Source organism: Abramis brama, assembly GCF_963993115.1.
Source record: "Abramis brama genome assembly, chromosome: 5".
Taxonomy (NCBI): Eukaryota; Metazoa; Chordata; class Actinopteri; order Cypriniformes; family Leuciscidae; genus Abramis; species Abramis brama.
The window spans coordinates 15,424,730-15,485,324 of NC_139967.1; the positions used below are offsets into that span (position 1 = coordinate 15,424,730).

General features: G+C 36.9%; 4 protein-coding genes across 9 annotated transcripts; 1 reads left to right on the forward strand and 3 right to left on the reverse strand.

The window, feature by feature from the left end:
* Positions 1-2,175: 2,175 nt before the first annotated feature.
* mfsd3 (major facilitator superfamily domain containing 3) lies at positions 2,176-29,849 on the reverse strand. Of its 4 annotated transcripts, XM_084115668.1 has the most exons (7): positions 29,753-29,839; positions 28,712-29,444; positions 20,937-21,084; positions 15,372-15,472; positions 10,089-10,198; positions 6,342-6,571; positions 2,176-3,453 (listed from the first exon to the last, which is right to left on the reverse strand). In XM_084115668.1, the coding sequence occupies exons 2-6, from the start codon at positions 29,400-29,402 to the stop codon at positions 6,368-6,370; spliced, it is 1,254 nt and encodes a 417-aa protein (XP_083971794.1). In that variant the 5' UTR covers positions 29,403-29,444; positions 29,753-29,839; the 3' UTR covers positions 2,176-3,453; positions 6,342-6,367. The 4 variants fall into 4 exon arrangements, with proteins under 4 accessions (XP_083971794.1, XP_083971791.1, XP_083971792.1 ...); XM_084115665.1 differs by lacking the exon at positions 2,176-3,453 and having other exon boundaries at positions 3,655-6,571; positions 29,753-29,849; XM_084115666.1 differs by lacking the exon at positions 2,176-3,453 and having other exon boundaries at positions 3,655-6,571; positions 29,758-29,839.
* A 769-nt stretch (positions 29,850-30,618) lies between these two features.
* On the reverse strand, positions 30,619-34,204 carry anxa1a (annexin A1a). Of its 2 annotated transcripts, none has more exons than XM_084114502.1 (13): positions 34,074-34,204; positions 33,514-33,616; positions 33,170-33,254; positions 32,980-33,074; positions 32,781-32,894; positions 32,555-32,645; positions 32,172-32,251; positions 31,938-31,994; positions 31,770-31,863; positions 31,580-31,675; positions 31,210-31,268; positions 30,967-31,089; positions 30,619-30,801 (listed from the first exon to the last, which is right to left on the reverse strand). In XM_084114502.1, exons 2-13 carry the CDS (start codon positions 33,586-33,588, stop codon positions 30,748-30,750), a joined length of 1,023 nt encoding a protein of 340 aa, XP_083970628.1. In that variant the 5' UTR covers positions 33,589-33,616; positions 34,074-34,204; the 3' UTR covers positions 30,619-30,747. The 2 variants fall into 2 exon arrangements, with proteins under 2 accessions (XP_083970628.1, XP_083970629.1); XM_084114503.1 differs by having other exon boundaries at positions 33,514-33,602; positions 34,074-34,136.
* A 3,711-nt stretch (positions 34,205-37,915) lies between these two features.
* kifl (kinesin family-like) lies at positions 37,916-50,370 on the forward strand (the record flags this gene model as incomplete). Its single annotated transcript, XM_084115200.1, has 22 exons — positions 37,916-38,012; positions 38,365-38,550; positions 39,481-39,591; positions 39,676-39,785; positions 40,554-40,646; positions 40,741-40,863; positions 41,278-41,370; positions 41,471-41,531; positions 41,659-41,762; positions 41,938-42,114; positions 42,277-42,440; positions 42,539-42,645; positions 42,735-42,784; positions 42,866-42,955; positions 43,097-43,196; positions 44,161-44,353; positions 46,457-46,637; positions 46,720-46,930; positions 47,306-47,466; positions 48,416-48,618; positions 49,891-49,969; positions 50,052-50,370. The coding sequence occupies 22 exons, from the start codon at positions 37,916-37,918 to the stop codon at positions 50,097-50,099; spliced, it is 2,742 nt and encodes a 913-aa protein (XP_083971326.1). The 3' UTR covers positions 50,100-50,370.
* Positions 50,371-53,409: 3,039 nt separating this feature from the next.
* cyp1d1 (cytochrome P450, family 1, subfamily D, polypeptide 1) lies at positions 53,410-58,389 on the reverse strand. 2 transcript variants are annotated; one of them, XM_084115921.1, is made up of 8 exons: positions 58,075-58,191; positions 56,977-57,821; positions 55,922-56,045; positions 55,386-55,475; positions 54,754-54,877; positions 54,553-54,639; positions 54,184-54,268; positions 53,922-54,080 (listed from the first exon to the last, which is right to left on the reverse strand). In XM_084115921.1, exons 2-8 carry the CDS (start codon positions 57,811-57,813, stop codon positions 54,051-54,053), a joined length of 1,377 nt encoding a protein of 458 aa, XP_083972047.1. In that variant the 5' UTR covers positions 57,814-57,821; positions 58,075-58,191; the 3' UTR covers positions 53,922-54,050. The 2 variants fall into 2 exon arrangements, with proteins under 2 accessions (XP_083972046.1, XP_083972047.1); XM_084115920.1 differs by having other exon boundaries at positions 53,410-54,268; positions 58,075-58,389.
* Positions 58,390-60,595: the final 2,206 nt, after the last annotated feature.

The window sequence follows — 60,595 nt, forward strand, 5'->3', positions numbered from 1 at the left end:
AAGCTTACCCATCTCCCTTCATCACAAACAAACAACACCACCTTTTCTACAATGTTGGCACACAAATGAAAGTGTTATACCTCCTAAATAATAGACTGCATTATGTAAATGATATCTGAACAGTTCTGAGAGGGTTATCAAATTCAGTCAGAAATATTCAAGAACAGGCGCACAGACTTTTGACAGTGCATGAAGAGTTTGGAAAGGCAGAGGAGAAAGAGGAGGAGAAGAGGAGGAGGATGATGAATAAAAAAAGAAACAAAGAGAGGGGCAACGTGTGGAAAGCAGATCTGATCTGGCGACATGTATATATTTCGCATTCGGCAAACAAACAAAAGGCCGGTAAATAGCAAGAGAGGAAATGCGTGGTTATCCGATGCCGCCACTCCGTGCTCAGCCCGCACCTCCCGGCTAGGGTTTCCCTGGAAGACAAAGAGCCACCAGCGCATTCTGCCGGCCTGCCCACAAAAAGCTGCGCTGAAAAAGCCAACACCTCTTCCCTTCGGGGGCTCCACAAAACACTTTTGTTAGTCGATATTAAAACATGTTGCAATATCAGCCCGTCTCACGAAGGAAACTTAATCACGCGCATGAGGAGGAAGCTAGCCGGCTGGTTTTTAATAGACTAAGAACATCATCGGAGGAGAGGGTTAGTCAATTTATGATGGTAGGGTTAGTTAGAGTTAACTGTTAAAGGGATAGTTCACCCCAAAAATGTTCATTTACTCGCCCTCATGGCATTCCAAACCTGTACGAATTTATTTCTTCTGTGGAAAAAAGAAGATATTTTAAAAGTCAATGGGGTTCAAACAACATTGGACTCCACTGACTTTTATTAAATGGACAAAAACCCTAGGACATAATAAAAGAAAAAAACCTCTATGTTCCACAGAAACAAAAGTCATACAGGTTTGAAACAATGAGGTAATATGAATAAATTATCAAAGCTTTTTCCTTTTTGGATGAACTATCCCTTTGACACAAAAGAGTGCATCCCTTAATGATGGGCATAACTTGTTATTCTATTAGGGCCAAAAATAAATATTAAACTACTGATAAGAGGTTTTAAATCACAACCAGGGTTATTATAGTTAACTAAAACCATAAAAATTATTTTTGTTACTTGAAAATAAACATTAACTGAAATAAAATAAAACATATAAAACACCTTACATTTATTCATTTAATAAAATTAATCCAAATTAATGCTTTTATCCAAAGCGACTTACAAATGAGGAATACAACAAGAAATTCATCTTAAAACCTTAAACTTATTATTAGTTTTTTTTGCAGCTAGTTGCCAAGGAGACTCATGATTATTTAGTTTAACTTGATGTACTCAAATAACTAAAAATGAAATAAAATGTATAAAACTATACAGACAATATATATATATATACACACACTTAACTTTATAGACTAAATTACTAAAACTAGTTAAACATTTAAATGAAGACAAAATATAAAAATAATAAAAAACATTAATTCAAAATATTAATTAAAACTATAATAGTATATTAAAACTATAATTTTCTCCTTTCATCAGTAATAATAGTATCTCAAAGATACTCAAATTCTACTGTTTACATGGTGCACATTTAAGGATTCGGAACGGTCAAGTTTCAAGTTAAAAATATTGTGCAAGGTTTGGATGAGACATGCAAAGACAGGCTGAAACTGAAAGCAGCAGAATGGCTTTGGTGACTGTACAGTCTCTGGACTCACTCACTCAGCTGGACAACTCCTCCCAATTTCTCGGACCCAGTCGGGGGTCTGTCTCCAATCGACACCACGAGACAAACTGTCCCTTTACTTCTCACTCTACACTGTGTCCTTTCTTCTCTTCTCAGCTTATTTCCCAAAGACCTGAGGCTCTAATGCTTCTTTCTGCTCCCAGAAAATGGAAACTCAATGCCTGGGAAAAGCACAAGAAACAACTTGAGGTCTGTTTCATGTCATACCTATTGTTTGTTGCTATTAGGTAAGACAAGTCAATTTACAACAGCTTTGCTACCTTAAAAACAGTTGGTGGTCACATTCAGCTGTTTGTAAATGGGAATCCAGACCACATTTCATACCCAAAGCTAATTGGAGGTTAACTGGCTATTTGACCAAAATCTAAGGAGAAAACAGAACAACCTATGAGGCTAACAATTTAAGAAAATGTAGGCAGTGTTCATTAAAATAATCAATATTTTTTATTTTTGTACCAACAGAAATTCTAACAACAAAAATATAACAGGCAGAGATCGATTCGACAGACTACATTTTACATATTTAACATTTATTTTCACAAGTATTTCCTGTGTTGGTTTTGAAGGAAAAATCAGCAGAATGGACCCTTTTCACATATCTGGGGTTCTCAGATGCGGAAGTTGTCATATTTGGATAAACTTCTGGTTAAAGGAAACTACAACAAAGATAATTTTTGCATTCCCATTTGATCCCCCCCCCTATGATTTTACAAAAGAGAAAAAAATATATAGAGTGATTCACTATATTAGGTGATAAAACGCAAAGTATATTGTTGAATTAACTAATAAATGTCAATGTACATAACTTAATTTTACATGAAAATAAAAAAATTGATTTATGATGTTGATCACTGTAAAAAAAAAAACACATAATCACAGACTGTGTAAAGGGTCAATTGATTTGTATACATTTTGAAAACATGTTAAACAGCTTTTCATAGCTGAAAGCACAGCCAATTTAATGACGTGACGTGAGTGACATACATTCCATTTTCGTAATGTACTTAAATCAAGCAACTGTTTCTGTTTCTGGCTAAGAGCTGAAGAAACTATACAATACATACTGTAAAATAAATACACTGTAAAAAGTGATCAGTTAACTTAACTTAAAAAAAGTGAGTTAACCCGTTGCCTTATAATTATTAAGAAAGAAACATCATGCGTAATTGAAAAAAATAAGTTATGTGAACTTGACAATTCCACATAACTTTTATAACCACATAACAATTACGCATGAAGTTTATTTAAAGGCAACGGGTTTCCTCACTTTTTTAAGTCAGCTGATCACTTTTTAGAGTGTAATGCATAGTTAATCTATATTTCTGAATATACTTTTGAAGACTATGAAAAAACCTGCTGTAGCTCAATTATAAAGGTGCATGTAATTTCACCTTTCTCTTGTTATTTTCTGAAGGTGAAGTGTGAAGAAGACTCTCCCTTCCTTTCTTCCCTGTGCTTTTTCTCTATCTAAACCACCCAGGAAATAATGTCACAGTGAAAAGGTGAAGTGCAGGTCTATTCATGAATTACGTAAGGACTCCTAATCCCTTTGACAGATCGGGAAGAATCACCTCTCTGTCATGGTGAGGGAGAGTATACAGTGTCATGGTAAAAGCTGGGGATATGGTTCAGTCCCATCAACAACATACGGTTCTACAGTTATTGCGTCATCTCATGGGGAAACATCGCCAGGCTCCATCTGAGAAAATACTTGAGTTGTTAGTATTTCACTCTGCTTTAGATCTTCAGAGCAGTGTGTAAACCACAAATGTACACAACACAATATTGGATTTTCTAAAGACTAAGGTTAAGTCTTATGGCCCAGGATCTCTTGATAACACAGACTAATGGCTTTTAATTCTTGTCTGATAAGCTCACAAAAGCACAGGCACACACTGGGTTCAGTAATAGCTTTTATTTTTTTAGTCTCCTACATGTATAGTCAGGGCTAATGTCCCCAAAATATGTTTTTTTTTGTTTGTTTTGTTTGGTAAGGCCTTTGTTAATCAGAGTATTTAATGATAACCATAAATTGGCCATACCTTTTTCAGTTATCTAATAAAAGGATGAGCTTTGAACCATTTTAAAAATGTATTATTCAGTTGTGGCTGTCTGTTTCTATTTCTAAAAAACAAAAAAACAGAAGCATTGTTAACATGAAACCAAGAGCAAAATGACACAAGACTATACTACACTATACAAGCATGGAAAACATTTACTGTAAATGGGTCCGTGTACACGGCGTTCAATCGTTTTTCGATTTAATATTGAAAGAAGAAAATTAGAAAACGGCTCATTTATGTGCGCTTCGCTACAACATAAAATGATCCGATCCGTGCTGTCAAGTGGGTCACACAAGCTTTGCCACACAGATTTTGATAGTTGGACAACTAAGTAAAACCAGTGTTGTGCTGAAGAAGTAGGCTGATGGGAAATGTGGGTGCAGATGAGAGACAACCAACATTAATATTTCTGAAATAATCAGATAATATTTCTCTGGCACGTAGGTTGTCGAACCCATGTCTATAAAGAAAACTCTTCTACAAACTAGGCCAATTTATGTCAAAGCATTCCTTAGTCCGGTTGTTGGATGAGAGAGAGATTATTTGTAATAAAGACTTTAAGAATCCATTCAGAAGTGGAGGACTTTTATTCTGCACAGAACTGTGGAAGAATGGGTCGATCTTTGGTTGACCAATCAGAAGAAAGGGGCGTTTCATGCCCTACATGTGGTCTAAAAATATAAAATCAAGGCGAATTCTCGTATTTTTTTAGTTTTTGTTGTTGTGAAAAAACGAAAAGAAAAAAAATGAATAAATATTCCTAATTTCAATATTAAATCGAAAAACGAATGAACGCATTGAACGTACACAGACCTAATGTGCTTTATACATGTATAGTTGCATTTTCACTTTTTTTTTTTTTTTTGCAATTAAAATTGCCCTCCAAAATTTGTATAAACAATTATAATATGTTATAGATTCAAGGTATCTTAAACACATTAGTTATGGCAAAATCCACACGTATACCCATCTAGTCTCAACAATATCTCCACATATTTTGGCTCTGCAATAAACTAGATAAAAAAGTAAGGCAATTCAAACATATTCAAAAATAAAACATGGCTCAGGAAGATAGTGACTCAGAGAATTACCTACAGTCCTTTACAAGAACTTCAGGATTAAGGTTTGTATATCGATTCATGATGATAGTCTAAATTTCACTGACTCAAGAACCTCAAAAAAAAAAAAATCTTTTTCAGGTATGATGAGAATCAGTTATATTGAAAAATCGTGAACAAATCTGTGTTATTGCATAGGAAATGCAGACAACTCACTATACAAAAAATACATAATTTTAAACAATATAGTATTGGCTCAAAAAAATGAGCTTGATGAGTTGACTGTTTCAATGTACAGTATTTAACAGACATTAAAGGGGTCATATCATACTTTTTAAAATATTTTTTCCCTGAGGTCCACTTACAATGTTAGTCAAGTTTTAGATATCAAAACTAATTTAGTATTATCATGACTGCTCTCCACCCTCTTTCTTCTGACTCGCTGAATGAAATAGCAATTTTTGGTGTTGTGCCTTGCATATGTAAACACAGTCTAGGGTAAGTGAAATGAGAAATAGTTGGGTCACGTTTGCTGCTGGGCCATTCTCTCCTAACATTTCCTAACAATCCTAGGAAGGATAAGCAAATATTCAGGTGCTATACATAACCAGAGCAGCACAAGGTTTTAAACTTATTTAACTCTCATCACTAATTCTTGTGGAGTTAGGTCATATTTTTTGTAGTTGCTGAATGTATATGCTCAATGTATAACATTGTCAAAAGGTACAGTGCTTTTTCATAGTACATTGAAATTTTATTTTCCCGTGATATGACCCCTTTAATAAAAGTATTGCATTGAGAATACAAAAAAGCACTGCACTAATCATAGAACCATAATTCAATGTTCATACTGCTTCCAAATTTGCATGACTCTAAAGTCAAGCGATTCTTAAAATCCAGCATGCTGCTGATTGGTCATTAAGCTGAACTGTGTCTGCGATTAAAAACTAAAGGCATTTCTAAGATGAATACATGCCGCATATAAGAAAATGTGTAAATGACTAGGGTGTGTATAACTAAAGCAAACTATACTAGACCCTTAAGCTTTAAACCTTTTATAACTAGTAGAATTCTGTTGAATTACACATTTAGCATTGTCCATTATAGCAAACATAATGGATAAACCATTTGTTTTTTTAATGAACAACTGTTGTCCTTCAGACAGACTACATGGCATGCTCACAGTGTTGCCATAGCTCAGTCCGCTTGCCATTCAGGATGACTTGTTTCATAAAAGCAAGTACCTTTAAATAGTTGACTATATGTGGCTGTTAAACATTTGCAGTGTTTTTCAGAGGTACTGAGAGTGCAGTGCGCATGTGGCTTTTGTCTCGAACAATGCTGGCTGTGTCATAAAGAAATACAAATAAAAACAACATATTTGCTTGTCTGTCTATTTGGTCACCAGTATCTTATTCTAAGAATAAGATTCAATCTCACGCTCTTTCACCCAGACATTAACTCACTCAGCCCTCTTTTAGGCTCACACTGGTCACAGTGGCTGGCCTTTAAGCTGCTCCTTCAGGACACCAGTCTCTGTGGCTCTCCACACGTGCAGTGCACTGCTGGAGGTGAGGAAGAGGAAGAGGATGAAGGCTATGGGAAACCCCACAGTGTCCACCATACCTCCAGCCAGGGCACTAAAACTCAGTTTCCCTAGGACCTCCAGAGTGGCCAGAAAACTGTAGTGGGTGGCCTAAAGATTGACAGACAGAGAGAGGCAAATATAGAAAGAGTTTTAGCATTAACTTTTGACTCAAGAATAGTGAAAAAGGGACAGTAAATTATAAAGAAAGGGGAACATGTTTTGCTGTTAGGCTAGACACAGATGTTATTCACTGATCTCTACTTTTTTAAAAATGTTTTCAGATCCAGGTCCAGCACTTAATTACAAAAGAGATCTTTACATTAAGGATGCACTGATTTAAAAAAAATTGACCAATAACCCAATTTTTTTTTCCATGTTATGGCCGAAAACCAACAAAACCAACTTATATTACAATTCTACACTATATTGCCTAAATAATTAAAAAAGAAATCACGAACTAAAAATCTGTCATGTGAAATAATACAAGTGAATTTAAACACTACAACACGTAATGCTAGGCATATCATTTTTCAGTTTTGTCGTTGTCTACTAAAACTATGAAAAAAGTTTCCATTGACTGAAATAAAATATAAATGTTAGAAGACAAACTGTAACAAAAATTAGAAATGTTGCCTTAGAAACTAACTGAAATAAAATAAGTTGAAGTACCGGTACTTAAATTATTTAAATTAAAACTGAAATACAAATAAATCAAAGATAAATAGATTTTTTTCAATGGTAAAAATTACATTTTAAAATTTCATTTATTTTAATATTTTCAGCTTTTAAATTTAAAAGCCAATTCAAAATACTAATAAATATAAGTATTTATAGCATAAAATAATACTAAAATAACACTATAATGTACAGTATGAAAATGGATATTTAATTTAAGATTATTAAAAAAAATGTAAAGGCAAACTTTAAGTAGATGTTAGATGATGGCAAAGGTAATCTAAATGTAAAAATAGGGGAAATGAGCAGGCACAATTGAACATGCATTATTAAATATACAATGTCACAATGAAATATATAATATCACAACAAATAAAAAATATCTCCAATATCGTACGATAACTAATGTACATTGTGCTATGATTTAAATGTTATGACCCTTTCTGTCTTCATAGGACAGGACAGTTAGAGATAGTACGGGAAACAACGGGGAGAGGAGGCAAAGTAAAAAAAAAAACTGAGCAGGATTCGAACTCCGGTGTAACACTCCAGATTACACACATAAAACAAAAATGTTTGCTTTCCTTTTTGACGTGGTTTGATACTCTTCAAAATAAAGATGACTTTTTAACATGATTCTTATTTATCAATTTTTAACTTCGCCTCACATCAAAACAATCCCAACAGGAGGATCAAAGAGCAGTCTGAATCTCTCTCTTGTCTGGACGTTAGAGACTGTCTCCATACTCTAGTCCTTCGACTTAACACACAGAATGGGAAAGCAAAGCCAAGTCCATTCCTTCACATGGCCTCGCCACCAAAGTTAAGTGAAGTACCTTTATTCCTACAAACTTGTTTAAGGTGTTCAGTTTCTCCCTCTAGGGCCTTTTCACAAACATTCACAGTATCGGTTTTCGGTCATCTAAAACCACCTTAAAACAAACACACACAAGCTGCTCTCGCTACGGTATGTGCAGTATGTTATAAGGACATTTTGAATTAACCTACAGTTTACAATAATCCTCCTGGTTATTTTCTTCTAAACGTGAATCTGAAGTTTTTAATTGCTTAGAGGCTGAGGAAAAACATACTAGCACTTTCTTTTATTGTGTAATGAGTTAGTACCATTAATTCAGCAGGTATTGAGCTGGTGAAGTGACAAATAGCTAAGAGAGCAGTGAAAGATCACATGCAAGCAGCGCAGGCCCATTTAAACAGGACAATACTGTCACGTCAAAGATGAACGATGGGACGAAACGAGAGAACATGGGAGGGGAGAGATATATGAACAGTGAGAACTACCGTTTATCATCTAGGGACAGATAAATAAACAAATAGAGAGAATGAACAACTGAAGTAACAGAGAGAAATTAGACAACACAAGATTAGTGGGACATAATAGGGAGTGGAGTGTTGTGAAGAACAGAGGTGATATAGATGGACTGTTTTTGATAGACAGGTAAGCTGTCTTTACGCTATAAAAGTGGCACAGAACAGTACACTACACAAAAGCAGTATCTGAAGAGAAATACAATGTGCATTAGGTTTGTTTCACAAACTATCTGCTGTTTATTCATCTTATGCCCATATTCAGAACAAAACGGGCACAAACTTTTGCACTGTATGCCATCTTTGTTTATAGATTTACAGCATGGATTTCATAAATACCATAGCTGTATAAATAGCGATATAATTCTCAGTTACTAAAAACTTTTTTTGATTTTTGAAGAACGAAATATTAATATATTATCTCTAACACATGTAATAGAATAAATGCCCGACTGGCAACCAGAAAACAAAAGTAAAAAAAAACAAAAAACAGAATCTGCCCCGGAAATGAACCCCTATAATCACTCCTGCAATTAATATTCCTGGAATAATAAATGCTTCATTCATTTACAGCCAAATGTTTAAAAGCTTGAGTTGCTATGTTTTTTTTTTATGTATTCAGTAATGATACATTAAATTGATCAAAATTATAATTTCACAAAAGATTTCCATTTTGAATGAATGCTGATCTTTGCTTTCCATCAAAGAACCCTGAAAAAGACTAAACATATTACGCAGCAATAGAGTTTTCAACATTGATAATAATAAGAAAAGTTTCTTGAGCACCAAATAAGCATATTAGAATGATTTCTGAAGGATCATGTGACACTGAAGACTAAGTAATGATGCTGAAAATTCAGCTTTGTCATCACAGGAATAAATTATATTAAAATTATTTACTGTGCTTTCTGTCAAATATAAATGCAGCCTTAGTGAGCATAAGAGTTTTTGACTCCATAAAATCTGAAATCAAACTTTTTGTTCAACGGTTGTGTATATACAAATTGCACCTTTGCAGACCTTTGCTAGGAAGAAAGTTTTGAAACCGTTTGTGGAACGGAGTCTGGAAATAACACAAATAAATCTTGCATTGTTCACAAGAGCACTAATGTACAATGTGTCACAGCATGCAAACTAACCATTGGGCTACACATTAAAAAAAGAAGAAAGAAAGAAATCAAAATGTCAAATCTATGAATTTGAATATACTTTCTGATGAGTATGCTTTGTAGGTGACTGATGAGTTGAAATGAGTTGACGTGCAGAGCTAAAGAGAGTGTTAAAACTGCTCAGTTCTCTGAGTGGAGATATTGACTGACAGATGAATGAGATTTTGACTGCTGTGATGTGCTCACGTATGTGGCAGACAGGAAACACTCTCAGGCTTTCTGCAGCTCACGGCCTGTTGTGAGACTCTACCCGTCAACAACTATCAAAAACTGTAAGATGCATGTTTTGCTGCCTTTGGAGCTTGGCTGCTGAAACTGTAGAGAAAACAACAGATTTGTCCTGCTGTTGACCTCAGGTGAACACGTGTGATGCTGTTAAGCAGCCTGTTCTGACCTGTCAGGGAGAAAGAGTCAGAGCTGTGGTCAGTTGAAGAGGGTGGTGTGTGTGATACCTGTATGCTCTCCTCGGCTCTCTGTGTGCAGTTCATCATCGTGGTGAAAGTGAGAGTGGTGATAAGACCCGCTATGAAATGCTGCAAACTCAGACTCAGCACTGCCATACCTGAGGAAGAGCGGACACAATGCACATTAATTCAACATTTCAAATTCTGCCCTTGTTTTAAGCCTGCGCCAAAAAGCCTCAGATCGCAGACACACCTCAAGTTTGAATTTGTGACTCTGAATTTAGATATTGCATATAAAAACTCATAATGCCTCTGAAATATTGCACTGAATATCTGGCAGTGTTAATTGAGAGAGATGGCCTGTGGGAAGAAATGTGTGCAGGGTGATGAGTTTCTGTCTTGTAGTTTGTGCTTGGCCTTACTCAGACTTAGGGATGAAGCGTTTACTGGTTTGACGATAAGCCATGATAAAAATTCCAGACGTTTAGTATTACCTTTCATATTTAATTTACCTGACTATGGTGATTGAGAAACTCGCGGTAAATACTGTTCAGCATTAAGCAAAGTTAGCAAGTCTCACGCAGGCACAGCATGGGTTTTGTTTTGTGTGAATACATGACAGAAGGAACGGTGCTGAGAGAAATTATATGAAAGAGTGTATGAATGAATGAATTCTATCAATGTATAAGAGGAAACCTACTGTCTTCAGAAAAGTTTAGATTGCCACTTTTTCAGCGGCACTGGCTCCAGAAGTATTTTTTCCATTCATCTCTCCCATAGGGATTTCAAAAAAGTCTTTGTTAAAGCGCTATAAGCCATGAACAAAGCCAACCGACGACAAGGGGAATAATAAAAGAAAAATACTACTTTTATTTGAAGAGAAAACGTATTTGAAAATCGGACAAAAATACAAAGGAAAAGACTGTGTGCTTAACTCTTTCCCCACCAGTGTTTTTTTTGTTTTTTTTAATTAAAAATAAAAAAAAATTGCCAGCCAGCAAAAAAGTGAAAACATTTTCACAAAATGTTATGGCCCCCAGAATATTTTGTTGTATAAATATCTGAACATGCAATATATCAAAAGAAAGAACAGACCCTCTGCATAGTATATAAACACAGAAACATATTTCAAAATCAGCAACACAATCTGACATGAATCGTCCCATAAATGTTGTTTCTTATGCTCAAATAGCGTTTAAAAAAGCGTATTTTTCAGGTTAGACGAGCCAATGCGCATATACAGTCCTAAGTGCGAGTCTTTATCAATCAGCGATTGGCTCTTTGCTGTACAATAAAACATTGAGCATATAAAAAGAAAGCATAAAAAGAACCTATGCAGCGAACAAAATATAAACACATTAAACAAAATACAATAAAAAAAAATAAAAACACTTAAAGGTGCCGTAGAATGGATTATTTTATTATTTTATTATGTTTCCTGGGGTGCCCTTATAATGTTAGTATGTTTTTTAGATCAAAATTTGTTATAATTTAGAAATAAAAGGCATATTTCCTAGCCTGATTTCATCACCTGGTTTGAACACTCTGTTTGAAGGGGCGTGTCTGCTGTGAGACTTCAGTGTTGTTGCCCACTGCTGTGATTGGCTGACATGCTTGCATATGAAATATCTGGCATTACATGTGGACCTATCTGGAAAACTTTTACTATTACAGCTATTATACGTTTTTACTATTACAGCTATCGGGATTAACGAATCATGAGAAGTTTTTTAAGTATTTAGATCTATTCCAGCATTGAGCAGATGACAGCCTGTTGATCGCGTGAATGAAGATCTTATCACTGCAATGCGATTTACTGATGCATAAACAGTGTTGAACGACTTTGAGAGAAAGATTATCTGTCTGAACTTGAACAATTACACATCAGAAATTCACATAACCCACTGGTTCTTCAGAGGCTCGGATGAAGGAGCTAAAAAAATATTTTTGTGTTCATTTGTAGTTACATCCAAACTGAGCAACTGCCATGCTTCGTTCGCTCGTTTGCAAGCCACGATGTCTCTCGAGGAAAAAAAAAAATATCGCGCTGGATCTAGATAACACAGTGTAAATTATCGTTAATAAAATCACTTCTTACCGCTTGCGGGAATATAACGTTAGTTGAAATTGCCCCCTTCGTCCGTTTGAGACGCCGAGAGAAGCCTGGCTGCTTGATATTGTTCCAGGTTAGAAAAACAGTCCGTGGTGAAATGGGCAGAGCAACTTTCTTCGAATTAAACTGTAGCGGTATCCGATTATAGATAGATTATAGATAGATCTGCCATTTTCCCTATGATCCTCGCTTGTTTCTTCACCTGCAGAACTTCTGATGATTCGGCTGCGCAGTTCCGCCTGGCACTGAGCATGGGCTGGCATATGCAAATTTTTAGAGGCGTACATATTAATGATCCCAACTGTTGCGTCACAGTTGGTGTTATGTGGAGATTCGCCTGTTTTTCAGGGGTGTTTTTCAAAAACGAGATTTAAATAAGAAAGAGAAAACTATGGTGTTTGAGACTCACTGTATGTCATGTCCATGTACTGAACTCTTGTTATTTGACTATGCCAAGATAAATTCAATTTCACATTCTAGGGCACCTTTAAAAAAAAAACTTTTGCATATCTAATAGAAGTTAATCGTTTTTCTATATCTATAGTCTTTGGCCCATATTAGTAGATAGATATCATGTTTTGTTGTAAGTCACCAAAGTTATTTTTTTCGTTCATTTAAAATCTGTCTGTGGCAAGCAGGGCGTGACCGAGAGCCGTGGGGGCGGAGCTCCACACCTGCCTCGAGTCACACGGAGGAGCTCCGGAAGGATAAAAAGAGGAGTGACAACAGTGCAAGATGAGAGAGGACCAGGCCTGGACTTTATGTTGCTGCTTTTTATTATGTTTATATGTAGCAGTCGTCCGTGAGGGACTGCTGCTTTACTGTTGTTTTGTAGTGTTTATTTATTTTGATTTTCAGATTTATGTTGAAAGTTTGCCAGTTCATGTTATTTTTATGCAGACAAAAAGTGCATAGTGCTAACATTATTTGTTGTTTGTCGGTTTTCTGCATAAAACTTGGTGAAATGATTTCAGTGTACGTATGAGTACTTTTGAATATTTCCAGCACATTTTAACAATACCATGAATATATTAAAAATCATGATAATTTTGATCACTATATCATGATATGAAATTTTCATCCAGTTTCAGCTCAACTCAGGAACAGTACTGTACATGCTTGTTATTATAACACTGAGCTCTCCCAGACTATAATTTATGCAGACAGAACCATGTCAAACTACTAGCAGTTTAACTTAAGACACAGTAAAATCTGACTTTATATGTTGCCACAATTGACGCTTAGAAATCTGTGTCTTTTGGCCATTTTGAACTTGATTATTAAATTCACCTGAGTAACATCCATCCAGAGCATGAGACAGACCGTCTACCATTAAAGCCTCTAAAAATTATGAATCTCAAATCAATCATTACCAGAAGCCCATTTGCAAAAAAAAAAAAAAATCATGAAGCTTTCACATCCAGCTCCATCTGAATTATTCACTGGAAATGTTTAGTTCTGCCTAACAAGACTTCTCCATTACTTATCCAGGAACCACAGGAAGGAAAATCAGCTCTTCTGAGGCATCCAGTCTCATACAATATTGAAAAATATTTTCTGCAGAACTTTATCATTCTTTTTTCCTCTTTTTTTTTGAGGGGGGTTAGATGGGGTGCAGAGTTGCTTTGTTCCATTTCGTTTGGGAGAGTGGCAAAAAGAGAGACAGAGAGAGAATAAGAAAGACAGAGAGATGAGGGAGTTGTCAAACAGAAGCTCGCTGACAAAAACATCTTGACTAAAAAGCAACGACATCCTGGGGAAGAAGTAATACAGTGGCAAAAAATACAGAGTGAAACAGCTAAAACGCAAGAGTTTCCCCATTTCCTTTTTTCATTTTCATTAAATAAACATTCAAAGCACCTGTGAGAGAAAGAGACAGCGCAAGGAAAAATAAGAGAAACAGGCAGAGGGTATGAATATGGGTTTATTCATTTATCAAAGTGAGCCGTGAGAATACTCAAGGTAAAATAGCGTTAGCTTCCGCAGACAGAAACAGAAACGCAAATCCACTTAAGCAAGTTGAACCGGGAGAGAGTATGTTTGACATAACTTCTGTATGATCACTTCTACACAGTTCATGCATAAAATTTTGCTTGAATTATGCTGAATCCAAGCACTAGGACTATGAAGATGGTTTTCAGAACTGATCTACAGGAGTCTTGCAGAAGATTTATGGAATAAAAGTTCAAGATAATTTCTCAGAAAAGAAAGCACACTGATATAAGTTTGGACCAATACTGAAAGTTTGTCTTCGGTAAGATATCAGCCTCTGGTACTACGGATTTTATATTAAAACAGATACCTAAGGCAACAAATAAAAAGCCTTGAGCACCTGATGAAATAAAACTGTTAACAGACTCAACAATTGCCAATTATTTAAATTATTTAAATATTATTTTAAATATATTATATTAATTAGAAAAAATATATATTTTTCCTTTTTGATTTTCCAGAGGTCGCTTAAGTACCAAATAAGTTTTCGCCTTTATCAAGTGATGATCGTATTAATGTTAGCACTTTTTTTATACATGTTAAGCTTTGATAATGAATCATTTCTGCCATATAAAGAGTGTAAATATCTTTATTATCCTACCCATCTGGATTTGATTTATAGATAAATTAAATTAATTAACTTAATTAAGCAATGTTAAAATAACATATTTTTAATTGCACACGTCAACTTTAGATTTTTTGTAATTTTCTATTCTGATCTCACCATACAGCAAGATGAACTCTATGCTGGTCTGTATGACATCCATATTAATACTCTCCCTTTTTATCAGATGCTGTTGTTTAATGCAGTGTTGAGAGTTTTATTCAGACACACTCTGCCTGAACACCTGTTTACTCTGTGCAAGGTGCTGAAATGGACACTTTAGCCTGTCAGTGGAAAACGCGGGAAACCGGAGACGGCCCTATGGATTCTTAAATGCAGGGGAACAGTAGAAAGCTCAGCGGAGAACAGGTCAATTTCACTTCTATATATACATAATTACACGTGAGCTATTTGACTCTCAAGAACAAACTGTACATGGCAGTCATAAACCTGTTTTGAATGCATTGAAAAACTTACAGTGTACTGAGTTTTTCCCTGGCCTTTCATTTATAAAGCAGTGGACTATTCAAAGAGATAAAGTAAAATAAATAGAAATGCAAAAAAATTCTAAAAATAAAAATATGCTGGTCCTATAGAATGTTCATGTATGCGAATTTCTCACCTTTCATCAAGGGCGAGGGCTCCAGCACCACGAGAAGTGAGCTCTGAAAGATCATGCCGATAGTCCGCATCATAAACACACGTCTCATCAGCAGGCCGATACTGAGGACGTAAAAGAGAGAAAGTTCAGTTCACATCATCTCATACTACACAAATACGAATACGAAGAGTATAATATATATTAAAGTTACTTTCATGTACTTTCATGAGTCACAGGTCACTTTACAGGACACATTCATTTCAATTTGACAGAAGTGATAGTAAAGACATTTATTTAGACATCACGGGTAGAGGTTCCACAAAAATATTACGCAAAACAATGTTTTCAACACTAAAGTGTTTCTTGAGCTGCAAATCAGCATATTAGAATGATTTGTGAAGGATTATGTGACAGGGAAGACTAATGGCTGCTGAAAATTCACATTAATTATTATTTATTTTTTTTATCAAATAAATGCAGCCTTGTTGAGCAAATCTTACCAACCCTAAACTTTTGAACAGTAGTGCAATATAATTTAACATTAAAAATTATATATATATAAAATATATTCCAAACTATAGGCTAATATTTTACAGATCAATCATTGGAGGACATTAATGAGGGTCAACCACACAGGACTGCCACACTGAGACAGAGAAGCACTCCTGTACACATGCTTACATGCAGTGTGTTTGCTTACACACTCTAATTGATTCTCTATTAGCAGTTAAGAATCCCACTGGGTGAACTTCCGTCACAACATAATCAATAACCCGACAAGATCGACAGACACGGGCTGATTAACCCCCCGGCTAATTAGTGACCATCACACACCACAATTTCTCCCAGTTTCAGTCAGAACACCCGTGGGGCCCTGTCAATCACACACAGGGTCTGGAGTCACATCAGTTGTTAATATTTCCAATTATCAGTACAGTTAACATTACATCATGTTCTCTAAAATGAACAAATGTATTAATGCTTCAAGCAGTCAGGCAGAAAGATTAATAACCAGGCTTGAGTTAAGCTCTGGTGACAGCATCTGTTGCCTGAAAATTACTTTGACTTGTCCCTAAGGTTGTAAAAAAAAGTATAAAATTGCATCATCAATTAAATATCCTTTCCATGTGAATAAACTCCAAGGCCTCTGACAGAGAAAGCAAGTCGAGAAAGAGAGAAGGAGATGCGGGTAAAGGTCAACTGAACTTTAAGAGAAGAGTAAGGAATCGTCTGTCATCTTAAACCAGCCTTTTGGATCTAGATGAACCCAGTCAACAACAGCAGCCGGTCAGACAGAAAGCCAATCTGCCATCATTCTCATGCAAACACCCTCCCTGCATCCACTCAATAACACTCTTTCATATTTCACTCAGATGAGAGGAGAGAGAGAAAAAGAGAGCTGTAAGAAAGACAGACAGAGTCTTAAAGAGGAAAACAAGCAACTTAGAGAGAGAGAGAAGGATGCAAGAGATCGAAAGCAAGTCTAAAACAGGTGTATCACACGAGCAGTTAGGCCCGATAAGATTCGTACTCTCAGATTGCTGATGGCGATCAGTGTATGGGGGTCAGTTTTTGGCCACTCAAGCATTTCAGATGGGGCCGGGATAAGTGTCCAAATTAGCTTTTAGTGGCCCTGAACAGACAACGACAGAAACCCAATCTGTGGGAAGCAAGGCCTGAATGCACGACTGTGTCGAATGAACAAGCCCTCTGCGTGTGAAACTTTACATCCCTCCTCATTCACTAACACTGCCTTTAGCATAGAGACGGAGAGAGAGAAAGGGACGGAGAAAGGTAAAGCAGGAAAAAGACGAAGGGGCCGAGAATAATAGAGGTTAGAGAGAAAGGGAGAGATGGAAAGGTAAGAAAATTTGAGATAGAGTACAGTAGATATTTAACTGCACACATGTCCCACTCACCCAGGCCCTCATGTATAAGCATTGCACAAAATGGCCATTGAAATATGCACACTCAATTTTTCACGCACATATCGGGACTTGTAAAAAAATCTATGTCAAACCGTCCGCACACTCCAGACCACACTTGTTAACCGGTGTGAGTGAAATAATGAGGTAAACTAAATGATTTTAATCTCTGTTTTTCCATTTGATCTACACATTTATATTAAATATGCCACTCTCATTAATGGAGTTAAGCACTCAAATTTCATTAAATCATTATCCACAAGTTAAGTTTAAAATTGAAATGTGAATATTTGTAATGGATGTGCTGCTTTTTGCCAATTTTCCAGTGCAACGCTACATAATTCTGCTTTAAATTGTATTCTAAATAGCAGAACAAAATATTTCCACACGAATTATGATCAGTGATGCGCACTTGACTAAGATGTCTTAGCAACACAGGCAGTATAACGACAGACGCTCACGGACTCTTCTGGTGTTCGAATGGTCCGATGACACAGTACTGTACAACTGCTGCCACACTGCACACAGGTGTGCGGCTTTTCCTGTGCAGACTGACAGTAGCCTATTGATAACACCTTACGCAGTCTTCCAAGCATCATGAAAATGCCTATTTATTTATATGGTAAGATTTACACTTTTTTTTTTAAATGTTCTGTGTGAAGCACTGATAAAATAAGTATCTTTTTCAGTCTAAACATTCTAAAATATGTTTATTTTATGCACAAAACTGCATACATTTGTTTTGTTTAAAACAATTAAAAATAGTCTATTTTGCCAAGAGGAATGAATGAGAATAATTCTTTTCTGAAAAGTATTTTATACCTACAATTTTGATGGACATTTTTTGTTTTACAGATTTTTATTTTTATTTTAAACAACACAAGGATACTAAATGAGTCTTAGCAATGTAATGTGATGGCACAAACAGCATTTACAGTCTCAAATATCTCAATCTCATATTGTCCAAGTGTATTTGAAAGCAGTAGTAGGCTATTACATGGATGGAAATATGGATATGGAAATGATATGCAGGTGAGGATATGAATAGTAGAGTTGTAAACTCCTTGTATGGTTATTTTTGGGGAGGAGGCAGGGTGGAGATGCATGTACGCACAGTCTTCCACCGATTAGGATTTCTAAAGGGAATTTTGCACAGGTTCTGGGCTGGTGTACATCAATTTTTTTTAGAGTCTATGGTGTACATACGGTTTTACAAATCTGAAAACTTTTGTGCGCACGCACACTTTTTAGGATGAAATCCACACAAAGTTTTATATATGAATCCCCTGGGGTTTTGAAGGCATGCTCATTTTTACAGTATCCATCTACATTACATAAATTAATATTCCCCATAATCACTCTAGCAATAATATTATACTTAAATCACATTTAATTTCATATCCATACAACATATTGGCCTGCTACCCAGTAAATGATTATGATTGTTTGGATATTTGCTTGAAGGAAATTTAGAGACTGGACCTACTGAAATGTTAATTAAATACTAGGCTAGTGACTATTTGTACAATAAACATTCACTACCGTTCAAACGTTTAGGGTCAGTAAGAATTTTTTATTTTTTAAGGAATAAATACTTTTATTTGAGAAGGACACATTAAAGGTAGGGTAGGCAATTTTGGAGAGGCTAGCAATAGCAAGCTAGCTTTGAAAGCGTAAGATCAAACCCTCCCTTCAGAGCATCTCCAAAGCCACGTCTCCTCCAAAACACATGAACACACACAGCAGAGTCTGCAAAGCATCACAAGAGTGTTAAATTACCTGTTTCAAAGCACATAGCTTTACAATAATAATGAACCCAAACAACTTACAGGGCTCTGACTTGTACCACCTGACTGCTATAGATTCATTTCACCGTTGATAAGTGTTGAGATAGAAAAGCATAAATCCGTGAACAGCTCTGAGTAGAAAGTCACGGGCTGCCATCTTGTAGCTATGGTTAAGACATGGAGTGAACGCAGCATAAGCTTGTTGTTTTGGTTCAGGAGGAACCGTAAAAGCCGGCTGCTGTTTGTTTGTGGCACTCAGTGACTGTCTGTCTACAACTCTGCATATTCACTTGGAACTGGAGCGGAGGTATGGAAATACATAGGTTTACAGGCAGGTAAGACATCATAGCATTACATTCGGACTAAAGGCAATGATTGGACGAACATGTTTATGTTTAGACCATCCTAAACATTGCTTCTATTATTGATTGCTATCAGGATGTGAAGAGAGTTTCAACCAGTATAAAATAAGCTTTTGAAAAACATTGCCTACCCTACCTTTAAAATGCTTAAAAGTGACAGTAAATATGTTTATTGTTATAGAAAAATCCATTTCAAATAAATGCTGCTCAATTACATAGCTTTCTATTTATTAAAAATCATGAAAAATGTATCACAGTTTCCACTGTATTCCAATGTGATTCCTTAAAAATATTAAGCAGCACAACTGCTTTAAACATTGATAATAATAAATGTTTCTTGAGCAACAAATCAGCATATTAAAATGATTTCTGAAGGGCCACGTGACACTGGAGACTGAAGTAATGGCTGCTGAAAATTCAGCTTTGCCATCATAGGAAAACATTACACTATATATAAAACAGTTTTGATCAGATAAAAGCAACCTTGGTGAGAGACTTCTTTCAACAACATCTTACTGACCCCAAACTTTTTGTTCTGGATTTGGTGGCCTCTGATCTAGCCAATGTTTGCATCACCTCAGTGACTAACTTGTTTAGATGGTTAGGAAATTGCAGCTCACAGAGACAGTAGACTAAGGTTGATGTTACTGTCAGGCTAATAATAGACCAACATTACATCATTTTAACTAAAGTACACACCAACAGGCAAGTGTAGAAGATAATGTAATGCATTCCAGTGGTGTGTAAAACTGCATTAAAATGGTATAACATAATAACATTAAAGTATCATTTCACTTTAAACTCTGATACATGACTAGATGTCTGCCCTCAAGTCTGGAACAAAATAAACACAGAACCACTGCACTTGTCTTTCTCCAAAATCCTCTTCCTCATGCCTTTCTCTGAGCAAACTAACAGGTGTGTGGGCTTATCAGTCTACCGCTCCAGGAAGATAAGCGACTTCGACTGCTCTTGGAACGGGTTAGACCACCAAAATCCTATCTTAACTATTACAAGACATAACTGGTAAAAACCGGTCTCAGGTCAGTAGACAAGGGCAACGTATCAGCAACAAGTATATCTCCATTCACGCAGTCCAACCTTATGCATCCTGGAGGCCTTTCAGCTCACACCTGAGCCTGCTTTACTCTCAGATCCCACAAAAGGCTGTGTTTACTTCCATTACTATCACTCTTTCTATCTCTCACACACACTCTCTATCTCTTTCTCTCTCCTTCTTTCGCACCTGGGGCTGAGATGGGTGTAGAGATATAGTGAGAAAACACTGAGAAAAAGAAAAGGGCCGTGTTTCTTTCACAGAGAGATGGTGGGCAACAAAAACCGATAAAGCAAGAGGGGGTTTAGAAAAAGATGTAAGGTGAAATCCACACACCAAAGTCTTCAAACACCATTCCTGCAACATTAATGGCAAAGCGTGACTTGGCTGAAAGGGTGTTGCAGCTAGAATTGAGTCAGTTTCACCATCGTTTTATAACAAAACACACTCCCTACCTGTACTGAGAGAGCAAGAAGCCCCCGATTGATGAGCCGCAGATGGAAAATGCCATGGCAACCATGCCGTTCCACACCCCCAGCTCTCTGGCCGTCATGTGGTGGTCCAGCAGGAAGAGAGGAAACATGGTGATAGCCCCCTGTTCGCCTGGACACAAAATATAGGATTACATCAGGGCACACACACGCTTGATTGTAAATGCTCTTTTCTAGGTAAACTCTGACCGGATTATTGAAAATGTGTTGCATTCTTATCACATTGCATCAGACTTTTCTCAAAAACTGGTGTTAAAAACCTGATATTAACTACATATCACAGCACAAAATAAAACACAGCCATGTCTGAGAATGGAAAAAAAGTGATGATAACCTGAGCAGAGGCCACGTTTTGTTTTGTTTTTTCGCACTTTACTCCTCAAAGGATCAGTGCCTGGATTGCCTTCTAGTCATTTTTTCCTGAGAGTTTGTCACTTAAACTCTGACAAAGACAAAAGCTGCCAGAGAAAACGTTGCCGTTACATTGCGCCGAGTCCTGCCTGGCTGCCTCGCTGCATGATAGTGGGTGCACAGAGGCCTCGGTAACCCGCCGCCGTGTATTATTTAACGCCATTGTCATTATTTATGGAGTCTGCCTTCAGTTTGACAGCGAGACAGCCCGCTGACTGACAGCTCTGAGACCGCCGTCAAACAGAAACTGCGCTTACGGGGATCCCGGGATGAAACCGGTGAGAAACAAAAACAGAAAATCAAATCAAAAATCAGACGCTTCTGCCTGAGTTCTGCTACGGTCGCTGACAGTGGCACGTGAGCGCTTTGACATTGCTTTCTTTGTGGAGGATTGAGTCTGACAGTAGAACTAAATTTGTAAAGGATGTTGTAAAGTCTGTAATGTGGTGGCAACAATGAACAATGGAACTCATTTTTCACATTCAGCACATCTTTCCTTAGAGAATCATAAATGCCACCCAGGTCCAATGCCTTCAAGCAATAAGAATGCAGTTTTATGTAGGATGAACATAATGTATGTTTGTACCTTGCACACAGGACATTGAAACTGCATGTTACTTTGCTTATATTGTGTGTTGATTAATGTCAAAGTAGTCATTTATAACCTAACCCTTGTGAAAATTTAGCAGTTCCTGCATAATTTATTTAAGAGCATAGTAAACACGTAGAACTACGGAGGCCATTACCATAGTAAAAATGTATTCGAAACTACACTTGCACTGTATTATATACGGGGGAAAAAATGTATCAACCATATAACATTTTATTATTTTTTTACATTTTTAAAATCTGCATTTCCACTAAAATATCACAATTATTATAGTTGAAAATGTATGTAAAGGGAACACTGCGAAACAAATAGTGATCAGTATCAACAACATGGTAGTCTAAATGTATACAAAATGCCAAAAATGATCATTGAACAGTTCAGATGCTGTAGATCATCTCATATGTGAAGTCTGGACATGCGCTTCAGCGTTCTGTTTTCTCCTACGCTGCTTCAAACTAATTATTTTTTAAGCAGGGATTGAAAACAAACAACAAGGCTGCTTATTTATGTCTATAAATAATCTCAGAGCAACAATTGTCCATTTCACATGGGATTTCATTAGACATCCACAAAAACACAGCAGAAGAGGGGAGGCACTGGGAGGAGAAATGGGGGAGTTAGAGAGAGAGTGGGGAGAGATGCTATATCAGTTCACTTCGGTTAACAACGATAGATAATGGGGAACAGATGAAGACAAAAATGGACAACAGATTCAGGATGAGACTGAACAATTATGACAGCAAATAAAGAACTACAACAATCATACTACAGTGGTACTGATTGAAACCCGATGAAAGATTTGAGGCTCCTTTTAAAAAGTTTTCTGCCACTGCATTTTATATATATATATAAATAAAAAGAAAACCACCAATTACAATTAAATGGATCAAACTAAAAAAGAAAATTGTCTTCTTGTTCTCACCCTCATCTTGGTCAAAACTTTATTTCTTCTATGGAAAGAAAAAGAGATATTTTTAAGAATATACTGGTTATTTACATGCAATTAAAATGAATAACGACTGGACCTTTCAAGTCTCAGAAACGACAAAAAAGCATCATAAATGAAAAGACTGAAATGCATATGATTATCAACAGAGATCTTTCAATCCAATGTGTTGTTAAAATGTTAAAACTTGATAGCCCCAGATCTCAGTTATTTTTATTGCACAGAAAAGAAAGGCCAGGATATTATTTAAGTATTCGCCTTTTGTATTCCACAGAAGATAGAAAGCCATACGGGTTTGGAGCAACATGAGCGTGCATTTCAATGTAACGCCACCTGAACTAGATGCTGACTAAAACCAACTCTACGATCCAAAGTCCCTAGAGTCTTCAGCATGGGAACAGCCTGAGGAACCTGGGTCCCTCCCAGTTCATGTAGGTCACTGTGCCGTGTGTATCTGCATCTGTGTGTACTTGAGCAGGTCACACAACTCCATTGTAAATGCTCCTTAACCAACGACAAGCTCCGTACCAAGTCTCTACGGACCTCTGAGGTTAGAATACGCGAAGGTCTAGCTTATTCCCTTTACGTTCTGGGACACAATGACAATTGTTCGGATGAAACAAAAGCATAGCAAAAATCATGAGCGAAGATACGGTGGTAAGGATAGGGAACGGAGACGCATCCTATTCATAGTGTGATGTAAGCTCACATATCTAAACAGAATGCTTTTTAATGTTCACACCCGAGTTACACAATGGTCCAGACAATGGGAAAACAAGGTAGGTCAACTAAAAGACATCACATACTTTACTCATCTTCTTCCTTGGAATTCTCTTTTCTCTATCACCCTCCACTCACACGCTTTTTCATCATACCCGATGCCCCCTGCACCCCACCATCTCTCTCGCTCTCTTTCACTCTCTCTCATAGTTGACCATGTGGTGGGTGTTCATTAATTCATCCCCCCTGCAGTCCTCTGCGTTCCCTCTAGAAAATATTTGCCTCCTGCTCGCGTCACCCCTCCATCCCCCCTGCAAGCCCCTCCTTTCCCCTGGCCCCTGCTGTGCGGGACAGAGGGAGGGCAGCATCAGGCGATATACATGCATATAAGCGTGTATGAGTGTGTGTTATGTATATATAGTTAGAGAAAGAGAGTGAAAGACAGAGAGACACAGAGCAAAAGTGGTTTTCTACTCCCATACAGAGTCCAATTTGAACCCCCCACAAGTACACTCCCATCTCCAGCTGGACTCTTCCCAGGGAAGCACCACGTCTGGCAAAATCCCAGCCCCCTCCATCCCATCACTGTCCCTCCATGACCCTTTATCAACGCTTGGGCTGAACACATTTTGGTAACAACCTGTGATGCAATATGCTCTAGATGACATACAACACCGTAAAGTGTGATTGATTTGACAACTTAGTAAGACAATCACATTATTCTACAAAATCTTGAAGTAAATAACAGGGAACTATAGTTTGTGAATTCCTATGTACTGTAATATATATGATCATATAAAGCTTTCGAGAAACAATCAATTGAAGTTAAATTAAAAAAAACTGCATGGATCCTAAGACTTTCTATCTCCACTCAACATCAATGTGTGTTGATAGTTTTAAAGTGATTTTTATTGTCTTTTAATTATATTTTGCAGATAAACAGAGCAAAACTTTTTTCTGAATCAAAAATTGTCTTGTTTTCTAGAAGAAAAAAATCATACTAATATTTAAAATTAATCATTGAGATGCAAAACTCCATTAGATAAGACTTGTTATCAGAGACTAAAAAGTAAAAATGTTCTCATCCCACAGGCAAATTGATTTGTTGTTGTTGTTTGCTTTAAACATGAACTGCACAAAATTGTTAGATTTGTGCTAAAAAAAAAAAAATTAAGATTCCTATTAAAAAGGAAAAAAACTATTCGTCAATGGAAAACAGAAAATAAACATGTCAATTCATGCATATTCTCTAAAACAAATCTTATGCAAAGTAAATGTATCTTATTTTAAAGATTTGTACATATTTGTACTGAACAATGAGACATAATACTGATTAGGAGAATGATGTTTTTGCAGTGTACTTTGCTAACACACTTGTAAACGAAAGATGTTATTGCATTTAAAGTAATTGGTGTCATCCGAAGTGCTGTTTAATAATGATTGTGATGATGATCAGGGGGAGAAACCTCATAAGACGGATTAAGAGTGGGGCTGCCGCTTGTCCTGTCTGATTTTGTCTGCTGGAGCTCATCCGATTACAGTGCCACCTCTCTCTCTTTGCCAGAGACACATACCCATATACATAGACAAGTTGCACAAAGCCTGGATTTCTGCTTAAATTGATCAAATTTGACAAAATATATTTCACTCAAATGAAGAGACATGAAGAGACAAAAAAAAAAAAAAAAAACAGTTTTCAATGAAAATACCACAGACACAAAGAGACTAATCTGGACATAATCCCCTTCTGGTGCCAAACACCACATTCAGCTTATTGAAAGTGATTCATTAGCTGCTATGTATGCCTATATTCTTGATTCAAATAACATCAACATAACATAGAACTAAGAGGCTTGTAGTTAATTGTAGTAAAAGTTGAATGAAAGATTTCAATATCAGTTTCAGTGCAGACATTCCGAACAACTGGATGACCCAACTGTGTATGGTTTCCTGATGTTTAGCAGCTTCAGAGTCATAGTGAATAATGTGACAGTAAGGATGGAAAAGGGCAAGGCTGCCATCTTGTGGCAAAACAACACATTACCATGACTGGCCATAAACTAAAAAAATGATATAAAATATATATATATAGTGGTGGCCAAAGTTATTAGAACGGTAAGATTTTTTTGTAATGTTTTAAAAGAAATCTCTTCTGCTCACCAAGGCTTTATTTATTTGATCCAAAATACAGCAAAAACAATAATATTGTGAAATATTTTTAGTTTAAAATAACTGTTTTCTATTTGAATATATTTTAAAATGCAATTTATTTCTATGTTGGTAAAGCTGAATTTTCAGCATCATTACTCCAGTCTTCAGTGTCACATGATCCTTAAGAAATCATTCTAATATGATGATTTGATGCTCAAGAAACATTAATTATTATTATCAATGTAGAAAACAGAAAGCTTTTGTAACATTATCACTAGCGTTCAAAATTTTGGGGTCAGTAAGAGTTTTTATTATTTTTTTGGAAAGAAATTAATAATTTTATTCAGCAAGGATGCATTAAATTGATCAAAAGTGACAGTATTGACATGTATTATGTTGCAAAAGCTTTCTATTTCAGATAAATGCTGTTCTTTTGAACTTTCTATTCAAAGAATCCTGAAAAGAAATTGTACACAACTGCTTTCAACATACAATACATAATTAAATAATAATAAATGTTTTTTTGAGCGGCAAATCAGCATATTAGAATGATTTCTGAACCATGTGACACTGAAGACAATGCAGTAATGATGCAGAAAATTCAGCTTTGATCACAGGAATAAATTACATTTTAAAATATATTCAAATAGAAAACAGTTATTTTAAATTGTAAAGATATTTCACAATATTACTGTTTTTGCTGTATTTTGGATCAAATAAATGAAGCCTTGGTGAGCAGAAGAGACTTCTTTTAAAACATTACAAAATCTTACCGTCCTAATAATTTTGGCCACCACTGTGTGTATATATATATATATATATATATATAAATATAATCTGCTCAGTTTTAAGTTCATGATCAGTAATATGTTGGTGTTGTTGCTGTAGTTTTTGATTTATAACTTTCCCTCTGTCCCACCATTCTAAAATAAATTAGTCACTTTCCTGCTAAATAACTTATAGCTGAATAGTTATCACAGCACATAAATGATATTTAACATTTACAAATAATTGTATTAAAATAAAATGTATATATACACACATAAAAACAAAATAGATTTTAATACAATTATTTGTAAATGTTAAACAACACACTTCACCTTTACAAATTAAACTGTCTGAGTATAATTTATTCAGTAGACAACTACAAAAAAATAGGTTAGTGTCAACCAGAGGCGGCGTCAGACGATTTTGCCGGGGCTTCAGGCCCGAATGTTTTGAGTGTAGCCCCTAATGTATTTTGAAAAGTTGACTGACAAATATGAAACCGGACAATAGTAAACCCCCGAAATCATATGTTGCCTAATTTCATTGTGCTATGGCTTTGCTGCTGTCTCTGACTGGTGATTGTTGAAATCTGTCTCTCACAGAGACGCACCACGTGAGCGATTTAGCTATCCAAGTTCATCTCCAGGATTTGCGCGCAACAGCAAACAATCTCACAGCAATTAAAAAAAATAACGCAGTCAGCACCGCCGCACAGTCTTCTGTCAGACCAGATGTTGGCAGGCTATATGTCAGTAAAACTCAGAAAAACTAACTTAATGTCGTGTCAGCCGTTTGCTCGCGGCGCGCACTCTTCAATCACGCGCAAATGCGGCGCGCCATGTATCACGCAAAATAAACTACTACGTCGTGTTCTGTCGTCAATTAAGTATTGAAATAACCAAAAGGGAGATTAAAGCTGCGTCAAAACTCTATGTCGGGGCTTTTGTATTCCTTTGTAGGCTAACGTTACATAAATGTTACACATTTTGGCGTAGCCCTACTAATTTTTCATTATTAATATTCTAATATTTTATCAATATTGCAAAGTCATCAAAACTGACTAAATATTTTGTGACCAAAAATGTGAAAAATAGGCCTACATCTAGCCTAAATGATCGTTCATGACATTCTTTTAACTATAAGCAACCCAATTTGTCTAGATCTGTATTATTTCCTTTGTATAATGAGCTTAAATATTGCTGCGCAGTCGTGTGATTTAGTCTGCTTTATTAACATTATTACAATGTATTCCTATTTAACTCTGATATGTAGCCTATATATATAAGGTCTTTGAATGTGTTCGAATATTTCACCAGCATCAGCCTTTTCACAGTTTGTATCACTCCGCTTGTCTGTGTTTGCGCAACTTGCATCATTAAGCCAGTAGGTGGTGACAAGTGACTGTCTTTATGAGTAAACAATTGAAATTTAATTTAACTGATTTAATAGTGCCAAAAACATTGATTAACTCAAGAAAGAAACAAGTTGCTGAAACCAAACTTTAATGCTAAAAAGTTTACATCTATGCAAAATAATCATTGAAAGATTTCTCATTTAAGGCCATTCCTGTTTGGAATATGTGATTGTGTATTGTCAACTATAAGCAGAAACATTTTGCATTTCCATTTTCTAGTGTGGATCATTAATTTCAACATTTATTCTCATTCTCATGTTTAAGAATCTGTTATCTGCTTGACAAATAATTTATGTATACTGCCCACTGACATGCTTTTAAAGCTATTGTTATCAAAAAATGTTGGCCTTCAAACACCTTAAAATGCACATATGTAGGTCTGAGAAATCCAAATTTTCTCGGGGGAGCATGCCCCCCAACCCCCCTAACTACCTCATATTTGAATGTGTGTGTCTGTGTGCTAATATGGGCTGGTGTGGCAGCAGTGCCAGGACTGAATTTTTTTAACCAGTCTGCCCCCTGCATATACTGTAGGCCTAAAATATACATTATTCTCTGTATCGAATCATGTTATCTTATTACCCACCCCAGCCCCTGATGTTTCGGACTCAGCCCCTGATGTTTTTAAAACCTAGAAACGCCCCTGGTGTCAACTTGTGTGAAACTAGTGTAAAAACGTAAATGATGTAAATTGTGTCAAATTATGACATATCTCTTACCTAGCTTGTAAGTGAGGACGTAGAACATCGTCCATGGCGTTCCTGGCACAGACAAGAGCTTCCTCCACACCTTCCAGGGCTGCATCACATCCTTTGGCCCTCTCCGTCCTTCTCCCTGTCCCCGCGCCGACTCTCCGTCCAACACAGGGGCGCCCCACACAAACAGAGCAACACCACCGTACACACAGGCCAGCAGTGTGAACATCCAGCCCCAGCCTGCAACATCAATCACAGCCAGCAGCCCCCCTCCAGCAAACACAGACCCAGCTTTATACCCTACCACCTGCACAGTGTTCCCCAGACCCAGCTCCCCCTGCCCCCTGAGCAGCCGCACGGCCACCCCGTCAGCTGCAATGTCCTGCACGGATGCCAGCAAGTTCATGGCGAGCAGGGAGCCCGCTACAACCATGTACTGAACATCAGGTGAAATAGTAGCGCTCACCAAACAGGTGAGGGCCAGACCAGCCACTGTGCCCACCAACCAGTAGCGCTTGGTGCCTGTCCGGTCCACCAGAGGGGCCCAGAGCACCTTGAGCACCCAGGGGAAGTAGAGGATTTTGGTGAGGCTGATCCGGGTGAGGGAGTGACCGGCACCGCGCAGGTACACTGGGAGCAGGGATGACTGCAAGCCATATGGAATACCCTGGATGAAGTAAAGGAGACCCAGAAACACCAGCTTGTCGTTCATCATCGAGAAAGGCGGGTTTGGGGAGCCTCAGCTCATGGCTGCACTCTGGAACGAACACAAGTAGAGGGTTTGACATGGACATGTCATTCATTCACGACACTGACATAATGTCACACCTGGATATAAATGATAGAACATGTGCAAATGTCATTAGATATCTTTCATAGACGTTCTGCAAACTGCTTTACACTACAATTAAATCATTGAGCATAAGAACGATTCATTCACAGTCATAAACAGTCCATCACTGTCCACATTTGCTCTACTTGAAGGAGACTTTCGATTAGGACTAGGACGAACAACCGAAATTATACATCAATGAACAAATGACACAATTTAAGTACAGCAAATACCTTACTGTATTTACAGGTAAATGTCTCCTTAACCCGCTGTGCTCAATGCTGCATAACCTCTCGTATTTTCCAATCCTCGTTACTTCCGCGGAAGCGCGTGACGTAACGCACTCACTCAACCAATCAACATATAGCCCTCGACAGAGCCCCTGTTTCACAGCCAATAAATGAACAGCGCCACCCGGCACTGCAGCCAGCGTAGGCCAGGAATCACAGCAAGACTTGGCTTGTGCTGACACCTATCCGATGACATTATGAAGTACTGTACTTCTCCCAAGTCCATTAAGTAAGCATTTTAAAGATATCACGCCCTCTCTCTTAGTCAATATTTATCTATTTCCCACCTCTCCTATTGTTCCAGCTAAATATGTTTCTTCTGACATCTCACAAGTCTTTGTAATCCTCAATCTTTCATGGTAATAATTTTCTATACTGCAGGTAAGTTTATAAACCCTGTTGCAAAGAAAATGGAATTAATTTTTAAAGAATTTAGATAAATATACTTGATAAATATAAAGGCATCTAAAATAAATATGGAAGCTTTTACTTGAATCAAATGGTAATTCTGTCTATAATAAGCAAATGTATTTATTATAAGTCAGGGGGGACTGTTTACTTAAAAAACTTTTAGGCACATTTTCCTCTCTGTAAATAGGCACTTTGTTTGTATGACAAAGTTATAATAGATCGACTGAAAAGATTCTTGAAGCACCAATTGGGGTTTCTCAGATTGCCACACTGGCAGAACCTTCTGGAGCACCCTTTAAAAGTAAACTTAAATACTTGTGTTGTTCAATAGGCTCTTTCATAGAAATTCATAGACACACACCACATTAGAAGTGTTGCATAATTTACACACAAACATATACATTAAGACAAGTTTTTTTATTTCTAAAAAACATTTTTTAATCCAATATGGTTGTTACATGGGGTGTATAATTCATATATTGATAGCTGGTGGGTCTTCATTTGTATACATTCATTGTTGGCACCAATTAATTGCCACACAAGGCTAGCAGGATCGCCTCGTAGTCTCCTTTGGTGTCATCCTAAAACAAACAAAACAAACAATCTTTAACAATTGAATCTTTACAGGAAAGGACCACAGTATCACACTCACTATTTTGCGTTTATGTATTGAAGAGTACAATAATGACAGCACAGAATAGAAATTCAATATTTAAAATTTGCTAACTGAGATTTACAGTATTTACCTGGATGTCCTGGTAGAGACTCTTGCCAAACTTTTTCTGATACTCTTGCTTGATTTTGGCCAAGTCTATTTCAGAGCGGCTCACCAATATTCTGGTCAAGATCTTGCCTTTGTAACCAGAGCCCTGTGAAAATACAAAGTCACACTGATGGATCTTGCTGCTGTATTTCCAACACATTTATAAAAGGTGCAATTTAGACTCTAGTGATATAAATGTATCAATTATATGTCGAGTTACACTTGCCTTCATTGCTAGATTCAGTTTATCAGCAAAGAATGCAGATTTGTTTCCAGCACATTTTACTGTTGAAAAAATTACAAGTGACAGTGTTATGAAAACTTGAAAATATATATAATTTTTCCAGAAATGCCATGCAGCTTCTGTTATATTGCTCAAAGCTTTCTCTTAAAATAACATTCTTGTCGTATTGTTGCACACAGTAAAAATAAAATGGCATTCTTGTCATACTTTAAGAAAGTGATTAAAGTCTTGAAAGGTATGGTTCATCTAAGGCCATTCACAGAGAAGTTTGCAGTGACATTATTGCATGTCATACCATTTTATAATGAGATATGTAAAGCTATAGACAGTTATGAAGGTTTGAGTGTCTCACCAACAGCAGTCAAGCAGTTCTCAATGTCACCCTTCAACTCCAGATCAATGGCTTTTGCAACATCCACTTTACTGTACTTGGAGTACTGCTGAAAAACTAAATATAAAGAAAAAAAATGACATTATTATGTATTAGGTGGATTAGAAGACAACTGCTCTACTTATTTTGAAAACAGGGAGGTCAACCATACTTTTCCTCAGCTGAGCAGCGTTCCGTGTAGTGAGGATGTCAATGAACACAGCACAGTCTGTGCCTTTTCTTTTCTCTCCTGCCTCATACAAGGCCTACAGGCAGAATCAGAGTTCAAGAGACATGTACACAACAACCCACCAAATATTCACAATAAACACTTGATTACCCTGGCATCTTTGTCAGCAAGGTCATCTTGCACAACCTTGTCTTCACTTCTGGCAGCCTATGAATTCAAATTAAAAGAAAGATTATTAACAAGCCAATTCAAGTCACAAATCACTCTACTAGTGAATTGAGGAGCAGAATCAGATGTGTTCGATAAGACTAGTACTGGGAGGGGCAGAATTGAGAAACACTACTAGAAAATGTAATGCGGTTCATCCATGTAAGAAAAGCCAACCTTGCAGAGAGCAAGTAGGGCATTCCTGAAGTCTCCACTTGTCTCAGACTTGATCGCCGCCTCTAGATCGTTTTTATAATCTATAAATGTAAGCCATACATTAATTTACATGTATACTCTACTCAGATGCCATAAACCAGGGGTGTCCAATCCTGCTCCTGGAGGGCCACTATCTTGCACAGTTTAGCTCTAATTCTAATTAAACACTACCGAACCAACCAGCTAAGCAAGATCTTCAGGATAACTAGAAACTTCCAGACAGGCATGTTGGAGCAGACTGGGGCCAAACTCAGCAGGACGTTGGCCCTAGAGAAGCAAGATTGGACACTCCTGCCATTCAAATATTTAAAAGACAACTGGCTAATAATTAGCATTAATGTTACCTTGTTTGTAAACTTGTTTAATATCTCGGATCTCTTTATTGGTTCTAGAGGCCAGAATCTCGACAAGTGTATCTTCATCTGTGCCCAAACCCTGGAGAGAAAAAGACTGCGTTATCAGGAGGGGTTGTGAAATTGAGAAGATATGCAAGTCCAGTAAATATATTTTAAATATTACAGGGTAAAAATGTGAAGTTTATCTTTATCTACAGTTGGGAAATAATGTTACCTTCATGGCATTTTTGAGCAGAGAGGCATCATACTGAGCAGGAGGCATCAACAGGCTCAGAACCACATCTTCCAGCTCACCTTTAAGGGCAGCTTTCAGGGCTACATCTAGAGGCTGCACAGAGGAGAAGAGGTCATTTAGATGAAGGTGAATCCAGAGAGAAAGAATGTGTTCATTTCAGGTCCACTGAATGTAATACCTTGCCGGTCGCTTGCTGGTAAGCAGCCTTAATTTGCTGGCGCTGGGCATTGCTTCTGCGGACCAGTGTCTCGATGATTGTGGCCTCGTCCACACCTGTGCACAAACATTTGTGTCAATAGAGCAAACAGATGGACAATGCACAGACATAAACGTGTTTTATAGATTTTCACTTTTCAACATATACCAACCTTTTGCCTTGATAGCTTTGTCCAGGACACCTGCATCTGCAGCCGCATTAAACTGAGCAAAGGGCTTCACTGTCCCCTGTCCCTCCTAAAGACATGAGACACACTTAATAAAATCCTTTAAACATAGCACATATTACATAGCCTACAAACTAACTAATAGCAGATAAACGTAAGAAGTCTATAAAAATTCAAGAAGCAAATTTTAGGAAGGAAAGCAGAAACATTGAAGCTCATGCCCTTTAACAGGATGGCTGTGACTAGAATGGGGAGTGGAGTACATTCCTATCTCTGACTCATTCAGTCTGGATCTGCTCAGATTTTCCAGAAAGTTAAAGCAAACTTACTGTGATGTCTTGAACTGTGTTTTCTTGCATGCCCTGATAGGCAAGCTGCTCGAGAAAAGCACTGATGAAGGACATGTTGACACTTGGAACTGAACAGACAAACCTACATGTTGGCATATGTTAAAATACATATATCAAAAAAGCAGAATCCTTAAAAATAAATAAAAGTAGTAGTTTTAAGGAATTAATCATATTGTATAGCCTACGTTCTCTAGCAGTTTTAAACTACTGGAAGGACATGATTCACCAGTAAAACAGAACATTAAAGCGACTGTCAAGCACAGTCATAAAAATATTGAAGACGACAAAACAGTTTACAAAACCAGGATGTGGAGTTTTAGAGCTCAAAGTGTACAAAGTTGTTTATAACTACTTTAAGCAACTGCATTGCATTACTTTGTTGCATAATTTTCATTAGCAATTTTTTCCCCAATTTTCTCATTTGCATTATATTTTTCAGTAAACAAAACAACGCTGTCATAAAAATGCAACAATTATATATTTAAATAAAAAAACAGACAGCACAGTCGGGAGTAAGAAAATACCAGTTCCTCACTTACCAAGACCGAATGCACACACACAGCAAGCGAGCAGAAGAAAAGTTTCAGCTGTATTTATACACAGAACCACACCTAGCAACGTCAGCTTAACTCTTGGGCGTTGTCTCCGCAAGTCCACTTTCCTCCGTCCTTCCCGTATTAAACAGTTCCATTGTACGCAAAAAGAAAATTTATGGGATGCAGTTTTTTTTTTAAAGGTATATTCATTCATTTATTTCCAGATAAAAATGCGCACAAAAAATAGCAGGGAAACAGCGCCTAAAATAATCTACCGTGCCAGACGGCGATAAAGTTATTAACGTTGACATTCGTAAGACATTCGGTTTCATTAAACTCTCAGCCCAAACCAGCTAAGATTTACACAAACAATTAAGTGCCCTTTGCATAGCACAAGGCTTAATTTCAAGAAATAAATATTATTAGCCCTATAAATGAATTAGCCTAAACAATTTAACTATATGACATTTTGATATCAAAATAATAGTAGCCTAAAATGTTCAGAAAAATATCAGTTTTATTGCACAAGGCTCTGTTTTTGGAATTAGCATTTCATATGTTTTTATAATAATTTTGGAACTTTAAATGTATGCAATAGTCTACTGTAAATCCATTAAACTACAACACAGTTTGGCCTAACAGTATAAAACCAACTGTAGCCTACTCAGAATATTATTCCCTAATGCACAAGTCTTGTTTTTCAGATTATTAATGTGATAGAAATATTTTATGTAATGGGTATTTTCAACATTAAATGTACAGAGAAATGCAGACTAAGGATGCTCAGGTCAAAAGCCATATATACTTAACCAAAAAGTGCTTAACACAGAACTAACATATATCATATGATTAGCTTAGATCATTACAAACCAATCACCAGATCAGATCACAGTGAAGAAGACTTGAGTGACTGATTTTTACTCAACTATATGATTTAAAATTACATGTCTTTCTATTCAGGAGACTTACTTGGTTGTTGTGGCCAGTGATTTCCCGACCGTGAATAAAACTTCATTTCTACAAAGAGCAACATGGCAGTCGTGTCAGATATTTGCTGCGCAGCTGAGGAATAGAAGTAGGCCTACTAAAGATTCTACGGTCAAAATCATTCAAAAGTATATAGGTTCAGATTTAGACAGGTTATGATCACATAGGCCAACTCACTTCATATTACCAATTATTTAAGCAACCCAGCAGGCATATTCCTACCTGTAAATTGTTTTCCATTGTCATGGGAGCCAGAACGAGTCGTAAAGAATAGCCAGCCATTGTCTTCTCACTTCATGCAACACTTAGGTGCATTCTTGTTGCTGTTGGGAGAGAGCCTTATAATTGGGTAATCATTTGTATTGGCATTTTATTTTAAGTATTTTATTTTGAATGTATGTGTATCTGTGTATATGAATATGTACGTATAGATATTGTATGTTTCTGTGTGTGTATATGTACTTGTACATGCATATGTATAGGCATTTGTCATTATTATTGTTTTTTTTATATGATTTTTTTATTTACTTTATTTATTTATTTGTTACTGATTTGCTGGCATTGGGTGGGGGGTTGTTCTGTAAAATGTGAAAAGCTTTAAATATGTTTTTTTAATGTCGTTGCGGTTCTAGAGTCAGCTTTTCAATCTCCTGCTGTATTAGAGCACCTTGCTATAAAATAAAAACAAAACAAAAACAACTGATAATAGACCAGCAGTCATGCAGCTTTATCCCAGAGCATCAGAAACAGCAATAAAAAATATAAAAAATAATACAAAATATATATTTTTTAAATTCTAAAAATGAAAAATACATAGAAAAATAATCAGGATTCAGATTCAGTTTGTTTTATCAAGTAATATATTACTTTATTACTTTATTTTCCTGTTATTTAATTTATTTATGTTTTATTTCTGCAGGTTTTGGCCTCCATATTAAAAACCCTTTTGCTCTGTATTTGTTCTCAGGAGGAAAACAACTGGAAATGCTGTTGCGAAAGTATGCAATGTGAATACTCTGGTTACACGCCATCAAGCATGCAAGATGGAGGCAGTTTGCACAATTCTTGGAAGCAATTTATGTGAAGCTTTTTATTGCATTTATTTACTGTGTTGCGCAAATGTTGTTTTTTTAACCATGGTTAAGTGGCTATGATAGCACATTACGATCACCTTGAACAGTTAGTTAATTAATCGAATTTGTGAGAAAAGGGCATTGATGACAAACAGAGACGGGCAATGCTTCTGAGGTTCTAGTTCTCCTGCATTCCTCACACACCAACCAACTAAACGCGGTGTGGCATCTTACTATTCACATTCTTAGGGCAAAAGGTTGACTGTTGGAAAGATACAACCAGTAATTGCTGTTTTCTGAATGCAGACCTGTCTGCGCATGCATTTATGAACAGGACTGACCTAACACTGCCCAAACTGATTGTGACATGTTCTCTACCTTTGACATTTGTTCAGTATTTCCCCACACCTTTTATTGTAAACCTTAAGTCTTGTAAACTCTTTTGACAAGTAAATGCATCTACTAGGAATTTGTGATGTTCAAACATTTCTGCCTAGCATCCGCTAGCACAACCGGGTGATGTTGATTTACTATTTGCTAAGTGTGATCTCCATATGTATTGGAGCATGATTTTCAACACTTGTGCAACTCGGAGAGATCAACAGGTTTATTCCAACAAGTGTAACTCACTTGACAGCTCTTGGCAGCTAATTTTTTTCCCCCACTTCACTGAGTAAGCATATTAAATCCCTGTAATATTTTACAAAGGGAAGATGAACTAGGGCCTGATGACTGCATACACACTGTATAAAATGTTAAACCAAAAATAATGGGGAAATGCTACAATAAAAAACAAGTAATTGATTGTAGGTTCCCTGTCCATAGAGACAGTCTGTATTAATACATCTTCTGTATTGTATATATATTACAGTGCAAGGTGCATTAAGACAGAATAGCATGATGTCCAATATTGAAAAATATTGAATCCATTATTGAGGGAAGACAGTAATTCACAAAACTGACAGATGAGCACAATGCAGGTTTTTCATTAGTATTGTCCCAGAGAGATAGACCAGTGTAGATCACATTACAATCTCTATCACACACATTGGAAACCTGATGCAGCTTGTGTCGGCTATTCAAGCAAACTAATCCCACCTGAAACCTCATCCACTGAGGTTAATATTTAACAAGTGTTGAGAGTTTGGTTCCTCACCAAAACAAGCATCTTTCCAGTTTTTCTCCATTATGTTTGCCAGTCAGGTCTTCCTACAGCTATAACCGCAGTCAAGTGTCATCTTGAATCCAGGTAATCCCTCTGATTTATTGATTCATTAATTTCTTTAATCTGATTTGTAAAGCGGATAGTGATGGTTTCACTGATTATGTTACTGATTATCTCTCCGATTCAACAAAAGCTATTAAATGCAAGTCTATCTGTTTAGCCGGAGGTAGCTTTTGTTTATATAACCTGTACTTTCATTAAATGAAGAGGTTGTTCACATCCTTAATCCTGGTTAACCAGTGGTACAGTAAAATGTTAAGAAAGTTTTTTTTTTTTTTTACATCAAAGATACACTAGGGGATGCTTTTACTGTTCTATTGAATATATATTCATATGGATAGGGACTATAAAATAGTTCTTAAAATATGTTTTAAAAAAGCTATCATTTAAGTTGCATTCACCTTATTAAACTGCATTGCTCAGTTTACACGTTTGTTTGTGTGAAGGAATCCGGCTGGTACAGTCACCTCTGAGTGTAACCTGCAAACAGAGTTTCAACGTATAGGGTGCTTTGTACCATTTCCAAACAAAACAGCTCGAGATACGAACACTCTGTCATCATGTATGTCAATTCTGGAGCAGAAAATGCGTCCATGTCTTTGAACTTCATGGGCAGGAAGTTACGTAACCACACTGTTGCCCCAGCAGCAAAACAACGTAAGTAAATATCACATGCACACAAGTGCCTACTCCTTCCGTTCATCTTAATACATCATTTGAGTCGTGTAATCAGACTTGAGTGTGTTATATTTTGTGCAATAAAGGTTTGTGAAATAGTTATTCCTAAACTACTCCTTAGTCATTATCAATGTTCTGTTGTTCCTGTTAATGGGAGTAATTTTAGAAGAAAAAGAATATTATTGCATCAGAGCAGAGGATTCATTTCCAAAACTACAACCTACTGGCTTTTATAATACCAATAGACACCTTTTTAAGTGTCTAAATGTTTAATACTTTGTTGAAGAACATGTCTGAGGACAGGCTAAGTATTTTCTTTAACTATCTCTAGGTGCCTGGGAGACCACTGACCTTTCTCGATATCAGGATGATTCAGTGGTCTCCACCCGAGTGGTGCTTTCTCATCCCATGTCATCAGAGGAACTTCCAGGCAGCGTGCCTGATCTGAGAGAAGAGGTTCAGTGGCGTAGACCATGTAGCATTCATAATACACTCCTAGACCAGGGTAAAGACAGAGGTGAGTTGAGTGTCCCTGTAACCTCCCAGAATCTAAAGAATCTAATATTTGCATAACATTTAAACTAACACCTAATTAATCATAATAACGTAATAATCTTAATACCACCTCACTAAACTTGTAACCTAATTTTAAACCTAATTTTAAAACATTAAAAAGGACATTCAACCAACTTCTTCAAAAAAAGTTTCATTTATTTACATCGGTTTTTCTTTTCTTTTTTGTCTTTTAAGCAAGTACGTCTGGAACAAACGTTTCATCATGATGTTTATGCCGCTGAAAATATTAGAAGAAGAAACTGCTTGCATAAAAAATAAGTGAAAGTAATCTCTGTTGTGAAGTACTTAAGGAAGTACTTGTGTTTTGTCATGTACAGACATGTTTAAGTGATTTAAAAGGTCTATTGTGGAAATATTATGATAAATAATGATGTAATTGTTTATTTAATAAAGTACATCCGGTAATGACGTTGTGCTCAGCTCTCGCTTAATTGCATATTTAATTAAACACCCTAAATCTGTTCATGTAAATTTAAACAAAGGAATAAATAAATAAAAACTAAAATGAATGTGTTTGTAAAACTGTCACTTTAAGAAATAAATCAATACTTGAAATGTATAACTTGAATGATAAAATGTATAAATTAAAGATTTAATACATTTGTGTACTGAATGGGATTGTTTATTCCGATGCATCTCAGTGTGTGACTATATAAGATGAATACCCTGTCTAGCTAATTAACTTTTTTAACTAATTAACATTTACTGCACCCTATTGTTTAGCATTCATCGAAAACTGTCGCTGATCTATCCCACATCTTTAAAGGAAATGTTCATCAAAGCTTTGTAAAAAAAAAAAAATCTCCAGACTTCCCAACCGAGTCCAGTGAGTGAAGTATCGCTGCCTGTAACTGCATGTTAATATTTAAAGGTGCAGCTAATTGTGAGTTCTCATGGCTGAGGAAAGGTAGACTCAAATGGAACACGTTCAGGCACTGGATCGGCGCAGACCGGCACCGAGATCCAAAGCGAAGTGGCAAAGGTAGGTTCTACCATGCAGTGGAGATTGGGCATACTTAAGTGCCAATAAAAGTTATTTCATTGTCATTGCATTTTCAAATTACAGCACCCAATGTGCCTTCTATGAGTGCAAGCGTAAGACATCCTAAAGATGAGGCTCCAATAGATGTCAAGATGTTTATCCCATACGACTCTGCCAAGCTATGCATAACCCAAGTATGTAGATGTCATTGCTTTTGCTTTCGTATATGGATTATTGGGTAGGCATTGTTTCCTTTATCCATTAAATGTAACCTAAGCCAATATATTTTGGTCAAGACATTGGAACAGGAAATGAATTTTGTTTCTCAAGAGTTTTGGTTTGCTTCTTGCATTAGTCACATGTCTGTCACTCCCTCTGTTGCCGTGGAGCATGGGGTGGGGAGGAGACATCTCATCTGATGTCATGTGTTTTAGATTCTTCTGCGAGCAAGGCCCTTTCATAACTACACATTATTGAACAACTCAAACCCCATAATTCATATTGATTCACAAAAGGACAAATCTCATCAGGTTCCAGTACACACCCCATGTAATCTTTGTTTAGTTTGCTAAATGTAGAGCTGTTAGCATTATGCCATCATGTACTGTATACTCACTTGTATATACTTTTGTATGCAGACAGCTATAATAATGTTTCCCAACCTTGATTGATTACCTCTTCATGAACACCAAACCAAAAATATGTTAGTTTTAATTAATATTATACTGGATATAATTCAGTGTTATAGTAAAATGTATTAAAGTGGTCACAATTATTCACTTTTACATAAAAATAATTGATATTTTGGGTTAAACAAAATTGACCAATAGGCTTCTTTCTTTAATGAGAGCTTAAATGGTGAACTATTTTAATGTTATGTTTTGACAGGCTCGTAGGGGCCTCATTCATGTAGAATCTTTTTTATCGCCAGTATAGTAAATGACTGTTCCCTATACCAACAGATAACAGATGATATGATCGCAATGAAGAGCAGACATCAGGAGATGATTCAAGAACTGGAGGAGAACTTTATCATTGCATCAAGAGTGAATCAGGTGATGAGCTTGTTTACTGATCATTCATTTATTCAGACAAACAACAAGTATGGTGATTGTATGCATGGATGCTTAAGTTTATTTATGTGTGTAGGAAAATGCAGCTCTTAAAATTAAGAGGTATTACCAAAATAAGCTTAACACCCTGAAGAGAATCCTAGATATTTACCAGGAAAAGGTGGCCAGAAAAAACACATACTGGGAAGAGAAGGTCAGGGTGAGTCACAAGCATCATCAAATTTGTTTTACTTGCTCAATTTGACCAAATTTTCATTGGCTTGATCACCAATTCACGCCTAAACCTAAATACATTATGTAATCCTACACTGTAAAAAGTGATCAGTTGACTTAACCTAAAAAAAAAGTAAGGAAATCTGTTGCCTTAAATTATTAAGTAGGCTACATAAACTTCATGCGTAATTGAAAAAATTAAGTTAAGTGTAATTGTCAAGTTTATTTACTTCAGGTTTCCTCACTTTTTTTAAGTTAAGTCAACTGATAACTTTTTACAGCGTAGTGTCCTGTATAGGATTTGTATTATATGTTTATTGTTTGAAAGGTTATGTCATTTTGCTGTCATCTGTTTTTTTTTTTTTTTTTTTACTGTAATATTCGCTTTTCCTGTGATCAGACTCTGGAGGATCTGAATGAAAAACTTCAAGGGCAACACAAACTGCTGCAGGAGAGAAACCAAAAAGACTTGGCTTCATGGGATAAAGAAAAGGTATACAATTGTGGTGTATATATATGAGAGACTCTTACATGAGAGAATATATTAGAGATTGGCTGTTTAATAGACTAAAGGAATAGTGAAACTTTTACAGAACAATATGATGGAATTGTTCTCCTCGCGTCTGGACCTCCTTCACAGCCACCAGGCATCAAGTAAGAGTTGTATAGGTTAATATTGTATGTGATCATTTAATATTGTAAGATTGTGACAGTATGATGTTTACAAGATAAAAAAAAAAACATACGGTAAGATTAACAAATGTCTCCGTCTCTTTAACAGCACTGCAGGAGCTGCATTTGGCCAGGGCAGAGATGGGGAAGGTCCAGGAGATGCTTGAGGCCTTTCAGGAGAAGAAAGAACCAGAAATAACATCTGAAGAAAAGGTAGAAAATCAATAAAAACGTCTCTTCCAGCTTTTAAGACCATCTTCATTCTAAAAGATTCCCTGCAGAGAGTTGGAAAGCAAGACATGTTGTGGTATTTACCAATGGTGATGTGAGGGAACGGCATATGTGATTTCCGTGAGATAACTTGTTTTAACTGTGCCTTTGCCATCAGGACAGTAGTGACTCAGATGCTCCACTAGATGGAGCACAAGCACGTCTGGAAATTTTGAAGGATAATCTACTAAAGAGGGAGAGAGAGATCTCAATGCTCATGGAAGAACAAGAGCGTGTGACAGATCCTGTTAAACAGTCAGAATATTCTCGCCTCCTCAGTGCTGTTATACAACAGGTCATTTTAATTTTATTAGTACATAGTTTTCAGTTTATGAGTGAAATAAGGTCTATGAAAAATAGTGTGTAACCTGAACATGAATTGCTAACAAAATGCTACTTTGTGCCTTCAAATGGACCATGACTGAACAAAACAGCTTTCCTGCATTGTGTATTCCAGGCTCATCATGTTTATGCTGAGCTGACAGAGGCTAAACAGCAGTTTGACCAAATGGCAGAAGACAACCAAAAAATCCTGGCCGAAATTAAAGAAAGTCTTGGCCAAACAGTGGAAGAGTCCAGCCAGAAGAGTCACGAGGAACGAGAGGATGCACTGCAGAAAATGTAGGATCATGGCATGGTTTCTAAAGAGTCAGAATATAGCTTAAAACTGTCAAACTCAGAATAAGCATCGGCTAACTGAATAACGCATGTTAACTCAGGGCAGAGCCACAGGCGGTTGATGAATCACAGGCCAGTTTACTCCATCATCAGGTCATACAGGTGGCTTTAGAGTGCATCAGAGCGGGGGCTAAACCCAATGTCATTGGTAAATATGGTCAATTGGTAACTGTGTAAATGATTAATGTCTCTTTTTTGGATGGATGTCTATATAAGTTCATTCTGTGTTATTCTTAGAGACTGGCATGAATGAGGCATGGGAGGCAGAGCTGGATGAAAGAGTCAGAGTACGGCACAAACTCACACACACACTAAACATATTCTGTACTCATTATCACTCCATACAGACAATTTTCCTCTCATTTTAGAAATTTGAGGAGGATTTCCAAAACAATGGATTCTTAAACTCTGAAACTGCTAAAAGTGTGGGGCAGCAGTTGTTATTACTTCAAGCTGAGGTGACCACAGCCAAGGGAAATATCTTTCAATGTATAATCTAAACTAAAATTAGACTCTCTAAAATGTCTGACTGAATTGCATGGGAGTCGATTTTTTTGTTTTGCCATTCATGGCCTCATATTTCTTGTCTGTCTGTCTAGTTGAAGCAAATCAAAGATGAAAACAAGAAGATTATTGAAACCTACTCAGCTGAAAGAACTTTGAGGAAGAAGTACTACAACATGGTGGAGGACATGAAAGGCATGTAGAACCTAATTTCACCAAGTGCAACATGTTCCTGGAACAACTTCCAATCAACCAATTATATTTTTTAGGGACATGTTTACAGTTAATGTCAAGTTTAGGCTTACAGCCAGGGTTAGGTACTTCTACATCAGTGTTATTCACCTATAATTTCCTTCTGATTTTAGAGATAACTTATGGGTATGGTTTAGGGGTAGGGATATGGTTAGGATAAAAATTTTGGACAGGAATGCTGTTCCAGGATCAACAAAATATGTTGACCCAAGAACATGTCTAACGCTGCAAAACCAGGACATGCTGAAAGGCATATTATCACAGTTTTACAGTTAAAACATAGAAATTAGTTGATATAGGAACTGTTGCCAACATGGTCTGGTATAGCCCTTTTTTGGGTATACAATTTAATCTGAGTCTTTGGGCAAAATATCTCCAAGACCCTTGACTGATTTCCCAGACATTCTTTTTTCCTATTTAATCAGTTGTGTTCAAATCCAATAGTACAGATGAATACCAAAAAAGAAAAGAAAAAAAACCCTACAGGCATTTTTGACCAAGCAAGGCTTTTAATGATTTTCAAGGCTTAAATGTATTATAAATGTTCTCTTATGCTCACCAAGGCTCCATTTATCTGATCAAAAATACAGTAAAATAATGTCTTTACTGTCGCTTTTGACCAATTGAATGCATCATTGCTGAATAAAAGTAGTACCCCAAACTTTTCAAAGGTAAAGTACAATGAGGTGCAGCAGTCTGAGCCCACATTGAAAATTTAAACCTAGACATTTCCAAAAAATAAATAAATTAAGAAATAGACAAGTCATGATGTAAAATTGATAAAACATTTATCATGAGACATATATTAAAGTTTCTGCACCATTACTAGGTCACTAATCGTATAGGCGATTGTTAATTTTTGACCCTTAAAAAGGTTGTCTCTGACTTTATGTCTGGTCTTGTACAGGTAAGATCAGAGTATTCTGTCGAATAAGGCCACTGACTCTTGCAGAGCAGACAAGAAGAGGTCACACCATTGTTGCTTGTCTTGATGACTACTCTGTGATCCTGGACACCCCTCGAGGACCTCGCGAGTTTCAGTTTGACAAGATCTTCAACTCAGAGTGTACGCAAGAGGAGGTCTTCATGGAGTCCAGTGGGTAAGTGTGCTAGTACTGAGACATACTTTGCATACATTTTGTTAAAAAAAATTAGCTAAATTAAAGGGATAGCTCACCCAAAAATTTAAATCCTGTCTTCATTTACCCAACCTCACGTCGCCCGTAACCCTTCTTTCTTCTGTGGAACACAAAAGATGAATTTGTGAGGGATATCCTGGGTGCTATATTCAATATAATGAAAGTTAATGAAGTATGTGGCTGTCAAGCTGCAAAAATTACAAACAATATTGGTACATGTGATGTGTTTTCTATATTCTGAGTACTCGGATGCTAATAATTCATTATAATTGTTTGGAAAACAGCGACCAACTACATCATTTAAAATTTCTCCATCAGTGTTCCACAGAAGAAAGAAACTCATATTATGGTTTGGAATGACATGAGAGTTAGTCAATTATGACATTTTTGTGAAATATTCTTTTAAGATATACAGTCCCTGACAAAAGTCTTGTCGCTTGTGTACAAATTGACCTGAAGTGCCACTGAAATATATTTCTAATCAAGATTTTTCTACAAGAAATGGCTCATTTTAATCCCAACAGCTTTTGTAATAATGTTTCAGTGCAAAACGAAACTGTCAAAAAGTATTCTAATATTCACAGCTTGGTAAAGCCCATTGAGTCAATTTTTGCAAAGACATAAGTGTTGTCGCCTTGTCATATGAGCTTCACCTGTGACTAATAATGGATCAATTAGGTCTCAGGTGTGTATAAAAACAACCCCAGTACACTAGACCTTCACATCAACTGCAACTAGACCTCTGCAAACATGCCTAAGATTCACCCTGAGATTAAAGATTTGATTTTCAAGAGGCTGAAGACCAGATCCACTGCTGATGTGGCAGACACCTTCAATGTGTCTAAGTGTCAAGTACAGAGGATGAAAAAAACATTTGAAGACACTGGAGACGTTTTTGACAAGCCCAGGTCAGGCAGACCCCGCAAGACAACTGCTCGAGAGGACCGTTTGTTGGCTCGAAAATCCAAGGCCAGCCCATTTTCCACTGCAGCAGAGCTCCACAAGACCTGGTCACCTGAAGTCCCTGTGTCAACCAGAACAGTTTGTCGGATTCTGTCTCGAAATGGCCTCCATGGTCGAATCAGTGCCCAGAAGCCAGCACTAAACAAAAGACAATTGAAAAACCGTGTGGCATTTGCCAAGGCCCACAGCCTGCTAAAAGGATGGATGCTGGAAAAGTGTCAGAAGGTGGATTTTTCAGATGAATCTTCTGTTGAATTACACCACAGTCGCCGCAAATATTGCAGGAGACCCACTGGAGCCCGCATGGATCTGAGATTCACCCAGAAAACAGTGAAGTTTGGTGGCGGAAAAATCATGGTTACATCCAGTATGGGGGTGTGCGAGGCAACATCAATAGTCTAAAATACCAAGAAATCTTAGCTACCTCTTATATTCCCAACCATAAAAGAGGCCAAATTCTGCAGCAGGATGGTGCTCCATCGCATACTTCCATCTCCACATCAAAGTTCCTCAAGGCGAAGAAGATCAAGATGCTCCAGGATTGGCCAGCCCAGTCACCAGACATGAACATCATTGAGCATATGTGGGGTAGGATGAAAGAGGAAGCATGGAAGACGAAACCAAAGAATATTGATGAACTTCTTTGCTATTCCTGATGACTTCATCAATAAATTGTATGAATCCTTGCCAAACCACATGGATGCAGTCCTTCAAGCTCATGGAAGTCATACAAGATATTAAATTTGGATCTCACAGCACCACTACTTAATTTGCTGACATATTTTTGTATTTGCAGTAAATTTGTTCAATTTCTGTATAGGCGACACAACTTTTGTCTTGCCAAAATTTGACCTTTCTGTCTTGATTAAATGATAAATCTTTTTTCAGGAAACTAATTTATTTCAGTGCATTAAACATCATTTGGGAGGGTTTTTAGCTTTTCATATGAGCTATTTCTAACACCAATTGATTAATTAAAAGTCAGTTTAATAGCAGGTGTTTCTACAAAATAGATAAGCGACAAGACTTTTGTCAGGGACTGTAAGAAATGTGACATTTGTGCAGATTTCCTCAAGATGAAGATGCTAATTTTTTTCCTAGGCTAATCCAGTGTGCAATTGATGGATTTAACGTGTGCATTTTTGCGTATGGCCATACGGGTTCAGGGAAAACCTTCACAATGGTTGGAGACAGAGATCGGAGGAACCCAGGAATCATTCCCAGAACATTCACCAAGATCTTTGAGATCATCCAGGATAATGAGTCTAAATTTGAGTTTAAGGTATGTTTAGGTACGCTACGTGTTTCTTGAGCTGAACTGATATTCAACAGTCTTCATACTCTTTTCTTTTGTCCGTCCTCAGGTTTCAGCCTACATGCTGGAGCTGTACAACGACCGCCTACAGGATCTCTTTGTGAGCCCTTCTGAAGCTTTCAGCAAGCGAATCGAAATTAAGAGGGACAGAAAGGGGCTTGTGTTTGCCCAGGGAGCAGAGACAAAGGAGGCAGCTAGTGCCGGCGAACTCTTTGCATTATTTGAGCAGGGCTGTGCAAATCGCCACATTGCGGCCACAAGTATGTGCTTAATAAAATTTCAAAAGACTCCGGTTAAATGGTTTGGATTAATTGCTTTAGTAACAGTCAGAATGAATGCATGGTAAGAACATAATGACCTGGCACTGATGCCAAACTTCATAACAAAGGAGAAGGTCCTTGAGTTTAACTGTGTGATGTGTCTGAGAACAAGCCTAAAGGAGTGATTTATGGTTATATAGAGCATCAACATTATATAAGAGAGACAAGTGTCTTTTTTTGAACAAATGCAGATTTAATACAGTCTCTGTACATCATCTATGCATGCATCCATCTATTCATTATTGGTTACACAAGTAAAATTTGCTGTCAAATGAACTTTGAAACATTTTTCATTTTTATTATACCTTCTTGTAGAGATGAACGTAGAGAGTTCCCGCTCTCACCTGATCATTGGCATCATGATTGAAAGTCGGAATCTGACCAATGGAAGTGTGAGTTTTGGGAAGCTAAGTCTGGTGGACCTGGCAGGAAGTGAACGAGCAGCAAAAACTGGAGCCAAAGACGACCAGCTGAAGGTTTTTTTAAAAGCTGATTTACAGTGGCCTCAGAAAGTATTTGGACACTTCATGTTGGCTTTTATGTGCACCCGAGATGTTGGACAGTCATTATTATGACTTGTCACATGTCACATTTAATTCAGAAGCAAAATACATAAGTGGCTAAACCTGAAACAATTAGGGCAAAACCCCTTTTTTTGCTGTTCCACTGAATATATGTCAAGACAAGTCACCTTTATTTATATAGCGGTTTATACAATACAAATGTTTCAAAGCAGCTTTACAGTGATAAACAAGAATATAACAGAATCAGTGATGAAAACAGAATTAAATTCTGCTGTAAAGCAGCTCTAAAAAAAGACAATAGTGTAATTATTTAGCTGAAGTCAGTTCAGTGTTGATTTAGTTTGATTCAATAACTGTAAAGTTCATCAATTAAGAAATGAGTTCAATTCAGCTTTAAGCAGCTCTACAGAAGACAATGGAGTAATTTTTCACTTTGAGTCATTCAGTGTTGATTCAATTCAGTTCAATAACAGTACAGATGTTGTAAAGTTCTTCCATTATGAAACAGTTAAATCAGCAATAAAGCAGTTATCATCTGGCTCAAGTCAGTTCAAGTTTTGTTCTCATCCAACAGTCACTGCAGTGAAATCAATAATATTACTGTATATTAAGTGAATAAGAGAATACACTTACAGCACTTAAAAACACAAAGTTGGACAACCCCAGTATCCAAATACTTTGTCTTTTTTTATAACAATATTTTTGTTGTTTTATTATTTTCATTTTTTACTGTTTCTGCTGTTTTTCCTGCAAATACTACTGTTTAATATTTTTAAAAATATTTTGTTATGTCAAAGATGTTATTAAGTGTGACTTAAAATGTCAAAATACTTACTTATTAATGCATATCACCCCCTCCCCTCCCCTCCCCTCCCCTGTTTGTCTGTTTGTTTCTTCCCAGGAGGCAAATGCTATTAACAAATCTCTGAGTGCTCTTGGAGATGTAATTTCAGCTTTATCAATGGAGCAGCCTCACGTGCCCTACCGTAACAATAAGCTGACCCAACTCATGCAGGACTCACTAGGGGGCAATGCCAAGACCCTCATGTTCCTCAACATCGCTCCCTCCGACTGCAACCTGGACGAGACTCTCACCTCGCTCATGTGAGATCCAAATACCTTGCATGTATCTCACATGCTCAATCACCTAAATTAATAGCAGCACAAGGCTGCTTCTTGCCACTGTCACCTTTGGCTTGCTCAGTTGGGGTTAAAAAGAAAATGTCAGTAATATTACAGATTCATCAACTGCACTGACACTATCAGTTGACAACATTTTGAGTTGGTTGACAACTGTACTGAGATGGATAATGACACGAACCTTGCAACATTTATTGTTTTTGTTATTGAATAGAATTTAACTGACTTGAGCTAAAAAAAAATGTTTCCCTTCTGCTGCTTATAGACGATTCATAATTAATAAACTTTTCAACATTAATAATGTTATTGAACTTGTAAGAAAAAATGATGTGGACGTCGAAGATCTCAAAAATGAAGTTTATTACAGCATAGCAGTGGCAAGGTACATGAAGCACCTTGGGTTCACCGGCGTCAGAATGGACCCAGAACATCCAAATCTTAAACCTTTTATCCTGTTCTTAATGTAAATGAAGTTGCTCTTGTTGCAACAGCTGTGGTCTGTATGTTAATGAAGTTGTGACACCCCATTGTCTGAGAAGATTCTCTGTGTCCCACACCCAGTCTCAATCTACAATTGACTACCATTTGTTCAGGATGTGATCAACCCAAATGGTGAAGAAACAATATAACTTGACTTTTTTTCATCTCTATGATAATTAAGCCATTTTGGGGATGAGCTCATTCTAAAATATATTTTGGAGTGGAATCTGGGTCGAGGCAGACTACAATTTCTTAAAAACTAAACTGAGACAACATTGACCTGAATAATGACACTTATTATTTTCTGTAGAGCTGTTTTAAAGCTGAATTTGAACTGGTTTCATAATTGTTGAGTTTTACATTAATAACACTATTGTCCTGTTTATTAACGTGAAGCTGCTTTGAAACAAATTTGTATTCTATAAAGCATTATATAAATAAATGTGAAGCGAGTTCTTCTAAATTCCCCCCTCGGGTTTAAATAAAACTTTGGACCTCACTTCATATCACTGTAAACCCTAAATAGTTAGCAGAACTAAAAAATAAATTAAAAAAGGTAATCAGTTACATACGTTAATAAACTCCCAAGATTAAGTTTATAACTTTAGATTTTGTACCACTCTAGCAAGTTTTCTGCTCTTAACTTGAAATCTTGAGTAAGCTAATCATATAATTGTATATAGTTTTGCAGCATAAAGGCTGTTTTCCAAGGAATATACAGTAATATACACTTTAAAATTGGTTTATGTCTTCCAGCTATGCAACTCGAGTGAAAGCCATCACCAACAATGCTCAAAGGAACATAGACAGCAAGGAAATTGCTCAGCTGAAAGAGGTATGTACATTATTAATCAAAATCACACCTTTTTATTGTGCGAGCACACATTTATGTCTCATTTAATCTGTGTACTTCATAGGTGATTTTAAAATTGAAGTCAGGTCAGCCTGTGGAAGAAGATGTCTAAACTTCCCTAGGGTCCTGGAGATATGGCTCTTTTAAATTAGACCAGTTTCCATTTATGCATGTTATATACCTTTCTAGCCATTACTCATAACATGTGAATACTGGAAATGTACTAATACAAAAACACGGTTTGAAAAATGGATTCATGATGTACTCGCTCATTATACTGTATATTTTGTAAATTTAAAACACAAAGTTATGGACTGCAGCTTTAATTTAAAACAAACAAATAAAATAAACAAAGTAAATTAAACCTATATCTTTCATTTCGCTATAGCAATTGCAGCCTTTTTTGTGATGTTTTCTTTCTGTGAGAAGGAATTTGTACCCAGTGTGTCCCTTTTCACCCCTTATCTAAATGTGCGTGTCAGGCTAACGCCGAAGGCAAAGGTGGGCCAGCCATCGCATGCAACCCAATCAGGCACATATGGTGCCCAGCGGCGGGAACAGAGGAACCAGCGCCAATTATGAAGTCACTTGGCCAATTTATGCTGCTAATGTGTGAAAAGGAAATGAGCGTGAATGAAGCCTCACTTGGCAAATACAGGAGGCAAATGAATGCGAGAGAGTGCCGATGATTGACGCTGTCATGCAGTCAGATCTCAATGCAAAACACACACAGAGTGGTCCGGGGACATGAAAGGCCCATGTGATGGTTTGAGGACAATGGTAATCTCAATCAATTTAGAGTCCTGTTTTACAACCTGTAAATAAGAATGATAATGTTACAAGTAGACAAAGTGCAAGAGAAACTGTAGAAGGCCATAAGCCCATGCATGAGCTGTAGGGATATTTAAAATCTTTAACATTTTATCTTTAGAGTAAAATGTATTTCAGTTGATCTAAATGCACCTAAAATACCATTCAAGTCCCTTATGTTTATTAATGCTGCATTTATTTGATCAAAATACAATAAAACCATAATGTTGTGAAATATTATAATTTATCAAAAATAACTGTAATAACAAAAGGACCCCCTTTTGCCTTCAGAACTGCCTTATTTCTTTGTGGCATAGATTCAACAAGGTGCTGGAAAAAGAGATTCCAGAGATTTTGGTCCATATTGACATGATAGCATCACACAGTTGCTGCAGATTTGTCAGCTGCACATCCATGATGTGAATCTTCTATTCCACCACATCCCAAACGTCTTGGGAAATCTTGGATTGAGATCTGGTGACTGTGGAGGCCATTTGTGTATAGTGCACTCATTGTCATGTTCAAGAGAGGATCTGAGCTTTGTGACATGGCATGTTATTCTGCTGGATGAGTACACTGTGGTTATAAAGGGATGGACATGGTCACAAACAATACTCAGGTAGGCTGTGGCATAATGCTCAATTGGTACTAAGGGGCCCAAAGAAAATTTCCCCCACACCCCACCTGAACCGTTGATATGGATCCATGCTTTCATGTTGTTTACGCCAAATTGTGACCTGACCATCTGAATGTTCAAGAAATCAAGACTCATCAGACCAGACATCGTTTTTCTAATCTTCTATTGATGAGCCCGTGCGAATAGTAGCCTCAGTTTCCTGTTCGTAGATGACAGGAGTGTCACCGCTGTGGTCTTCTGCTGCTGTAGACCGTCTGGTTTGACGTGTTGTGTGTTCAGAGATGCTCTTCTGCAGACCTTGGTTATAACAAGTGGATATTTAAGTAACTGTTGCCTTTCTATCAGTTCGAACCAGTCTGGCTATTCTCCTCTTGACCTCTAGCATCAAGAAGTAATTTTCACCCACAGAACTGCTGCTCACTGGATATTTCCTCATTTTTGGACCATTCTCTGTAAACCCTAGAGATGGTTGTGCGTGAAAATCCCAGTAGATCAGCAGTTTCTGATATACTCAGACAACCAGTCTGGTACCAACAAACATGCCACATTCAAAGTGACTTAAATCATCTTTCTTCCCCATTCTGATGCTCAGTTTGAACTTCAGCAGATCGTCTTGACCATGGCTGCGTCTGAAAACGGCAGCTGACCTTTCAGGCAAGGTACCTCACGAAGTTGATTTCGGACAGCGGTTTAATGATCTACAGCAAAATAGAGCGAGCTTTGGTGAACACTAAATTAATATTTAATGACTAGTAATTTCTTGCTAGAAATGACATAAGTGGAAAACGTTGATCAAATATGTACATTTACACACAAACTGACGACCAGTCACAACTTTCAGACGCCATCTTTATTTTTCTAGCTCAACTGTCACCCTACGTCTCAATGCCCATACTATCCATCTTAAACAGTATGTGAGATTAAAATAAGTGTGTCCCAAAGCATAGTATGTTGAAAAGAGAATGCCAGAAGTCCCCAGATGGTCTACTATTTCTGGTAGATTTTCGAAGTGTGGATCCGTGCACACTCTAAAGGCTAATATTGCCCACAACCCATTGCGCTTTGGAGGATTCAGAACTATAAACATGAGTAAAAAGTGTAAAAAAAAAAATAAAAAAAAAAGATATGTGCAACCGAGAGTGAGAGGTTTAGACTGTATAGGTTTGAGTGACTAATCAAAGTTTAACCTGATAAAAAATATATATATATGTATATATATTTAATGTTATCCGTGCCAGTGATGACAAGATTTTTTTTAGAGAATTTGCTCTTAATTTAAGTATTGGGTTTCAATTTAAGCAACACATTCACACGTTGACTTATATTTTACTAAGATGCGATTATATATAGTTTATACTCTTTCTTATGTACAGAAATGGACCGTGGTGAACATATTTAGAACATTATAAAGCCTGTGCAAACGTTACTGTCAGTCATCAATGACAGCTGTCACAGTTGCTAGGCGACAAGACCAGTCCTCCATGGCTAGACAGTCCCATTTCACAATGCTCGGCCCGACCGTCACGGCCTTCGAAGGATGCAGTCTTTGAATTGGGACACAGCCTATATTTTAAAATGTAATTTATTCCTGTGGTGGCGAAGCTGAACTTTCATCAGTCATTACTCGTGCTCAAAAAACTTTTCTTATTGTTATCAGTGTTAAAAAACGTTTTTTTTTTTCTGGATTCTTTGATAAATAGAAAGTTAAAAAAAACTGTATTTAATTAAAATGGATTTTCTTTGTAAAAATGTAAAAGTCTTAAACAATTGAATACATCCTTGCTGAATAAAAGTATCAATTTCTTTAAAATAAATAAAGAATCTTACTGTCCCCAAACTTTTGAAAGGTAGTGTACATCAATACCAGCTCATGCTATAGTCAGAGACACAAACAGATCTCAATCACTCATCTCTTCACAAACTTTGACAATTAAAAAAAGAAAAAAAAAAGAAAAAAAAGCAGCAAATACATTTTAGGGGTTTTAACTGTCCTTTATTCTATTAAATTCTGTGATGTTCAATAAGATGGATAACAACAGTTTTGTGATATGATAGAGACTTGACAACTTTAAAGTATTATAAATATCATATAATTTTGTATAGTCAATATATTATATTAAACTGGATTACATTTTATTCATTATTAACAATATTTGTTTGTTAATGCAAAATCAGTAATAGGCCTATTAATTCTGATTCTCTCACTGATTCAGTTTATATAACACAAAGCAGCTTAACAACAGACATATTGTGGCTTTCTTTGATGTTTCAAATATCCGCGAAAAGCAGTAACCAGAACACTTACAAGCTTAATCCTTCATGCATGATCACATATATTGATAAGCTCAGAGTACAAAAGTAAACATTCAAGTAACAGCTGAGCTGAATACTCTACTAAAACACTAACATTTGAAACAGAGGTAGAGAAAAGACCATATGATGATTATTAGTGACGAATTAGCTTAGCAGTCCAGTGATGGCCAACATTAGCTTTGTGCTGTGATTTGGGGTGCATAAAACATAACACCTGGAACACTGAGAGCATAATAGTTTAGTTACGAGGTGAGATTTTTATTAGGAAGGGTCTGGGCTTCATGGTGAGTCCAAATGTAGAGCTCAGGTCAAGCTCTTGCCCTGGAATATTCTCTATGTGCAGACGATGCAACAGGGTGGTTAAGAACACAAACATCTCCAGACGGGCAAAGCTGTCACCGAGGCAACGCCGTATTCCCATGCCAAATATCATTACCTTCTCAGTCACATTTTTATTTAGATGGCCAGACAGGGTGAGGAATCGTTCGGGTCGGAAAGCCTCAGGATCGCCCCAAATGTCCCTTTTTGCCAAATAATGAGTTTAATTCAGTTCAATTGAGTCATTTAATTTATTAACGTTATATATTTATAAAATAATTTTTTTTATGTAAAAATATATTAAAAAATATTATAAAAATAACTTTACTTTTATATATAAAATTATGTAATAAAATGATTTATAATAATTTATTTACATTATATTTCATATTATAATATCATATTAATAAACTAAATCATATTTATATAATAAAGAGAGCCTTAGGAAACAAATATAATAAGAATGTGTCAGGAATGTGATACTTACACATCGTGATTGACTTGATATTGGTTGATGAACACACACGTGTCTTTGGGGATGAAGTATCCATTCAGTATTATGTTTTCAGTTGTGCTAGATAACATGATGGAGGAAAATGTGAGTACTTATTTATGAATACAGTCACATGTTAATAGTATGATACTAACACTATGATACTTTAGAGAAACAGAGAAAAAATGTACTCACCAGTGAGGTATGGTGAAAGGCATGTAGGATGCATGACGAAACACTTCAAATATGAAAGCTTCAGTGTACGGCATGTTTGGCTTGTCTTTAAACTGTGGAAGCCTGTTCATACCAACCTGATTATCTAGGAAAGCACATATAGCATAATAAACACCCAGAAATGAAGATGAAGAAATACTTCATGAATTTTGAACTGAATTTAACATTATTATTTTGGACCTCACAAATTGTTTTAGCACTGGAAGATTTCTTTAAAAGAAAAATTATTTTCAGATGTCTCTGTTTGCAGTCAAATAACCCTGTAGATAAAATCTAAATTAAAACCAATTAATTTCCTGTTTATAGCAAATTCCAAATGACCAAAATAAAGTGAGGCCACAGGAAGAAAATTTTAGTTCTCCATCAACATATTTTAAACTCAAACTTCAAAATTGTGTATCGAATTGTCTATAATTTTTGGTTTCCTGTGTCTGTCTCACAACAAACCACAAATCCCGCTAATGCAGATTCAGTTTCCTTAGGATGCCGCAGCACAGCTGAAGAAAGGGACGTGCATGATGGGAAATTGTTTTTTGTTGTTGTTTTTTCCAGTAAACACAATGTTGTTTTGATTGGCCTTTTCTAGTCTTCACCTATCTCCTGGAGGATTTTAGCCTGGATGTCTGGAAACTTGATCAGGTATAAAAGGCTCCACTGCAAACCGGAGATGATAGTGTCAAAACCTACAAGGAAAAAAAAAAGGCATTGTTTATGGTCATAATCTGTTAACAGCCTCAAGACACAAGTCACAATTCACAATTAGCATATGGGCAACCAAATCGAAAGAAGATGTGTTGTGAGCTGTTCTCAGGCTAAAAGAATGAAAATGAGTGGTTTGAGCTCCTCATGGGGGTTTGTTAAATACTGTTTAATGAACTAGAACTACCAAGATGCATAAACTCAAACAGGAATGAACAGCACAAGCCAAGAGCAGATGAAGAACATACATCTAAAGCAAATTCTCAGAAAAACTCCATGTCTATTCTAGATCAGTCTGCAGAGCCTCCCCTGTGACAACAAAGAGCCAGGAAAAACATCTGGTTCTGGATGTAAATGGTTCTGTTGTATGTCTTTCTAAAAGCACAATGCCACATTCGCACATGTATTCTCTTGACTCCTGGTCTCTCACCGGCCCCGAAGATGTCAATAACACTGTGGACGATCTGTGAGTTGCTGAGCATGGCCGTTTCCTCGTCCTCCTGCCTGTCCTCACTCATTGCTATAAGGGCATCAGTGATGTCCCGAATACAGTTCTGTACAAAAACACAGAGAATCAGATTTGCAAAATGTTTAAAATGTGGGAAAATAAACAGTGAATGAACTCTCTCTATGACATTTACATCCATCTTGTTCCATGTATGCAGGTGCCTTCACACATGCATGCATTGTTTACACCAAATTCAACTGTGCATGTGAATATTTTAGTTTGTATAAACAGAAACAAAGCATCACTTCACATGCGCTCTGAAAGAAAAATCTAAATATTTTGGAGTATAGGTCGGATAATAGTTACTGACCACAATGTATAAAAAATACCAATATAGCATACTGTTCAAAGTTTGAGGCCAGTAAGATTTTGTTTTTTTAAAGAAATTAATAGTTTTATTCTTTTATTCAGCAGTGATTAATTAAATTGATAAAAAGTGACAGTAAAGACAGTTATTTTCAAAATTGCTTATAATAAGAAATGTTACTTTAGCACCAAATCAGAATATCAGAATGATTTCTGAAGGATCATGTGACACTGAAGACTAGAGTAATGCTGCTGAAAATTCAGAGTTGCCATCACAGGAATAAAATAATTTTTTTTAAAATGTAATATTTCACAATGTTGTTTTATTGAATTTACTGTATTGTATTTTGATAAAATAAACACAGCCTTGGTGAGCATAAGAGACTTCTTCCAGAAACACACAAAAAATTATGCCGACCCCAAACTTTATATATATATATATTCTGCATATGCAAGCATGCTGACAGATTTTCTTTCTAATGAAGCATGTATAAATGTATGGAGTATATAACCTCTGTCCATTCACTCCTCTTATCTCATTCTCATCTCATGAGAAGAGATGTAATCTGAGGCTTCTGACACTAACAATCTGCCACTCATCTCTGGGATAAAATAATCATGTTCCTGCAGGAATGTTTTGTCTTCTCATCTTTATATGTCAACAGTATTACCCTATCAAAGGTGATGAGATGTTCTCTGATGTTGCGCTCCATGAAGCTGTTCATTCTGCCAATGTGCTGGACCATCTTTCGCAGAGACGGACTGGGCAGGTAACGGAAGATAGGAAAAAAGTCTGCCAGATTCCCTGCAGCAAAGAGGCGCAGGACTTCATTATTGATTTGGACGATGGTGAGGAACTCTTTATCGTTATGGGCATACCGCTTGCCAAAACACAGAGTGCAAACCACATTGGCAACTGAGGTCACTAGCAACTTAACCGGGTCGAGCCCTGAATCTCCAACCTGATCTCCTTGTTCCTTCAGAGCCTCCACCATCTCCATGGCCTCTGTGCAGATATGTTCCTCCAAAAGACATGAGGCACTTGAGTCTCTGGGCTCAGCTTGGGAGAAGGTCCTCAAGGCGTTTCTGCAGATCTTTTTGTGAAGCACCCAAGCTTCGCCATACTTCTCACTAAATGTCATACTGGTGCCATTAGCAACGGCAGAGAATGTAAAAAGGTCAGGGCGTCCAGCAAATGCCTCTCCTTGCCGCACCAGAGCCTCCTTGATTGTAGAATAGCCGCTCAAAACAACTACCACAAGAGAACCCATTTGCACCTGGAACACATCTCCATACTGAACCCTCAGGTTTGTTAATGACAAATGGATTTGTTCCCCCATCTGGAAAAGGTTGCCCACAAACGGCCAAGGTTTGGGACCTGGAGGAAAGGAGCAGCCTGGTCCTCTCCGTCGACCACGGAGAGCCAGCAAGAGCAGAGCAAAGGCACAGAGGAACAAAGTCACTCCAGATGTAATGTTAGTCGTTCGGGAAATCTCCTCAAGATACATGGCACACACTGCAAAAAGGGAGAAAATGACTGTGATATATTTAAAAATAGGGGTTTAACGCATAAAGCATAATACACTACTCTATTTTACACTCTATAAATAGCTTTAAAGAGAAACTTTAGGGAAATTAAAACTTTATAATAGCTATTATTGTATGAATATTACTTTCAAATAAAACGGCACTGAAGATAGAAGCGAAAAACCGGCAGAAACGGAAAGGACAAATAGGTCAACTAAATCAAGTAATTTGCATTATCTTACCTTTGAAACCGCTCCCGCGTTTGCAATCAAATACTTCCAAAGCTTCACCAGCTGAAAAATGGCTGTGCAAGAACTCTTTTTAAGATCGTACGTGTCTTCATGACTGCACAAAAACACAGACTGATTCTCAGAAGTAGAGAACACTGGAGGGCCGTCGAGATGATCGATGCACAAGCATGAATGAAAGCCAATGAGACATTAAGTGCGTGTTTCCACACGATGGCAGTGTTTTAAAACCCTGAAAGCTCACAGCCTTTACAAATCGAGGAGGAAAGAGAAAGCAGACTCGATTATGATTAGAAAATTGCATTATATGACAGTCTGTTAATAATACTGCTAGCCGTGACTGTTTGCGTCGATGGTTTCTGTATGCATTTTAGGGAGGGTTTTAAAATTAGATTCGTAAAATCTAATTAAAAAAACAAAAAAACATGTAAAATCAAATTGGTAGACATTGCTTGGCGTAAAAAAAAATTCGCAAACCATTATCCTTAAAAAAAAAAAAAAAAAACTCTTTTTGAAACTTTTTTTGTCAGTAGTGGACCAGTAGTAATGCATTCTTGTATGTAGAAGTGCATTTGTCATAGACGAAACTCCTGTAATTAAAGTAGCCTTCTGTTCTACTTAATTATTTAATGTGGTATAAGCAGGGAACATAATTATGAAACAAGGAAATAATGGCTGGATTCTGGGTAAGCTATTGAACATAATGGATTCACAATACTTAGCACTGCACATATAATTTGATTTGACTTAAAAAATATTTAATAATAATAATAATAATAAACTTAAAACAAATCTTATATTAACAACGTTGCATTTATTGTTCTGTGACACTGAAAGTTATTTAAAAGGTTCAAATTAAAGTTAAATTTATGTTTTCAGGTTTCCTCGATCCCTGCAAAATATTAAATATATACTATTTTTAATTTTTAATATTTAATTTATCTTTTACAAATTATTTTAGGTAATTTTGACAACTATCCAAGTATAAAGGCACAACAAGGGGGATCATAAGAAGGGTATCCAATTCATGAAAACATGTTTATTTCATATATTCCTGATCTGTTTGCAATAATAATGGAAATGATTTGATGAATAAACCACCACAGACATGTATATCCATAAACCTTTTATTGCACTTTTTTAAATAGCATACAAATACATTTTACACAAAAAATATTTACAACAACAGCACCTCCTCACTGTTATAGTATTATAATTCGATTTGGATCCATATGTAGTACGACTGTAGAGTGTGTGTCTATACAGTGAGGAAAATAAGTATTTGAACACCCTGCTATTTTGCAAGTTCTCCCACTTGGAAATCATGGAGGGGTCTGAAATTGTCATCGTAGGTGCATGTCCACTGTGAGAGACATAATCTAAAAAAAAAATCCAGAAATCACAATATATGATTTTTTAACTATTTATTTGTATGATACAGCTGCAAATAAGTATTTGAACACCTGTCTATCAGCTAGAATTCTGACCCTCAAAGACCTGTTAGTCTGCCTTTAAAATGTCCACCTCCACTCCATTTATTATCCTAAATTAGATGCATCTGTTTGAGGTCGTTAGCTGCATAAAGACACCTGTCCACCCCATACAATCAGTAAGAATCCAACTACTAACATGGCCAAGACCAAAGAGCTGTCCAAAAACACTAGAGACAAAATTGTACACCTCCACAAGGCTGGAAAGGGCTACGGGGAAATTGCCAAGCAGCTTGGTGAAAAAAGGTCCACTGTTGGAGCAATCATTAGAAAATGGAAGAAGCTAAACATGACTGTCAATCTCCCTCAGACTGGGGCTCCATGCAAGATCTCACCTTGTGGGGTCTCAATGATCCTAAGAAAGGTGAGAAATCAGCCCAGAACTACACGGGAGGAGCTGGTCAATGACCTGAAAAGAGCTGGGACCACCGTTTCCAAGGTTACTGTTGGTAATACACTAAGACGTCATGGTTTGAAATCATGCATGGCACGGAAGGTTCCCCTGCTTAAACCAGCACATGTCAAGGCCCGTCTTAAGTTTGCCAATGACCATTTGGATGATCCAGAGGAGTCATGGGAGAAAGTCATGTGGTCAGATGAGACCAAAATAGAACTTTTTGGTCATAATTCCACTAACCGTGTTTGGAGGAAGAAGAATGATGAGTACCATCCCAAGAACACCATCCCTACTGTGAAGCATGGGGGTGGTAGCATCATGCTTTGGGGGTGTTTTTCTGCACATGGGACAGGGCGACTGCACTGTATTAAGGAGAGGATGACCGGGGCCATGTATTGCAAGATTTTGGGGAACAACCTCCTTCCCTCAGTTAGAGCATTGAAGATGGGTCGAGGCTGGGTCTTCCAACATGACAATGACCCGAAGCACACAGCCAGGATAACCAAGGAGTAGCTCTGTAAGAAGCATATCAAGGTTCTGGCGTGGCCTAGCCAGTCTCCAGACCTAAACCCAATAGAGAATCTTTGGAGGGAGCTCAAACTCCGTGTTTCTCAGCGACAGCCCAGAA

What these genes read in the sequence shown, in the direction of transcription:
- mfsd3 (XM_084115668.1), bottom strand. Translation starts at nt 29,402, where the DNA reads ATGATGAACGACAAGCTGGTGTTTCTGGGTCTCCTTTACTTCATCCAG. An exon ending in GCCCTCGCCCTTGATGAAAG is followed by an intron (nt 10,199 to 15,371) that starts GTGAGAAATTCG and finishes GCTCTTCCTCAG; the next exon opens with GTATGGCAGTGCTGAGTCTG. An exon ending in GAGCCGAGGAGAGCATACAG is followed by an intron (nt 6,572 to 10,088) that starts GTATCACACACA and finishes GTCAATCTTTAG; the next exon opens with GCCACCCACTACAGTTTTCT.
- anxa1a (XM_084114502.1), bottom strand. Translation starts at nt 33,588, where the DNA reads ATGTCCTTCATCAGTGCTTTTCTCGAGCAGCTTGCCTATCAGGGCATG. An exon ending in CCCTACTTGCTCTCTGCAAG is followed by an intron (nt 31,995 to 32,171) that starts GTTGGCTTTTCT and finishes TTGAATTCATAG; the next exon opens with GCTGCCAGAAGTGAAGACAA. An exon ending in AACTGAATCTAGCAATGAAG is followed by an intron (nt 31,090 to 31,209) that starts GCAAGTGTAACT and finishes GTATTTTCACAG; the next exon opens with GGCTCTGGTTACAAAGGCAA.
- cyp1d1 (XM_084115920.1), bottom strand. Translation starts at nt 57,813, where the DNA reads ATGTATCTTGAGGAGATTTCCCGAACGACTAACATTACATCTGGAGTG. An exon ending in TAAAATCCTCCAGGAGATAG is followed by an intron (nt 54,878 to 55,385) that starts GTGAAGACTAGA and finishes GTGCTTTCCTAG; the next exon opens with ATAATCAGGTTGGTATGAAC. An exon ending in CCTTTCACCATACCTCACTG is followed by an intron (nt 54,640 to 54,753) that starts GTGAGTACATTT and finishes CATGTTATCTAG; the next exon opens with CACAACTGAAAACATAATAC.